The following is a 72,089-nucleotide window of genomic DNA, read 5'->3' as shown; positions in this document are numbered from 1 at the left end:
TGTGTGAGATCATTAACACCGCCCCATGCAGCTCTTGGCTGTATGCAGAATGATCCCAGAAGATAATCATAGCGGGTAATCATTTATGTACTTTGACACCTGAATTACAGACTTGTAGCAGAAATGGCCATGAAATGTAACTATTATGATAACTTTTTATGCTACAGTTTGTTTAACTTTTTTAATTGCTTTGCAATGAATTTTGTTTGTTAATGAAACAATAGCTTTTCAACACCTAAAGGGCTTATTCAGACGACCGTATATCGGCCGGGTAATCCCTCTCTGCAGGGGGAGGAGGCTGGAAGAGCTGGGAGCAGTGCACTGAGCTCCCGCCCCTTGGCACTATATGCAATGAGAGGGGGTGGGGCGGAGCTAAGTTGCGTGACTTGGCTCCGCCCCGCCCCTCCCATTGCAAATGTTAAAAAGTGGAGTAAAATGAAAAGAAAACACGTCAATACACCATCTTTCAGTGCGTCTTGTTTCTACGATGCACTAACTGCAACAAAAATGACATGAAAACTTTATTTTATGGGTCAGTATGATTCCTACGATACCAAACTTGGATAGTTTTTTCTTTTGCTATACTACTTTTATTATTTTTATTTAATTTTTAAAAATTATTTTCTGCTGCATCTTCTGCTCACAATAACTTTTTTATTTTTCCATTGACGTAGTTGTGCGAGGGCTCATTTTTTGCAAGATGTCCCTTTAATTTATGTTGGTACCATTTTAGAATACATACAACTTTTTGATCGCTTTTTATTGCGTTTTTTCTGGGAGACATGGTGAGTGAAAAAGTGCATTTCTGGCGTTCTTTATTTTTTTTCCGGACGACGTTCACCGTATGTGATAAATAATGCGCTACTTTGATAGATCGGAATTTTACAGACGCGGCGATACCAAATATGTATTTTTGTTTTATGGTTTACATTTTTATTATAAATATAGCAAAAAGGGGAGGGTGGTGATTTAAACTTTTATTACTTTTTTTTTTTTACAATTAATAAAATAATCGTGGCGTCTAAATGGGCCTTAACTTAGGGCACATAGTTCTGCCATGGTGGATGCCTCTGGCAATATGCTACCATCTACATGCTACAAACATCAGTGCCAGTGGGGTGTCCCAATGCTTTATTGAGTACCGCACGGAATTGAAACTTTGACAGTGCTGCTCCATTTTTGGAACAGAGAAAAGGATCTGGTGTTTCACCTCAGATGGCAATGAATGTTTGTGCCACCTCTTGTTTTTTGAAAGGTAACCCACAGCCCTTAACCTTCTTGATTTGTTTTTGATCTTGGAATGGGAGGGGTATCATCTCTCCTTAAGGAGAGCACCCAGACGGTGTCTGGAGACACCTAGGAGGTGAGTAAGGCCATGCATGCTCCTCTGGGAAATATATGTAAAAAAGGAAGATGGAACAATACCTCTGCAGCGCCACCTATTGGAATGAAACACATGACCTTAATGGGGAAAGGTTTTACATTAGCCACGTGCAAGCCTGACAAGCTGTGTTTCATGTTTTCCTGGCATTTTGGAAGTCATATAAAGAAGCCCATGGAAAAGAAAACACTAGAAAAAATTGCCATAATTGGAGCATGCAGCATTTTGCTACAATGGAATTATGCCTCTATAGCGCCACCTATCGTAAGGCAGCATTCCTGTAAGTCAATGTCAGATCTTTTAACAAGTCTGGGAATATAAGCCAAAGCCAGAGTCTTTTACAGAAGGAACATTTTGATAAAAATGCCAGTAACCCAAATACATGACAAAAGCACAAACAAAATTGCTTAATATGTAGGCATTCTTATATTTTACTATAGGCCTTAAAGGAATATTTACTAACTGACCACACGCAGTGTCAGCAGCACTCACCAAACAACCAAATGTGGTGGAGTAGTTGCCAGTGCACGCTAGATAGGGGATCCTAAATCACAGTTCATATAAAAAAGTAATATGGCAGCAATGAAGGTGCAAATTCGTCCACAAGGGGACCACTTTATTCCTCAGCAGATCATCAGCAATACCCTAATTGATCGTTGTCACCTATCCATATGATAGTGTAGCACTAAAAAATGTTTTGGTACTGTGTTAGCCAGTAGAGCAAAATGTGATTGTTCCCAGTAAGAGAAACCATATATAGATATGATACATTTTAATAGCTAACAAAAATACACAATGTTGTTGCAAGCTTTCAGATCTTCTCAGAATCCTTCTTCAGGCATAATGCATTAGCCTAAGGAAGGATTCTGAGAGGATCCGAAAGCTTGCAATAAGATCATGTATTTTTGTTAGCCATTGATAAGGGCCAATGGGGGCTGTAAAGAAATTAATAAATGTCGCTAATCAAAAAGGAGTTAATATATTTTGCTTAGTAATCTATTTGAATCAATAAGGTTGAATACTGCAAATATTCTATTCTGCTCTGAAGGACTCATGACTATTGAGTAATAGGCCAAACGTCTGATCTAAGTGGAATCAGGAAGTTAAGAGCAGATGTTCATAAATGTAGTGAGACATAGCCTAACCGCAAAGAAGTTGTCAGCTATTTCTCTATATTTACTAATGTACTAGTCTAAAAGTCATGTGAAATCAGCTATTTCTTGAATGTCATATATCAAGCCTAAATGTCAAAGTTTATTGAATGATTATGTCATTGTAAGATATAGAAGTCATGTGTTTTTATCAGATGAATGTATGTATCATGAGGTTACTCCTTGTATTACCAGAGGTCGCATCCCTGCGTGGGCGATCTTCTATATAAACTGAGACTATGCCAATAAAGACTTAGAGTTCATTACTTCATCATATACCGTGTGTATGGTCAGTACTTAGACTCTCAAAGGAGCGCTCCTCCTGCTTAGGTCAATTCGGAACCGACAACATAACTGATCAGTCTGTTTGAACAAATTAACCCTCGACAGTTCTTGGCGCCCAACTAAGGGGGCGGGGCTTACCTTTACGGGACATCGCAACCAGTAGACTGAAACAAACTCCTGGCCCGTTGACGTGGATACTGGATTCGGAGACCCCAGACTAAAACACCGGTGTAACAGGTAAGAGCTTATCTTACTATTATACAGTCTGGATTCTTTTGATCTGTGTGTCTCTAACGGACTAGAGGTATGTTGTTGCCTGTTTCCTATATTTTCTGCCCCGTCCATATTTTAGAGTGAATAAGTTCATTTAACTGTCCTAGACGGAAGAACTCACTCATTGGGACTTAAAGAGTCATGTTGTCTGTATTGGAGATTGAAATAATTGTTATTGTTATAGTCTCATTTCTGGCAGTCATATTCTTACTCTGGATCTGTTATAATATTACTAAAAGTTCCCTAAGAGGCGAAGTCTGGTCTCCCCTGAATCCTAGTGTTTGAAGTTGACCACGTTTTAGTTCTGTAAATCTATTCCGGGACAGGGAACTGTGTGTTCCCAGATAGTCTCAGTGATTATCTTAGTTTACTGTGTGAAATATACGTCCTGTATACTTAGTGAAGAATAGTCGGAAGTGGTCAAGATGGGGTCTGAACAATCTAAGATATATCAGACTCCTATTGAGATAATTAAAGATAGAGAAGGGGAGGACATTTGCAGACAAGCCTATAAAGTTTACAAACGTATCGGCCTCAAGAAGGCGGGAACATTCAATTATGAATTTTGGTCACAATATGAGGATAAGCATAGAAAGGAAATAAGAAATAAGGGTTTGGAAAAAGGCATGAAGGCTATTCTGGACTGCTCTAAAACAGCAGAAGACGAACACTGGGACTCCGAGTCCCGAGGCGAGGGCATTTTAGTTTATTGTCCTATGGCCCGGCCACCAATAGACGTTCCCATGGAAACCCCTACGGTTCCATTAGTCTCTCCTGTCGTCCCGGCCGTTCCACCAATGTCTCCTAATAATCCCTTTAATTCTCTGTATCCCAATTTGCCGCCCCTGCCTCCTACGTATCCACAGGCTACTGCCCAGATGGATACACCTCCCTACAGCCCTCAATCAGGATCCCCGGGCCCTGAAGTAAATAGAGGTCCGGCTTGGGACTGTCCACATTGTGGTCAACAGAATGCCTGTTTTAAAGAACTCTGTACAGTATGTGGGACTCCACGTCCCAGGGATCAGTGTAGACAACCGATTCCCTTATTCCCAGTTACAACCTCCACTACCCATTATAGAGAACCAAACAGACCGAGTCCACCATTGGGCACGGTCAGACAAGAGGACACTGACAGACCATCGTCTTCTAATGACAGACCTACGGACGCACATAGACCAACTCCCGGGTCTACAGTCACTACATGGCGACCCTGGAGCGCCACAGACCAGATGGCACTGTGTCAGCAACTGCCCGATCCCCAGACAGAGCCAGCAGCTTTCCATAGAAAGTTGGAAGTCATACAGAAAAACTACTCTGCCACTTGGACAGATATGGAATGTCTTATGAATGTAAAATGTCCTCTGGGCCTTTACAATAGTATTGCTCAATTTTGTGGTCTTGAAGATCGCCCAGATGACCCCCAGACATTACCTAGTGGTACTCAATATGTTGACAAGGTTAAAACCTGGTTTAAGGACAAAGCCCAAGAGAGACGTACAGCCCTAACCCAGTGTAGACAGAACAAGGGCGAGTCTATTGAATGTTACTTTGGCCGTTTAGAGGAAGTTGGCAGAGATCTGGGTTTATATGATTGTCCAAAAGCAATACGTAATGCTGCTTTTTGTGAAGCCTTTATGCAAGGAATAGATAAGCGCCTGTCTGAACGCGTTAAAGCATGTACCCCCGATTGGCGACAGGCCAGACCGCGTGATCTATATAAGAAAGCTGTAGGATTTGTCATGGATACAGAAGACCACGCAAAGAGTGTTATAGTTAAACATTACACCATGGAGGGGGACACAGTCCGACTTACAGACCCCAGGCGGGAGACCCGTAAGTGTTATAACTGCGGGAAGACTGGACACTTGGCCCGTAATTGTAGAGCCCCTAAACGCCCTAGACAGAACATGTTAGACGAAAGGGGGCAACAGGGAAGTACGGCCAATACCACATCATCCCGCCCACAGGGAAATAACGGGTATACCAATTACCAATGAAGGTCTGGCACTCCTTCCCCCGTGTCCCTTATAGTTACTGACGCACGTGGGCCACAAATTTTTCAGCCTCTAAAAATCCAGGGGAAGGAGGTGCCCTTTTTAATTGACACAGGGGCTACTAAATCATGTGTCAGTACCTCACAAGTCAACGACCTTAGTATTCCCCTCTCAGACTCCATAGCCATAGCCGTTGGAGTGTCCGGGGAACCAACACCCATGCGTGAGACCGAGCCCATAGAAGTCTCCTTTCAAGGGTCACGAGTCCTCACTCGCTTCCTGGTGTCACCCGCTGGGGATTGCATCATGGGAACCGATGTGATGGGACCCCTGGGGTGCTGTATTCAGCTCCATCCTTCCGGTGAGGCTCATGTCAGTACCTCTGCGGCCGACCACCAAGTATTCTGTCTCATGGCAGCAGACTTGGTCACTCCGCCTCCTTCTTGTACTGTATATGTGTTGACCCCAGAAGATACACAGGTTCTCTCAGCAGTGCCAGAGACCCTTTGGGCAAAAGGGAAGACAGACTTGGGCCATCTCCACGTACCCCCAGTCATGGTATATCTCAAAGATGGGGAAAAAGCCCCCATGATCCGCCAATATCCCCTAGCCATGGCACAGGAAGACGCAATAGCCTCCACTATTACAGAGTTATTTGCCTTGAATGCTTTAAAACCTTGTGTCTCACCCGCTAACACGCCACTCTTCCCGGTTAAAAAGAAAGGGAAGAAAGGTGAACCTGATACCTACCGGATGGTTCACGATCTAAGAGAAATCAATAAGGTGACCATCCTAGAAACACCTTTGGTCCCCAACCCTTACACTCTGTTGTCCACCATACCTTCCGGAACCTGTTGGTACACCTTGATCGATCTCGCCAATGCATTTATGTCCGTCCCGATCCACCCCGATTGCCAGTACCTGTTCGCCTTCACGTTCCGAGGAAAACAGTACTGCTGGACTGTCCTACCACAAGGGGCACAAAACAGCCCAAATCAATTCACCCGATGTATGAGGCTTGTACTTGATGCATGGACGGTCCCACCAGGTGTGGCCCTGCTTCAGTATGTTGATGATCTCCTACTCTGTGCACCGGACAGACCTACCTGCGTTGCGGCCTCACTCAGCCTCCTTTGTTTTCTTGCAGACAGTGGGTGTAAAGCCAGTAAAGACAAATTACAGTTTTGCAAATCTCATGTTGTGTTTCTTGGTCACTACCTAGGTCCTGGTACAAAACACCTCACGCCAGAACGTACCAAGGTGGTGGAGGACATGCCACTCCCTACCTCCCATGCTCAGTTGCGGACATTTCTGGGGTTAGTTTCATATTGTCGGCCGTGGATTCACTCTGCCTCCATGACCATGCAGCCTCTGTACGACTGCCTGAGTTCCAAGCCATTTGCTTTGTCTCCGGAAGCCGAGTCAGCTTTCCATCAGCTGAAAATACAGATTACCAGTGCTCCAGCACTGGGTCTGCCAGACTATGATAAACCCTTCCAGATGTTCGTGACTGAGATGGCGGGACATGCTACTGCCGTCCTCACACAAGAGCATGGTGACAAAAAGCGCCCTGTAGCATACTACAGTGCACATCTTGATGCAGTAGCCAGGGGTTCACCCTCCTGTGTAAGAGCAGTTCTGGCTGTACAAGCACTACTTGAGAAAGCTTCTGAGGTGGTCCTAGACTACCCTCTTGTGGTCCTCACGCCCCATGACGTACATGGAATTCTGACACAGGTGAGCCGTAGACATCTTTCTCTTGCTAGACAGGTCAAAATGGAACTTGCAGTACACTCTTCATCCAATGTCTCATTTCAACGTTGCACAACTTTGAATCCGGCCACCTTACTGCCATTAGGTGACACTGATTCAAAAGGGGGAGTAAGCACAGGGGATCAACTTTTTGTCAATTCCCTAGGCGAAGAGGAAGCTTTTGACACCGAGCACCAGCATGACTGTGCTGCTCTGATGGAGCAGGAGACAGCTGGATTTGCTCATGTCACAGATAAGCCTCTCCTGAACCCCCACCTTGAAATGTTTGTGGATGGATCACGATACCAGAATGAGATGGGCAGATTTGTGACAGGGTTTGCTGTAGTATCAATGAATGAAGTACTGATAGGCCGCACCATGCCCCCACATATGTCAGCACAGGAAGCGGAGCTGTGCGCTCTGACCGAGGCCTGCAAGTTAGCCCGGGGAGTCACTGCTAATATCTACACGGACTCCAGGTACGCGTTTGGCGTTGCGCATGACTATGGGCCGATTTGGCGCGCGCGGAGCTTCCTAACAGCTCAAGGCAGACCGATAAAGAATGGTGAGGCAGTAAGTAGTTTAATGTCAGCTATCATGCTCCCGAAGCAGGTAGCCATAATAAAGGTAAAGGCACACACCCAAGGGGACTCCTTGGAAAGCAGAGGCAACGAGAAGGCAGACGGAGCAGCAAAGGCTGCAGCCCTGCTGGACTGGAGGGCACCCGTGTGCAGAGTTCAGACCAGGTCCTGCCCAGCGGAGGAGGATCCTGATCCCCCTGCCAAGGACCAGACCCTCTCTGTCCCACCACAGAAGGAGGTGGACCTACTCCCCTCAGGGCAAGAGCAGGAGCGCTGGGCAAGTGCAGGGGCAGTAAAAGGAAATGAAGGTTGGATGATGGGTTTCCGTATGTGTTTACCTGCGGCTGCCTATCCTAGTATGGCCCTTTTGGCTCATGGAAAGGTGCACGCTTCTCGTAATGCCATGGTAGCCCTGGTGGAGAAAATGTGGTACGCTCCGGGATTTGACAGGATGGCAAAGGCATACGTCAAGGCTTGTGAAATCTGTGCACTACACAACCCCGGTCAAGTAGTAAAGACCCCTCGGAAGTGCACTCCGCGACCTTTGTACCCCTTCCAGAGACTACAGATAGATTACATCCAGCTGCCCAGGTCAGGAAGGTATGAGTATGTCCTGGTATGCATTGACCTCTTTTCTGGGTGGGCTGAGGCCTACCCGGTCACGAAGGCCACTGCCCAGGCCACTGCAAAAAAACTTGTGTCAGAGTTAGTGTGCAGATTTGGGGTACCAGAGACCATTGAGAGCGACCGTGGTACTCACTTCACTGGTGAGGTAATGAAGGAAGTCATGTCCGCCTTAGGAGTAGAGCAGGCCTTTCACACCCCCTATCATCCGCAGAGCTCCGGAAAAGTAGAAAGACTCAATGGCACCCTCAAACTTAAGATACAGAAAGCCATGGTTGAAACAGGAAAACCTTGGCCCGAGTGCCTACCTCTGGCCCTCTACTCAGTACGAACCACGCCAAATAGGAAAACAGGACTGTCTCCTTATGAGATTCTCTTTGGCTCCGTGCCCAGGTTAGGACTGTATCACCCCCAAGCTCTATCCCTGGGTCATGATAAAGTTACTTCCTTTGTGCAGGACTTATGCCAAAAGCTAAAAATAACGCACGACCTAGTCTTCTCTTCTATTTCAGACCCTGATAGTTTGGAAGGATCCCACTCTCTGAATCCCGGAGATTGGGTGGTGGTAAAGAGACACGTCAGAAAGACTTTGGAACCTCGCTTTGACGGACCATACCAAGTGCTGTTAACCACTCCCACCTCGGTCAAGCTAGAAGGCAAACCCACTTGGTTCCATGCCTCACACTGCAAGAAAGTTCCAACGCCTCAGCACCACGAGGGGGGTGGAGAGTAAGCCCAACCCAGGGTGGGGGAGGAGGATGGCAACCTGGACACCAGCATTGATAGTCTGGATAGGTGTATTATTTACCCTTTGTTTTCTTGGACTACTCTCTTTTCGGGACAATTCCTCATCAACTGTCAATGTAAGAAGAAGATGGACTGTTTGGGCGGAAGGACACCCCAACATGTGGGAATACTTTGCAAAAGACGTACTGAATATTTCCCACATGTGCATGCCCAACCTGCGGAGTGGGGAAGATATTTTACGGACTTGCTTACTGTCTATCCCCACTCCAATAAAGACACTTCGCGATATATATTCAATAGTACATAACGATAGTGATGTAGAGGAGAGCAATGTTTTCCAGGAGAATACCTTTCTTAATGTATATGAATATTGTTCCATTGTGATGCGGTCAAACATACACTTTATGTTTCACATAAATGATAAGAGATTTGTTTAGATTCATGAAAACAATAATACATTTTAAAAAGTCAGATGTCGGCTGTGATCTTGGGACTTGTTCCGATCGCCATATTTGGGGTCAGGAAGGAATTTTTCCCTTTTATACAAGGATAATTGGCTTTTTCCTAAAAGGGTTTTCGCCTTCCTCTGGATCAACTCAGCCTCAAAATTCCCCATAATTGTCATTCCTGTGTGTGACTTCCTGATGTCCAAAATGGGGGAATGATAAGGGCCAATGGGGGCTGTAAAGAAATTAATAAATGTCGCTAATCAAAAAGGAGTTAATATATTTTGCTTAGTAATCTATTTGAATCAATAAGGTTGAATACTGCAAATATTCTATTCTGCTCTGAAGGACTCATGACTATTGAGTAATAGGCCAAACGTCTGATCTAAGTGGAATCAGGAAGTTAAGAGCAGATGTTCATAAATGTAGTGAGACATAGCCTAACCGCAAAGAAGTTGTCAGCTATTTCTCTATATTTACTAATGTACTAGTCTAAAAGTCATGTGAAATCAGCTATTTCTTGAATGTCATATATCAAGCCTAAATGTCAAAGTTTATTGAATGATTATGTCATTGTAAGATATAGAAGTCATGTGTTTTTATCAGATGAATGTATGTATCATGAGGTTACTCCTTGTATTACCAGAGGTCGCATCCCTGCGTGGGCGATCTTCTATATAAACTGAGACTATGCCAATAAAGACTTAGAGTTCATTACTTCATCATATACCGTGTGTATGGTCAGTACTTAGACTCTCAAAGGAGCGCTCCTCCTGCTTAGGTCAATTCGGAACCGACAACATAACTGATCAGTCTGTTTGAACAAATTAACCCTCGACACCATTAAAAAGTGTCATAACTACAGGATTACTTAGTTTCTCTTACAGTGTAGCATTATGAATAGTAGCATCCCCTTGAATCAGAGGCGTAACTTGAAGATTTGAGGCCCCAATGCAAAATTTGTAACAGGGCCCCCTAACTATAATGCTTTATTCATACTGCTAGGCTCCCTATATGGAGAATAGAGGCCTTATGGGCCCCCTAAGGCTCCTGGGCCCGGGTGCAACCGCATCCCCTATAGTTACGTCCCTGCCTTGAATGTTGTAGACGTGATGCAATGTCCTTGAGTCGCACCATTACATACAAGGCATACAAATGATTTTTAGGCTCAAGTTCAGCTTGTTAATTCTGTCCTCTTTCCTGCTGTTTATCCCCATTTAGGGATTGTATCCAACCTCTCAATGTTATTCTCGGTACGCCTTCAGTGACTTGTCATGAGCTTCAGTACACAGATGTTGAGGGGCTCCATAGTCACAGCGTATTTTTTCTTTCCCCTGTTTAAGTTTACCTCAATGAGCATGAATGCAGAAGTGTTTTTTTCCCTGTGCGACTCGGCGATTACGTGACCGCTGCGTGCCCCTTGTTACAGCAGAGCTACAGGATCCTAGCAGACCCAGATCAGCTCTGTTAGTGACTGATGTCACACTAGAGGGATGTTTTTCTCTGTAACTCGGGCTTCCAATGAAAGCAATGGGATGAAGGCAACCTCCGCAGGAATTTTCAGGGAAGCGCTATGACCAATCTGAGGCAGTGTTAGAGATGGGGTTACCACTGGGGACTGGAGGGTCTGGTTGTTGCGGGTTGCTCATCCTGGTGCTGCGGGAACCAAGGCTGGTGGCTCTGTCCAGGGTTCCCCCACTCTGGTTGTCAGTCGTGGGGGCCAGCGACGCACCCAGCGTCGTGCGCGGGCATGCCAGTCTGCTGGTCGGCGACGCAGTGCTCGGATCGATGTGCACCGCCAGGGGGAGGTGGCTTTATCCTTTCCTCCAGTCATCATGTGACTTCTCCCCGCCCTTCTGGGCGGGGAGGTCGACATATAAGCCCTGCTGGCTCAGACTTTAGTTGCCAGTGTTTGGTTTGGATTTGTTCTGCCTGCACCCGTGTTACTGACCCGACTATAGTGTTTATGACCTCAGCTGTTCCTTTGACTCTGTTTTTGCCCCTTGTACTCCGCACGTGTTTCTCCGATTTGACCATGCTTGCTATAACTACTCTCTGGTCTGTGTGGTTTTGCTTTCTGTCTGTTATTCGGTACTCACCACCGTTCCCCCAATCCCTCCTTCCTTGTGGTCCCTGTGATTAGAGCAGCGCAGGAACTGTCGACCATTTGTTGCCCTGGGGCCTAGCCCAGGGGGGCAAGTAGGTAGGGACACGGAAGAGGGCTGGCTTAGGGGTTCCCTGCCCATCTGCCCCAGCCGGTCTGTAACAGGCAGCGCTCAGCTGTCATTGATTGAATGGCAAAGTGCTGCCTCTGATTGGTCATAGAGCTCAGCCAATCAAAGGCAGCGCATTCAGGAGGCAGGGATTTTTAAATTCCCGGCCAGAAGAAATGCTACAGAAGAGTGCCAGGGAGCCAGGGAGAAGACGTGCCAGAGCCACGACAGCGCTGTTAGGTGATGTATATATATATTTTATAGCAGCTAGGGCTTATTTTCAGGGAAGGACTTATATTTCAGGCCCTTCCCCGAAAATTCCTGTGGTCGTTGCCTTCATTCCATTGCTTACAATGGGGCGGTAGCAGTGCTGTGCCCATTGAAAGCAATAGGATGGTATCGCGGTCCACTGCCACAGCTGTGAAGGCTGTGACAGGGGATTCTTTCGCCCCCGTAGGGAGTCCCGTCATCACTGAACACTGTCACAGTGTTCAGTGATGAGGGGACTCTCCTCGGGGATTCTTTATACGCAGCATGGACCTCACCGACACATGCATGTCCTATCTTTTGCAGGCGCCAGTATTTTGCGCCTGTAAAAAACGGACATGTGAACACATCATAGGATACCAATGGTTCTAATAGACGCGGGTTTTTTTGCGCACATAGACGCGCAAAAAAATGCTCGCCGAACCTCGGCCTAACTGTGGAATTCTTTAATGAACTGTATGAGCATCACATAGAATGTGTGCTATCCCTGCGAACAGGGGTCCCGCGTCCATCTCCTCGGTGCACTGTGGGTTCACTGCATTCCCTCTAATGACTGAGTGGACCAGTGGCTGAACATGCACAGTGTTGCTCCATTCATTTCGGTAGGGCTGACAGAAATAGTGGTGAGGTGGGTGATAAAAAGTGCCCTTTAAAACAACATCTGATGACAGTATTTTGCACCCTACTAAGCAAGCTCAAAATTATATAAAAACTCCACCAAAAAGTGTCAAAGCACTGATTTTAGCCTTATGATTACTGGCACATCACAGGAACAATGTGACCACCTCTCTTCCAGGCTAACGTGCGCCAGATCCCTCAACAGCATAAATACTGTTGAAGGTGACAAACAAAAGAAGGTTGCACTGGAAAAATATAGGAACTGTTCAGTAATTAAATCATGCTTGGCGTGACCTTGATGCTCCACTAACTTTTTGCTGACACAGGTATGTTTCTAAAGAAGAAGAACAGGGGCCTCGTGATTATGGCATTCAGCCCAAATGGTAGATTTTTCAATGTATTCATGATTGCAAAATAATAGATCTTCCCCGCGTTAAAAAGATATTTATCTTTACTGTTATAGGATGCATCAATTTAGAAGAAAAGGGCCCAAACTGCACTTGATGACACATTTTTGCACTAAGCATGTTACACCCACATCTGTTTACACCACCTCATAATGCACATTTCTAAGCTGGCATTGTTGGCTCTCCTGACATGTCTCTCTTATGTACCACATGTATTTCTGAGAAAACAAAAATTCTGGATAACCTTTTCTTTGAACTCTGCTGTTCCTCGGTTATCCCTCCTCAATATTTATGAAGAAATTGACAGCTGGGCATTAACATTACCCATGTGAATAATGTGTGTCTCTACTAAGTCTGATACTGCCCAATCAGTGCTGACCATATTAAAGACACACCTACTTGACAAAAGACATAGTGACACCAAGTTATACCTAACCAGGAGTAATAGCAGTGAACGGCATATTTTGCCCCTTTTTTTAAAGTCTTCAGAACTGTCAAAGTAGAAGCAAAACTGTTGAGATTCATAATAACTTTGGAACAAGTCATGTTTTCCACCTAGTTATCAAATGGTGCCTTAGAATATTTTCTCATTGTGTATTCAAATGGCACATTCCTGAGGCAGATACACAATTCCTTTCAACGTGCTTTGGTTGTCAATGAGCTGCTGAAAGCAGGAGGAATGTCTAACCAAGAGGGTTCTTTGTTTGCTTGGAAGGCCACAGTTCTCACAGTAGAAAAAACAATGACTTTGTATTACTTGTGTAAGACTCGCGAATCCTACCTAGAGACTTAGGATTGTGTTAATTTAATCATTAAAAAGCTTTTCTACATCAGACGCTGCTTGAAAGTGACATTCACTCATTTTATTAGACTATACGCAGCACAAAGTCGTTAATTCAAAATGTTATAACAAAATACTATTTCAAGAAGAAATGTTACATACCCTGTTTCCCTGAAAATAAGACATACCCTGAAAATAAGACATAGCATGATTTTCCAGAATTTTTGAGGATGCAAAATGATTTTTCAGGCTTTTTGAAGATGCTTGAAATATAAGCCCTACTCCAAAATTAAGCCCTGCTAACAGTTAATTTAAAAAGTCAATTTAAAGTTCAAAAGAATTTTATTGTTCTGCCATGCATGTATAATGAACACATTGCTATTTTGAAGATATCAACAAATAAACATAAAAATACCCGTTCATTGTCTTCATTATTCTTAGTGCAATCTAATCTTTAAGGCAGTTTGTTTTTTCAATTAAACAATTCTGAGCAATCACATAGTATCTAAATCTACTACTACAATTAAAGGAGATGTCTCGAGGAAGCAGTGAATTTTTTTTTTTGCCCAGTCCCCCTAATTAAACATACATTACTAATTACCCCTGTAAATTACTTTCCTAGCTGGTTTCTACTTACCGTTCCAGCGTTTCAGCAACTTATAAAACTTTTTCCCAAGATGGCCGCCAGCTCTTTTCGCATCGCTTGCTGTAGCCCGACGTGCGCGCTCCCGAGACGCTACCAGCTGTGTCTCCATGGCAACCAGACGCCCCGCAGCCGCCGACCGGACCCCTGGAGTGAACACCGCCGACCTGTCACCCACCGCCAGGCAGAAGGTAACCGGCGCAGCCCCCCCCATCACAGCCCCCCCCGGCCCAGCGACAGCCCCCCCCCCCGGCCCAGCGCTAGTTCCCCCATCGCAGCGGCAGCCCCCCCGGCCTAGCGACAGCCCCCCCATCACAGCGGCAGCCCCCCCGGCCTAGCGACAGCCCCCCCATCGCAGCGGCAGCCCCCCCGGCCTAGCGACAGCCCCCCCCATCACAGCGGCAGCCCCCCCGGCCTAGCGACAGCCCCCCCCCATCACAGCGGCAGCCCCCCCGGCCTAGCGACAGCCCCCCCCCCCCGGCGCAGCCCGGCGCAGCGGCAGCCCCCCCGGCCCATCACTTACCAGGACAGCTGGACGGCGGGACAGCTGGGCGGCTTCTCCGGACAGCTCGGCAGCTCTGCACCTTCCTCTAACAGAGGAAGGTACAGAATGGCCGCTCCAGCGCGCTCCCGAGCAGTGACAGCTCGTCTGCGCATGCACAGAAGAGCTGTAGCGGGGAGCACACTGAAGCGGCTCGTGCTGAAAGGAGAAGACCGGCCAGCGCAAGCGCGTCTAAAAAAGCAAGCTGCCAGCGAATTTAGACGGAACCATGGAGACGGGGACGCTAGCAACGGAACAGGTAAGTGAATAACTTCTGTATGGCTCATATTTAATGCACGATGTATATTACAAAGTGCATTAATATGGCCATACGGAAGTGTATAGACCCACTTTGTTTCGCGAGACCACCCCTTTCAGTACAAACTTTTAGTGAACTGGTAAAATCAAATGAATATGGAGTAGAGTTAGAAATGAAGTAATGTAGGGGAGAGGAAAAAGAACAAGAGGGAGGAGATAGAGATAGGTATGACGGGTAGGGGAGGGGAAAGGAGGGAGGGGTGTGGGGTGATGGGAGAAGTAGTCCGGTCTGTGTCTTATGGAAGTAAGCGTATATAACTAGTGGTCTCTTAGTTTTGTTATCCTGTTGTCGTAGTTGTAAGTGTGTTTAAAAAGTCAATTTAAATAGTGTCCAGGCAGCTATACATGTAAAAAAGTTAACCTTTTTGAACAAAAATTAATATAAGACACTGTCTTATTTTCGGGGAAACACGGTAGTACAAAACACATGTTTTAGAGTGTCCAAAAGTATACAAAATATCCAGAAACATATATACAGTACATTGTGGTAGCCTGGAATAAAAATAAATAAAAAATATGACTTTCACATCTGTGCTTGGGGTTCTGCTTTCCTGCTCTGTTCAGGAAGCAGGAAAGGGGAATCCCCGCGGCTGAATGGAACTGAACTGCTCCGGACAGACCCCACTGATATAATGGGGTCTGTTCGCTTTCCACCCAGCTGCTTGGCATTTGGGCAGAAGAAAAAGTGCTGCATGCAGCACTTTTTCTTCCGATATTTTGAGCCAGATCTGTGGTGGAAGCTCTGACCTGACGTTCCAATGCAGATGTGCCACCAGTCTTAGAAGCCACGGGTTCCAACTCACATGGTCACATGATGCAACTGTATCCTGAAAGATAACTATAATGTAGATACCGGTGGGGAGGCTATATGCCCCACACTTTATAGAATTTTTCTGGGAACCTCCTGCCTTTATCAACAAATTGGGCATATTTACTTAAAGGGGTTGTCCCGCGAAAGCAAGTGGGGTTATACACTTCTGTATGGCCATATTAATGCACTTTGTAATGTACATTGTGCATTAATTATGAGCCATACAGAAGTTATCAGAAGTTATTCACTTACCTGTTCCGTTGCTAGCGTCCTCGTCTCCATGGTGCCGTCTAATTCTCAGCGTCTGATCGCCGGATTAGACGCGCTTGCGCAGTCCGGTCTTCTTCTTTTCTGAATGGGGCCGCTCGTGCCGGAGAGCGGCTCCTGGTAGCTCCGCCCCGTCACGTGCCGATTCCAGCCAATCAGGAGGCTGGAATCGGCAATGGACCGCACAGAAGCCCTGCGGTCCACTGAGGGAGAAGATCCCGGCGGCCATCTTCACCAGGTAAGTAAGAAGTCACCGGAGCGCGGGGATTCAGGTAAGCACTGTCCGGTTTTCTTTTTTAACCCCTGCATCGGGTTTGTCTCGCGCCGAACGGGGGGGCTGTTGAAAAAAAAACAAACCCGTTTCGGCGCGGGACAACCCCTTTAAGGCCCATTTACACGCAACGATTATCACTAAAAAATCCATCGTTGAAGTGAATATCGTTGTGTGTAAATGCTCCCATCTTTCGCTCTTCAGCTGAACGATGATTTTTAGGTGAGCATAAAATCCATTGTTCAGCCAGAGAGTAAATAACACAGACCGTATGCTGTGTTTGCTGTCCATAGTGCTGTATTCTCCATGGGAGCACAGATTACATTGTATTCAGCAGAAAGCCCTTGGCAGAACAAAGGAGCTGAATGCAGAGAACAGACTACCTGCTGTTCTCTGCATACAGCTCCTAGAGGCTTGTTTACATACAAATGAAGGTGATAACCTATCTTTTGAATGATTATCTTTGTGTGTAAATGGGCCTTTAGAAAGGAGTATGAAACACTGGTCCAAGAGCCCATTTACATGCAAACATAATCATTCAAAAGGTTTTTTGAGCAACTGTTTTGAATAAAATGCCAATGGACACTAATGTCCATTAGCAGCTTATAACGTTCATTTGCATGTAAATGAGCCTCCAGAGCTGTATGCAGAGAACAGCAGGTGGTCTTTTTTCTGCTTCCAGGTCCATTGTTCTGTCACGGGCTCTATGTTGAATACAATGTAATCAGCAGCTCCCATGGAGAATACAACACCATGGACAGCAAACAGCATGCAGTCTGTGTTATCTTCTCTCCAGCTGAATGATGGATTTTATGCACAGCTAAAAATCATAGTTCATCAGAAGAGTGAAAGATGGGAGCATTTACACACAATGATTATTGCTCAAACAATGGCTTCTGAACAAATTTTAAGCGATAATCGTTGCGTGTAAATGGGCCTTAAGTAAGCTGTGCATTGGCATTCCTGCCACAAATGTATTAAGAGATGTGTGCCTCTTAATACATCCGTCACATCTTGTGGTACCCCCATGCACCAGATGAAAACCTAGGTAAGCTCTGCTCCAAGATGCCGTAGGTCTCTGCTATAATGTACCCACTTTTTGGGGTGCATTATAGTAAATGTGACGGGCCACACATAATAACTGAAATGTTCCTCTGAAACATTCCTGGATAATTAGGGTGGCTATGCACAACTACCTGTGAGACTGTACTGTGCATTAGACAAACCCAGGAGAAATTGCTGTTGTGACCAGAGACTATTTGGGAACCTGAACCAGTTCCTCTATTACAGTTATGTTCAAGAAAGTTGCCCTATGCAAGTTACAGAGATTGTAATCACAATGCTGTGTGCTCTCCCCAAAACAGATAGTAGCCTTCAATTTGTCAGTCCTGCTAAGGGACTGTTTGTTGCTAGTGATGACAGACAAGCATAGTATGCCCATTAACAGACTGTACACCTTGTGATTGTAACCATAAAGCTCTATGCCTTCTGTGCAATAAGGTTAGTCAAGTTTATTACGCCACCATTGCACCACACCCCGAGATGGTTTTAGTTAAAGAGTGGCAAGAGGTAAAATTAAACATGGGGCCCCAAATCTTTAAATATTGTACCAACATACTAATTCAGTTCAGTTAGATCAGTGAATTAAAACAAATATAGAGCGGCACCTTGGATTAAGAGTTTAATTAGTTCCGTGACAGTTCTTAACCCAAAAAACTCTTTTGTCAAATCAATTTTCCCCATTGAGATGAATTGAAACGCCAATAATCCGTTCCGGACCTCCCTGAAAGAGGGGATTTGTATACTGCAATATTTTAACCAAAAATAAGCCCTAACTACACTACATGTAAAAAAACAAACATCAATACTCACCTACCGCTGTGTTCCAGTCCTTGCGTGGGTCTCTGTCGCTGCTGCTGCAGCCTGCCATGTCCTCCTTCACACCAACAGAGCATTTCTTCCTGGAAGCGGGGCTTAAAATCATCATAGCAAAAATTCAGGAGAGAGCCTGCTCGCAAGTCAAGAAGCTCGCAAACTAAGGCACTCGCAAGCCAAGGTAAGACTGTAATTATATTTTACCAAAATTCTCAAATGTAATGCAAGGGCAGACAAAAAAAATAAAATAGTCAGCAGCCTACACTGCTCAGCACATAAACGAAAATCCAACAGAAAGCAGTCAAGATAGCTTTTGTGGCTTCCCTCACCCGCCACCACTTAACAGTGTGCTCCCACTTTGCGTGCATGCTGACTGGGGTGGATTAATTGCACCGTGAACCCAGTCTAAAGTTTTGATGATGATTAGATTTTAGTGTGAATTCTCTATGGATTTCACCACTTCATTTGTTATCAGTGTATGGATAACTTTTCTTGAAGTCTCATCTACTTTGCTGCTACTGTAAAATACTACAGATTTTGCGCAGACAATTCCATTGCAGACAATCTGCAGCGCATCCACTTCCTGTAAACATATGCCCCCACCCAGTGTATATGATATGTATTTTTGTATGTGGATTTTCTATGTATTTTTATATGCAGCATATAATAGTTCAAGCAACATGGATGAGAGTTCAAAAAAATCGCATCCAAAAACTATGGGAAAAATCCACAGTGTTATATGCCCCACACTGAGTGGATATGCCCCACACTGAGTGGATTTTAAATCTACAATCTGTCAATTTATGCTGTGGATTTTCACTGCAGATCTTATTCTCTTCAAAGTGGTGAAATCCATAGAGAACTCACACCAAAATCTGCGGCGAATCAAGTTGTTACACATACATTTTGTTATGTGTGCTGCTGGGATATGTAGTTCTATGCAGTTACTCGACAAGAGCGATGCTCGTTCGAGTAACTGCCTTGACCGAGCGTGCTCGCTCATCTCTAATATACACCCATATAGACAATTTTACACATACATACATTTCACATATGTACCCAGACATACTTTTATACACACATAAAAATATATACATGCTTACAACATGGAGTGATCATCTTTAGCGGGAGAGGTGCAGATACCCGCTGCAGTCAGAGAGGAAGCTAATGCTTTGAAAGGAGACACTGCTCTCCTTAGTGGTGTAGAGTGGAGGCATGGCGAGACGCACTGTAACCATCACACTGTGAATTCTGTGGCATCCTAAAAGACTCGGTGTTTGCGGTACTGAATAAGAATGATGTTCTGCAGCGCCAGCGCTGCTGCTGTACATTGTATTCAGGGCAGGCATAGAGACTTCCAATCTTCTGCACCTGCCTCCCAGTGCACGTTTCAGCTGCAGCGCCACAGCTGAAAAGCAGTGGCTGGCGGCACTAAAGGCAAGGTACCCCTTTGTGGATGGTGCCCTGGGCAATTGCCCAGTTTGCCCCCTCTAATGCCGACCCTGACTACACCTAACACTGACCCTGTTACATGCTGCTGAATAATCTCTGGCGTAGGCAATGGACAAAATTGGGGAGCATATACCTTGCAGTACCAAAGAGAAGACGTCATGGAAGGAGGAGGATCCCGGCTGCACACTGACATCATACTGTGCTTGAAAAAGACTCTGTAGGAGTTGAAATGTTGCTGCCCCATTTTTATGGATTAAATAAAAACAATAGCTTTTTGGAAGACCAGTGGTGCTGCTCCGTTTTTCTACAATCATACAGTGCGCCGGGATCAGTGCCACTGAGTGAATACCGGCCGGGAAGCTGCAGCACCCCTAACGGTATTCACTACCAAGGTGAGCAGCATGTGGCACGCGTGCCAGCAAGGAGGGCTCTACATGCCGCCTCTGGCATGCGTGCCATAGGTTCGCTACCACTGAAATAGACGGTGAAGAGATCTCTGTATTGTCCCCTGATATAGCTATACATAGTTATTAGAGCGCCCCCTTGTTACAGTCCTGGGTATAAATAGATGCTGGGAGAGATCTCTGTATTGTCCCCTGATATATTATACATAGTTATTAGAGCGCCCTCTTATTACAGTCCTTGGTATAAATAGATAATTGGAGAGATCTCTGTTTTGTACCCTGATATATTTATACATATATATTAGAGTGCCCCCTTGTTACAGTCCTGCTGCCTCTTGGAAACCGCCAAGAGAGGAACACATGTGGCTGCAGGATGTCCTGAACATATCGCTGAGCTGTCATTGTTCCTCCTACCACTACTAGGGGTGATCGACTGTCGTATGCGATGGCCTCCCAGACCATCACACCAGCAGAAGGTCTCCAGACACGAACAAGGCCATCGTCAGCACCCAAACTAAACCTGGATTCATCACTGAAGGCAATCCAGTTCCACTCCGTAGCGTCTGGTTTCGTTTTTTACTAAACCAATGCAGACAGAGGTGAAGGTGGCTGTCAAAGGCTATACATGTAATGGGTGCCATGAGACCAAATGTCCTTCTGCCCAGCACCTGGAAATGGTTCCGACAAACACTGAGGTGTAACGATGGCGCCTCCTGTCTCTGGATGGAAGACAATGAAACAGTTGGAGCTGCTAGTGCTTGTCGGACGATCAGATGCTCCTCTCTACTGGTGGTCTGTTGGTGGTCCTGAGCCCGGTCACTTTGTGTGCCCTCACGTATCTAACAGTCTGGTCAGAACGGCCCTGGTGGGGGACAATTCATCGATACGACCATCCAGCTTCTCACATCCCAATAATGCGCCTCTGGTAGTGGGGTGAAATCTCTTCTCTGCATCGTAGAGGCGTCTAGTGATCAACAAGCTCTACACAAGCGGAAGGATCCACTACACACAAGTAAGGTGACCAGATTTTCCCAGGATCAAAGCTGTGAACTGGAAGCTGGGGAGCACTGACTGCTGGGAGCCTTTAGAGGAGGTGAGGGGGAACGCCGCATAGTATGAAATCAACTAAGGGTACACGGTTGATTTCCAGTCAAAATCTGCACCAATGGTATGGATTTTGACTGTTTCTTGGATGCGGAAATGCTGCAGAATTTGCTATGGAAATTTCCACTGTGGACATTCCGCAGCATTTTCCGCCACTTGTAAATATACTGTAAATCAGCTTGAGGAGAGTGGCCTCAGTAGTAATAGTGTTCCCTATATCAGCCCCAATAGTAATGGTGTTCCCTATATCAGCCCCAGTAGTAACAGTGTGCCCTATTTCGGCCTCAGTAGTAATAGTGTGTACTATATTGGCCCCAGTAGTAATAGTGATGTCCACAGTGGTCCCACTAGTAATGCTGACCCCTATTATTAAGGCAAATAGAAGAGGTGTCAAACCGCAATGGAGGAATTATTATGGGGGGCTTTAATTATCCGGATAAAATATGGGAAGATGAAACCTGCAAATCTCACAGGGCGATACGTTCTTGAGAACAATTAAAGTTAACTACCTTACACAACTTGTATGGGAAGCAACTAGAGGGTGGGCCATCCTGGCCATTCTGGACTTATTATTAACTAACAAACCGGACAAAATCACGGGGGTGCAGGTTGAGAGACACTTGGGAAATAGTGACTACAATATAATTATGTTACGGACCGGCTGGGGCAGATAGTCAGGGACCCCCTAAGCCAGCCCTCTCCCGTGTCCCTACCTATTTGCCCCCCTGGGCTAAGCCCCAGGGTGACAACTGGGCGACATTCCCGGTGCTGCTCTAATGACAGGGACCCCAAGGAAGGAGGGACAGGGGGAACGGAGGTGAGTATTGAATAGCAGATAGGAACCAAAATCACGCAGACCAGAGAGTAGTCGTAGCAAGCAGGGTCAAACCGGAGAAACACGTGCGGAGTACAATGGGGCAAAAACAGAGTCAGAGTCAAAGGAATAGCCAAGGTCATAAACACTATAGTCAGGTCAGTAACGCAGGTGCAGGCAGAACAAATTCAAACCAAACACTGGTAACTAAGTCTGAGCCAGCAGGGCTTAGATGCAGACCTCCCCACCCAGAAGGGCGGGGAGAAGTCACATGATGACTGGAGGAAATGATAAAGCCACCTCCCCAATTGGCGCGCACCGACCCGATCACTGCGTGGCTGATTAGCAGACAGGCGTGCCCGCGCACAACACGGGGCGCACCGCTGGCCACCACAACTGTCCACCAGAGTGGGGGAATCCCGGACAGAGCCGCCAGGCTGGGCCCCCACAGCGCCAGGATGAACAGCCCGCAACAACTGGACCCCGGAACCATCAGTGGTATCCCCATCTCTAACAAATTAATTTCCAGTTGTCATTTAATAAGAAGCCTTATCATGGAGCGACAAAAAAACTAAACTTTATGGTTCAAAAAGTATTTTCTTTTCTTTGGCAATAAAGAATTTACATAAAAATCCAGTGGTTTACATTTGTCACCACATTCATTTATCTGAACAATGAAACAGAGTTCCAAAGACCAATCCCCTTTTCTTTGTACATCAGATATAATCAGACCGCATCTTAGGAACTACTTATCTCCCCTTTTGGGCAGAAGGGGCTGTAGAAAAGACACAAATCTGGCTTATTCAAACACCAAATATACCACTTATACATATATTATACTACTATACAGTAACATGGGAGAGAAAGAGAAAAGAAAAAAAGAGCTAAGAGAAACAAAGATAGAGGGAAAAAAGGGAACGAGAAAGGGGAGGGGGTGGGGTTATGAAGGGTAACCGGCCTAGCCACTTTCCGACTATTATCCTCCAGTGTTCAGCCAACCTGACATACATTACAAGTCATTCGGGGGAGAGGGAAAAACTAAACTTTAGTAAAGCAAAATTTGATCAGCTCAAAACTACTATCGGTAAAAGTAATTGGGATAATGTTCTGATAAATATCAGTACAGACGACAAAAGGGAGAAGTTTAAAAAACATCCTAACGACCTCATGTGAGCAGTTCATACCCTTTAAAATTAAAAGAACTACAAGTAGAAGGAAACCAATGTGGCTTGACAAGACTGTAAGGGGGGCAATAAACGGAAAAAATATATATTTATCAACGACCTGGCTGCACAGTAAAATATCAATATTTACAGATGATACAAAATTATACATGGTAATTAATACAACCGAGGACAATGTACGGCTGCAAACGGACCTAGATAAGCTGGGGGCTTGGGCAGAAGAATGGCAAATGAAGCTCCATGTGGATAAATGTAAGGTTATGTACATGGGCAGGAGAAACGGATGTCACCAATATACACTAAATGGGGCACTGCTAGGGAAAAGTGAGATGGAAAAAGACCTGGGGGTACTAGTGGATTGTAGATTTAACTAGAGCAATCAATGCCAGTCAGCTGCTGCAAAAGCAAATAAGATGTTGGGGTGCATTAAAAGAGGTATAGGGGCGAGGGCCGGGAACATTATCCTCCCACTATATAAGGCACTTGTCAGGCCTCACATGGAATACTGTGTACAGTTCTAGACACCGGTGCTCAGGAAAGATGTAGCAGTGCTTGAGGGGGTTCAAAGAAGGGCAACTAAACTAATACATGGAATGACGGGACTGGAATACCCAGAGAGGCTATCAAAATTGGGATTATTTACCCTGGAAGAAAGACGGCTAAGGGGCGACCAAATAACCACGTATAAATACATGAGGGGACAATACAAGGATCTCTCCCAAGATCTGTTTATACCCAGGACTGTGACTTTAACAAGAGGGCGTCCGCTACGTCTAGAAGAAAGCAGGTTTCATCGCCAACATAGAAGGGGGTTCTTTACTGTAAGAGCAGTGAGACTGTGGAACTCTCTGCCGGAGGAAGTGGTGATGGCAAAATCCATAGAGGAGTTTAAGAGGGGGCTAGATGTCTTTCTAGAGCGCTACGATATTACAAGATATAGGCATTAGGTGACCAGCGGGGTTGTTGATCTCAAATGTTCATCCAGGGATTACTCTGGCTGCCATTTTGGAGTCAGGAAGGAACTTTTTCCTCCATAGGAGCTAAATGTCTCGCTGGTTGTTTTTGCCTTCCTCTGGACCAACAAGCGTAGGTTAAACCAGGCTGAACTGGATAGCCATTGTCTTCATTCAGCCCAACATACTATGTCTCACGGGTGACAGAGATATCTCAGCTGAGTTTTATGCAATATTGCTGTGTTTTCTCACGGCGATATATAGTGATTTTGTGGCGCTACAAAGTCAATTTTTTTCCTCACAATGTAGCAGCCAACACAACATCGCTCATGTGAAGGAACCCATTGGACTGCACGGGCTTCACATACATGCGATCTGTAGCGCTGTCACATCGCGAGAAAATCATGCGATTTTGTCACCCGTGTGAAAGCGGCCTAAGGGAGCCCTAAATGCACATCTTTTTGGAGAGGTCTACCATATTCCCCGATCTAACGGGTCGCTCACACCAGCGTATCTTTGCTCCATATTAGTCACACAATTTTTGTATTCAAATAAACTTATTTTTCACCAACATGCGATTCCATAAAAAACTATGCTGCGCGTCCCATTCTGGTGCGTATTACACACTGCAATAGGCCACTGAAGAGAACGGATCGCTGCGGATACACGTTGAATATGCAGGAAATCGGCGTATTCAGGAATATTTGCGCAACAAATACACGGGCCTTTCTGCGAATTTTTTTTGCATGCGCAAATATGCGCTGTATTTGTGCGCGCCAAAACTCAGAGCAGCGATCAGAATACGCAAGGGGAAGCAATTTTCGGTTGCATAAATATGCAGCGTATTTATTCAGCCTTATGCCGTGTAAAGGAGCCCTAACTGTTCGCCATGTCCCCGCCTCAATGCTCCCCCTGTAATCCTGACCCCCTTTTCCCCACCCCATCTTATCTGTTTATTCACAAGCATGGCTGCGGTTCGACTCCCACAACTGAAGACTGGGCTCAAATGCGCTTATTTGAATTTCGTATTACGCATGCGATGTATGCACATATAACACGCAGTAATTTGCAGCACTTCAAATACATTGATTTTTACTGTTCCATTCACACTTGTATCATACGTGTGTAATAAGGAATGCATGTTCTATTTTACCGCATATTCCACGCGCAATTACATTCTGTATGTGCGCTGTTTTTATGCAACGTTGCTAAGAGACAATTAAAAGTAGAAACCAGGAACTGAGTTTGTGAGATCGGCGAGCAGGCAGCGCCGCCACGGTAGAAGGCTGCGTTTTTTACAGATCCCTTTACCATATGTTCGTGTGCGCCCGGCCTTATGTACATATGTGCAGTACCCCATGTGTATAACTCGTTATAGCGCCCTCACCCCGGCTGGACAATATGGGCAGCAGTGTAATACTATATGTCGCCGCTCACTGGGTGTTTTCTCGTTTTCTGCGGAATATGTAAGCGCTGCACTAATAAACATTATTATAATATGGGGTTTCCCATTCTCTCCTCCATGCTGCCTCCGACCACTAGGTGTCGCTACAACTAGCAGTTCCGAGTACGCAGCGCTGCCATGACGTCACCCGCTTTCCGAGGTCAGATGGAAATACAGTTTTTAGCTTCCGGGTTAAACGACAACGCTCACCCGGAAGCGGAAAGGAGTCCGCTTGTAGTGTTTCCCCCGGTGTTGGCGCTGTGCAGTTCGCTGTCTCTGGATTGTTTCAGTTTTTTCCCGATCCTGCGGAGGATAACTGTTAGCGGCCACCATGTACGACGGGGAGGAGGGTAAGAGGCCGCCCGGGGCACGGTGTGAGGGGAGCAGACATGGCGGGTCAGGTGATAACAGTGTTGTTTCCTTCCTAGATATGCAATATGATGAGGATGATGATGAGATCACGCCAGATTTATGGCAGGAGGCCTGCTGGATTGTTATAAGGTAAATCAGCAGTGAGCTGCCACAGTCCGCCATGGAGCGAGGGTCTGGCACCTCCTGACCACCCTGAGACCGCAGAGCACAGTAGAAAGGACGCTGATGTATAACCGACACGTTATTCTCATATCCACTCCCATTTCCACTCTGTATTGAGTTTTATTTTTGGCTCTCTCCAGTAATACACTGCAGTACTTCTACGTCCCATTGTATTATGCCTGTCTGTGCCCTATCAACAGGCTTTGCACCTACTAGGCTCATGTCCATATTGCAGACCTGGGGGTCCCTTTGTTACAGCCCCAGTTGTCATTGGCACCCTACAATTGCCTTGTGGGGGCATCAGAGGGATTCCCCCCCCCCCTCCCCCCCCATCCTCCTTCTCTCTTTCTGTAAAACCACTTGGGTGCTATTGATTGCAGTATCTAAGCTGTCATTGCCGGGACTGGAAGCCGCTGCTCTGCCGCCTGTGTAGTGGCCTGTACTTGTAATTGCAGCTCTCATTGAAAACAATGGGACCCCAGCCTGCACTCCATTGGAGCTGCGCTCTTTATTGCGAGCGCCGGCCGCTACACGGGGATCAGGGCAGCGTCTTCCGCCCCGACCCTGGTGAAGTCTATAGCAGTTGTCAAGGGGCATTATTCCAGCGTGGTGTAAAAATGCTACAATGTAGAATAATACCCCCTGACAACAGTTATGACTCTGCCCGTAACTGTGGCCTTTGAGTTGGCTGGAAAGTTTTTGAAAACTGAAACTTCCACCAATCGCTAAAACGAAGTGGCAGAAGCGCTGCGTCCGTTCATCTGTCATTGGACTACATAGACTTTCTTTGGAGCTCTTACGTCTCTCTGAGCAGTGATGGAGATTGCCGGACAGGCGCAGTGCTGAGATGAGTGCTAATGTCTGTTCGATCCAGCGATAGTTGGGGATTTCAGCATCTGGGACACTCGCCAATCAAAACTTACGAGATGTCAGAAGTCTACAAAACAAGTTTAGTTAGTGTGCGTTCACATGGGCGGTAAGATCTCGTGAGGGGGGGGGGGGGGGTGTTGTGAGACGCACAATGGTAGAACCCACTCTTTTCAATGGGTGTATTTTATATGGGTGATTTTTCTTTCCCAACGATGCTGCGAGACGGAAGGATTGCAGCCTTTTCTATTTTCGTGCAAGTCTTGCATGAGGATAGACTGTGCAGATGTGGGGTCTCCCGCATACGGACGGAGTGTCCGTGTCCTATGTGGTGCGAGTCGTGCGTGAGAATGTCAGGCGTGACTCGTGTGAATGCACCCCAACACTTTTAAGAAGGAAGAAGTTCTATTTACGCGCACAGCAGACTCGTTGTGCGACTGCTCTGTTCTTCTGGAGCTGAGCTGTAGGAAGTCAGATGATCGCTGGCACCAATCAGAGGCCACAGTGTCACTGCCCTGAACTCCTGGCATCATGGTGCCCATGATGGCGCTGATGCCAGGAATTCGCATGGTGATGCTGCAGTGGTCACCTAACTTCTGGCGGCCATCCATGCCAGGAGACGGGTCGGTGGGAGCCGCTCAGCGCTGAAGACAGGTGAGTATGCTTTCTTTTTTCTTTTATCTCCTGCCCCGATGTTAAAACATTTTTTTTTGTGTCTCTTTTAAAGTTATCGTTTGAAGCCGTAATCTTTTAGTCAGGAGCGTTGGATGTTCTATTGAAGTGCCTGGCTTTGGTTTGATCCCGATTATGTCAAGAAGCCATGGAGGTAGAAACAAGACTTTTACATGACATGTTGACTCATTTTAGTATTTGTTTTGCCTTTCTTGTCTCTTCAGTTCTTACTTTGATGAAAAGGGTTTGGTGCGGCAACAGCTTGATTCTTTTGATGAGTTCATTCAAATGTCTGTGCAGAGAATTGTGGAGGACGCCCCCCCGATAGATCTACAAGCTGAAGCTCAGCACACCACGGGAGAAGTAGAAGAACCGGTGGGTTTCAGTAATGGTGGAATAATCTACTTCTAAATCACTTTGTGTTCTAGTAATATACTTTGGTCCCGTGCAATAGCAAATGGCAAAGTTTTGTGTATGTGCAAATCATAACCTACTGCAGTCTCTAAGGCCGAACTCACAAGAGCGTAATTTAATTGCGTATTACGAGCACGATGTACGCGGTGAATGGACTCAATGAAAGTACATTGCTTCTCATTGACCCACTCACGGTTTTTATTGCATAAATTATGCACATAAAAAGGAACGCAGCATGTTTTATTTTACCACGTATAACGCATGATAGAGCACTATTATCTATGGGCGCGTAATGCTGTACATACGTTATTACATTGCACATGTGCGGCATTTATATGCAACATCACTCAGCGACAGAGTGGGAAATTAAAAAATAGAAAGAAAAAATAAATAGTCACGCTGCACATGACAGTTTGCATGAAATATGCTGCCGTGTGCAGTGCTAGATCGGTGCCCTACGCAGCAACATGCCGACTCACAGCGGTTTATACATATGCTGCATAACTAGAGTTACACAAGCTACAGTTTTGTACGTTACTTGCCAAATGGCAGCCGCGTAAAGACTGGTGACTTCGGGTTCATAATAAAACTGTTCAGTGCAAGTTTTTTTTACGCCATGTTCACAAGCAAATTCACCACAAAATTTATGGTTTGAGCAAAGTAGGCGAGATTTTCAAAATCTTATCCACACGCTGTAGAAAAAAATCCACACTTAGGCCTCGTGTCCCCTGGCCTGCATGGTTTCTCCATGCAAAATCTAGCAGCTCATTTCACCCGGCCCGCAGACACGAGGCCAGAAAATACATTATACTCGCCTGTCCGGATGCTGCGGGGCTCTCCTCCGTGCAGGCCGGATCTTCTTGCTTATGCACGGCGGATGCGTTCGGGACGCCGGTGGTGGCGTGCCGCATACATGCGCCACTTCTTCTTTTTTTTTTTTTTTTAACTCCTGCTTTCTCGCTGTCCATAGCATGGACATATATTGCTCATTGAGCGCTATCTAGCTTGTAAAGGAGAAGGAAAAAGTGGTTAACTGCGTCTGTCCTCTCCTTCGGGTCCTCAGTAGTGATAAGCAAACGTACCCGTTTAGGGCTATTTCGCAATCGAACTTTTTTCGAGTAACTGCCTACTCGGGTGAAAAGATTCGAGGGGTAGCAGTGGGGAACAGGGGAGAGCTCTCTCCCCTCGGCGCCCCCCGAATCTTTTCGCCTGAGTAGGCAGTTACTCGAAAAAAGCGATGCTTGATTGCGAAATAGCCCTAAATGAGTACGTTCGCTCATCACTAGTCACCTCATCACCTGACCAGTGCCTGCTAAATTGCAGGAGCTTTAATCCAGCTGTGTATATTTGCCCTCCGCTCGGATTAAAGCCCAGGAACCAAGCACAGTATATTTATGGTGTTTGGTCCTTAATGGAATAAATTCACAGCATGTCACTTTATGCTGTGGGTTTCCAGCGTAGATTTCACCACCTCAAATGAGAAGATGAAATCTGCATGTTACATGTGGAATTTCTTCTGCATAAGAAAGGTATCTTATTGGTCATTTGTGATCTACTTCACTTTGTCTGAACGTTTGCATTGATTTTTACAGCCAAGATACCTTTTAAAGTTTGAGCAAATCTACCTGTCTAAGCCTACACACTGGGAGAGAGATGGAGCTCCTTCCCCAATGATGCCAAATGAAGCAAGACTGAGAAATCTAACGTAAGAATGTTACTGGTGTTCAAATTATGTGCAAAATGGGCAGTTTCACAAGGGGAAAAATACTGATCTACAACTACCGTACATTGAGGGGAGCAGCTGCTTAGTATTATACTTGCACATAGATAAGGCTTTTATAGGATGACAGTCACACAGGTGTAGTTCACCATGCAGGCTTGCTGTCTATTGATGGCGTGCATACTGTTAGGTGCCGGACAGCCAATCTGAGCTAAAGCCCCATTTACACTCAACAATTATCGCTCGAAAGGCCTTCATCTGAGCGATAATTGTTGTGTGTAAATGCTCCCATCTCTCATTCTTTGGCTGAACGATGATTTTTAGGTGAGTGTAAAATCCATCCTTCAGCCGGAGAGCTGATAGCAGAGACCGCATGCTGTGTTCTCCACAGGGAGAGTTGATAACATTGCATTCAGCTTGCAGCCCTGCGGCAGAACAAAGGATCTGTATGCAGAGAACACCTGCTGTTCTCTGTATACAGCGCCCAGAGGCTAAATTACATGCAAATGAAGGTAATAAGCCGCTAATAGGTATTAGGGCCTATTAGCAGCTTATGCAAATGATTGCTGAAACTGTCATTCTCCCTATCTTTTGAACGAATTTTGAGTGATCATCTTTGCATGTAAATGGGCCTTAAGTGTATCACACAAACCAATGCACCCCCGCTCCCCCATCATCACAAGGCCCGACTGCATCCAGGCAACATTAATAAAGATCAGGTATTAGTTGAGTTTCGGATGATATGGAAGCTCAGAAGCCACATCAAGGGATATTCAGGTTTATTCCATTTTCTTTCTTGCTTATATTCACAGTGATCTTCCCAGAGAAGGTCTGTAATTAGAATTGCAATCTGCAATAAGTTGATCAGTAGCTTTAGATTAACCCTAAACGCATCGCTTCTTCATGTGTAATTGTTGTTCTCGTTGTGTTATAAGGTATTCTGCCCCACTTTATGTTGACATTACAAAAACAGTCGTGAAAGAAGGCGAAGAACAGATACAAACTCAACATCAGAAGACCTTCATTGGGAAGATCCCCATTATGTTGCGCTCGACATACTGTCTTCTGAACGGCCTCACTGACCGTGATCTTTGTGAGTTAAACGAGTGCCCGCTGGATCCTGGAGGTTACTTCATCATCAATGGATCCGAGAAGGTATAGTTCATAGTCCTCTTTCGTAGTGCAAATTTCCATTTGAAACTTTTAATTAGTTTTGGGTACATAATACTTTTATCTCTGAAATTCGTTGTGACCTTTTTGTAATTGCTTTGTCTGCTTTAAGCCATGGACAAAAATGGTCTGCATTGCATATAACACAAATGTAATACCTTTTATGGGGGGAAATATAGCATTCATAGTCTTTCTAGCTTGTGAGTGTAGCGTTTTTTTTTTTTCTTTTATGCTGCCCTTCTTTTTGAATAGACCGCTTCTAGTAATACATTATAAGGGTACATCTATAAGGGACAGAAGTGCAACAGAAACTAAATTTTTTTTAAAAACATGCATTCTTACAGCTCTGTCGGTGGAAAATGTCAAAATGGTACGGGACTCAGAATATGGTGACAGAAAATAAGTAATTTTGTTGCCACACGATCTGCAGTACCAGAGATTGACACATTCTAACTGGACTCTAAGCAACTTAGTCAAACTCCCTAATTAACACCCTAGTGACCAGGTGATTCCAAAGGCCATAATGCTTTATTTTGTCACTAAAGGGGCCATACAAGGGCTGGTTTGCTGTTTGATGGATTTTTTTCTTCTAAACCCGCATATACAGTTTCTCCTTTTTCAACTACTCACTATGCAGTGTAACATAAAACAGTTATTATTTGGTCAATATACCCACAATTATGCCAAATGTATTCAGGTTTATTTAAAAACCAGTTTTTTTCCTATCGATATGCTAACTCTGCTCATTTTTTCCCTATTTTAGGTCCTAATTGCACAAGAAAAAATGGCAACAAACACAGTCTATGTGTTTGCGAAGAAGGACTCCAAGTATGCGTACACTGCAGAATGCCGGTCTTGTCTGGAAAACTCATCAAGACCAACAAGTTCAATATGGGTCAGCATGCTGGCGAGAGGAGGCCAGGTATGGAAGATGGATTGTGAGGGAAAGAAATCATGGCATGACCCATTTTTTTTTTTTTTTCTTTCCACATTCTATAGAACTTATTGCCCATTGATGTCAATGGGGCCTTAAAGGGGTTGTCCCGCGCCGAAACGGGTTTTTTATTTTTTTTCAACCCCCCCGTTCGGCACGAGACAACCCCGATGCAGGGGTTAAAAAAGAACACCGCACAGTGCTTACCTGAATCCCCGCGCTCCGGTGACTTCTTACTTACCTGCTGAAGATGGCCGCCGGGATCTTCTCCCTCGGTGGACCACAGGGCTTCTGTGCGGTCCATTGCCGATTCCAGCCTCCTGATTGGCTGGAATCGGCATGTGACGGGGCGGAGCTACACGGAGCCGGCATCCTGCACGAGCGGCCCCATTGAGAAAGGAAGAAGACCCGGACTGCGCAAGCGTGGCTAATTTGGCCATTAGACGCCGAAAATTAGGCGGGCTCCATGGAAACGAGGACGCTAGCAACGGAGCAGGTAAGTGAAAAACTTCTTATAACTTCTGTATGGCTCATAATTAATGCACAATGTACATTACAAAGTGCATTAATATGGCCATACAGAAGTGTATAGACCCACTTGCTGCCGCGGGACAACTCCTTTAAATACAGCTCATGGCTCTGATCCTCTATCGCACGTAAAACACGTGCAAGAATATCGTCATTTTGCCTAAAAATCGCCTCACATACGCGGGTAAAACACAAGTTGAGTGTGATATCGGGCTAAAATGCAGTTAACCCAACACACAGCTTTTGACAGATCCTGAATTTGATGAAGTTTTCACCCCCTCACCTGAAGAGGCGCTGTCCACACTGGATATCCACAGCATGAATGCACGTGCTTCAGATTTGAATTCTGTGCAGCATGTCCGTTCTGTGTGGAGTCCACAGGGATTATTTTTACTTTCCTCTCCTTATGCATAAAATATTATCCACGGGGCTTGTACCAAATTCTGCGCAGAAATCTTGTAGCTTTTACTGTGTGAACATATCCTTTTAAGTTGAAAAGCTGCAAATACATTATAGATGATGTAACTCCGGACAATGTGATCTCGGGGTCAATGTTCAGTAAGCTTTATACCCCCTAATTGAATTACATGGAGTGACAGCTAATGCACAGACTGCAGCAGTGGAGGGTAACTTGTTCCTCTTAGAACGGGTTTTGCATACAGCCGCAGTAACTCTGATGTCCTCCAGTGATAACTGTTTAAATGACCATTAAGAACCTGGCCTCCTACTAAGAGAAACTATGAGCACTGCCCTTGTTTTGGGGGACTCGGACCATGCATTTGTATGGCTGCTGTGTTATGCAGCGGACATAGCAAGGGAATGATCCGCCAGCTTCGTACGTCCCCGGAGAAGTCTGAAAATAGTTTTTCTTGCGTTGATTGCTGTATAACTCAGTAGATGCACTTTGTCTATTACTACTTTGCTAGCTAAAAATTAAATATCTCTTATGTGGTTTTATCTCATCAGGGGGCAAAGAAAAGTGCCATTGGCCAACGTATTGTTGCAACATTGCCTTACATCAAACAAGAAGTGCCCATCATCATTGTGTTTCGAGCTTTGGGGTTTGTGTCTGATCGAGACATCCTGGAGCATATAATCTATGATTTTGAAGACCCCGAAATGATGGAAATGGTAAACCGAATGTAATTTGTTTTATGACTTGTTGATAAGGCCGGTATCTGTCCTATTTATATGCTGGGGCTGTTCGGCTCATCATAACTAAACCAACTCCTTTCTCTGTGATGGCTGATGTTGCCATAGGAGAGGGGGCTGGCTTAATTATTAAAATGAGTTGGAACAGCAGCCCCCTTGATATGATTGGCACAGAGAGGGGCTATACCATGTGACCTGGTGTTGGAGGTCGAGGTTCCAACACCGCCATCTGTGTATGTGTTAAAGGGGTTTTCCAGGGAAATACTATTAATGACCTATCATCAGGATAGGTCATCAATAGTTGATTGGCTGGGGTCTGTCGCTCAGGACACCGACCAAAAGCATTTTTTTTGTTTTTTGTTTTACTTTTCATGCCCTAAGACCTTAATTGCTCTGACTTATTTCCAGCATGTGCGCTGTTGATGACTTGCTCATTACGAAAGAAAAAATAAACAACCCACAAATGTAAGCCTGCGTAGTTGTATCTGAACTTGGGATGAATTTCAATTCATGCAACCTTTTCCCACAAAGACTCTTCAGTAACGTGTCTGGCAAAAGCTTTACATTAAAAACCATTTTAAGTAATTATGCGGCTGTTATCTGTAACAATTGCTACTTTTTCTGCTCCTGTCTTTGCGCTTTGAGAACCTCTTTTTTCCCATATGCAGGTTAAGCCTTCCCTTGATGAAGCCTTTGTCATCCAAGAACAAAATGTTGCTCTGAACTTCATTGGTTCTAGAGGAGCAAAGCCTGGAGTCACCAAAGAGAAAAGAATCAAATATGCGAAGGAGGTTCTTCAGAAAGAAATGCTTCCCCATGTTGGTGTCAGTGACTTCTGCGAGACCAAAAAAGCCTATTTTTTGGGGTAAACTTTGATGAGATTTATTAAATCGTGTTGATCTTGCCTAACAAACTGCATGAGCTGTTTGCATCGCCTATTACCGTATCTAAGCTGTAAGTATGGGGTGACGGCCCCAAGAAAATGTTGCGTTTTTTGCTGTTCTTGGCTATCAACACCTAACCCTCCCCTTCACGCCTGTATTTGAAAATTCAGAAATGGCTGAAAAAACAATAATCGTGAGTGTTTCCCATTCTGTTTAGGATCCGCTTCTAGTCTTGGCTTTGAAGGCCATGGACACTTGATAGGGGAAAATTTATCTTTACATTTTAGTGATTACCTTGTGTTTTAATTTTTAAAAAAATTTCAAGTTGCAGTTTATAAGCTGCTGTTAGTTCCAGACTTTTCTGTTGTCTCTCCCCTCAGTAGTACATGTGAGGTTTGTGTTCAGGATGCTGCTGTCTACACTCGTCTTTGGCCGGTCACACACTTCCAGATTTGCATTGCAAAATCTGTGATCGGCACCCGCATGGATACTGCGGTATTCTGTATCCATTCAAAGAATAGAACACATAAGCGGACAGCGATTTGCGATTTTCGCAAGCGGAAATAAAGTTGCAGTGTGCTCTATTTTTGTGTGTACTTTGCACAGACTGCTTCTATTGAAGTCAATGGAGGCCATCTGACCCGCGGCCCATCCGTAATTGACATTTTGGATAGGTTGCAGTTACCCACGTCATCGCCTAGCGATGGTACAGGAAAAACAAAGATTTAAAAAAGCTGCACTGCGCATGACTGATGGAGAGCGTGCGCGGTCATGTGCAATTCAGAAAAGACCAGGTACACAGGAGCTGTATTCCACTGCGGGCTCCCACATGCAGAATCCGACCCATCCGTGTGCAGCCGGCCTTCATGTATCGGCACAGCCTGTCTCCTCCTACAGCCCACAAGGGATCTCTTCTTCCTTATTTGGACACCTTAGTGTTCAGGAGGAGGATATTTATGTAAATGTGCATTTAGGAAGCAAATGACAAACAATCTGTGCAGAGGTGTCCATAAAACAGATACAGAATACTGACCGACTATAGAGTGTGCATTAAGCCTTACTAAATGGGTACGGTTTGTCAGCCACACCTTTGTCAGCCACACCTTTATCAATGTGTAAGGATAGGCTTTGGCTTTGTGGTGTTCACTGGTTCATTTTTGCCGGCTCTTTGTGGTTTCACAATTTTGTGCTAAAATTCGAACCCTATCCCTAAAGGAGAATGCAGGAAAACCTTTGAATAGCTCCATATACTGATTCATTATTGTCCCGACTCCTCGACTAAGGCCGAATTCACACGAGCGTATTTGTGCCCCATTTTTATGCATCGGGCATTGCATATTTGAGCGCACAACTGCCATTATGTACTTTTTGTGCACGCAAATTGTGCACATTTGCGCGCACAAAAAAAACCCCAGCAGCCATGAATCCCGTACATTAAAATGACTAAGTAGCCTAATTAGTTTTACATGTTTTATTTCCCTGTGAAAATGTGCAGGAAAATAGAACGTGCTGCGTATTTTACATGTAATTGAACCCATTGGGATCAATGGTTTCTATTCTTTGCATATTGCATGTCTGACTACGGTTGTATGAAACCGGCCTTAGTATATTAATCTACTTCCCACTCACTCTGATTTTACTGCTTGTCCGGGATACAAGGAGAAGCCGTCATTTAATTTGGGCATAGACAGAAGCATTTAAACAGAAACTGGTTAAGGGCTACAGAAGCCTGAGCTCCGTGACCAGCCTCCGCCTGTTTTGCTGGGCTCTGTGGGGTGTATGCGCTTTTTCGTTCTCCCTCCTTCCTTTTTTAGATCTTCTTTTTTTTTCTCTTCTGGTAGGTACATGGTTCACCGGCTGCTGCTCGCCGCTCTTGGAAGGAGAGAGCTAGATGACAGAGATCATTATGGGAACAAAAGGCTGGATCTTGCGGGGCCGCTGCTTGCGTTCCTCTTCAGAGGGTAATCGTATAGTAGTTGGCTAACAGGACTTTTTAGTGGTGTCTTCTGGATTTTCCATGATGTAACTTTCTTTTCCTCTGTCTGTGTAGAATGTTTAAGAACTTGTTGAAGGAAGTCCGGATTTATGCCCAGAAATTTATTGACCGAGGAAAAGATTTTAACTTGGAGTTGGCAATTAAGACTCGTATAATTTCCGATGGTTTAAAATATTCTCTAGCTACTGGTAACTGGGGCGACCAAAAGAAAGCTCATCAAGCCAGAGCTGGAGTGTCTCAGGTAAGTCGGCCTAGATATTGTATGCCTTACAGTTACTACCCTAGGTAAAATCCACTTCATCTTGAAACTCTTAAACTTACTAGCTTATTAAAGGAACACTAAACTTAGAAATAAGGGATAAAAGTAATGCAAAGAAATGGAAACTTTTTTCAGAAGGATCCTGGAACAAACTGTAGAAATCCTACAGATGGCGGCTGGTTACGTTTAATAGAACCTCGCTGCTCCCTGAGTCAGGCTGTCATTGAAATAATTAGGTGTGTCAGTAAAATAGCTTCCAATCGTTCCAAAAGTAAGTGCTGGAGTCCCAAGATTAAAAACGGTCAGTCTTCTCCTAAAATAGAAAAAGAACTTACCAAAGTTCATGTACACATTGTATATAAAGGGGATTGCCTATTAGAATGCCTCTGTCTCATGTCACAATGTGCCCACATGATGATGAGTGGAGTCTTCCAAAACAGACAAAAGAACAATCCTTGATCTCTCGCTATACACTTGTTTCTTATCTGCTCATGTTTAACCAAAAAGAATCCACCCACCTGTTTTATGTCTGTGCCCAGATGCTATATGGAGGCCAGGTAATCAGAGAGACTGGCTTAAATCCTTAATGGCTATCTTTGTTTTCAGCAGTAATAGCGGCATCAGTCTATATACGTAGGTACCACGTCTGGTATCGTTATAGGGAAAGTTACAAAATTGGGGCATATCATAGTTTTCTTTTTTTTGTCTAAGTACACTGGCCTTTTTTTTCCTTTTTTTTCTGACCATTGAAAAACTGAAGTCTGACTGCCAAGGGTTAATGCAAGTGCCTGCATTGAATACATAACGGCAGTATCTCCTTGCACACTTACCTGCCAGGGTAGACCTTACTGGGGAAACACTCTTCTGTGTCTGTCTGCTCTCGTAGCCTCTCAGTTGCGCTACCCAAATATGAGGCCATAACTTCTGCAGGTAAGCTGAAGTGGTGCCCTAAATGCAGCGAGTCCGTCTTGATTATTGATTTGCAATCCTCCAGGTGTATGTTCATATTTTTCTCATCTCATTGTTTTGTTTTGTTGTTTTTATAGTGTTTTATGCTATTTAACAAGTTGAGACTTAAAGTTTAGCAAAATTTATTTTATAGGTGTTGAACCGACTGACTTTCGCATCAACGCTTTCCCATTTGCGGAGGTTGAACTCCCCTATTGGTAGAGATGGTAAACTTGCCAAGCCCAGGCAGTTGCATAACACACTATGGGGTATGGTGTGTCCTGCTGAGACTCCGGAGGTAAGGTCCACTGGGCAAACAAATGTTTGAATTACTTAAATTAGTTGGCAGTATTGATCTAGGTGTCCCCTATTTTGTACCTTTTTAAAGGAGTTGCACTAAAACGCACTTATCACCTATGCCTAGGATAGGTGATAAAAGTCTGATCAGTGGGGGTCTCACTACTGAGACCCCTAGGACAGGAGCCCTGTGTCCCTCTCTCCTCGTCACCTCTGGCTCTTTGCACTCACACGTCAGATTGAATGGAACGGTAGCCGAGCATGTGCGGCCGCTGCTTCATTCATTTCAATAGGGTTGATGAAAGATGAGCCCGGCGTGAGGGTTAGGGAGGACATGGGACGCCATATGACTAAGACTATGTTGGACTGCACTAGGAGGACTCTCATCCTCTGCTTTGTATTGCCCACACAAACCTCCTTGATCCATGGTGCCATATTTTTGCACTGCGGATTTTGGTGCAGATCCACAGTAGATTTCAACCTTTCCATTGGAGTGAAGTCGGCTGCAGATCAGCGTCAAATCCCAGCGGTGCTGATTTTGAGGCATTTTGGGCTTCTAACCTTCACTAATCTTGCAATGTGTGGACATACACTAAGAACTCGTATCAGTTGTGTGTGTTGGTTCTCAGCAGGTCTACTTCAAAATGTATACTATTTTATTGTACACTTTTCGGGACTCTTCATTAGAACATGATGCAACCTGCATGTGAAGTAGTCATATTCAGTGGGGCTCATCTGAGGCAGATTTTTTATTTTTTTTAATTGGATTCCACATCCAGAATGAACAAGTCAAGGGGTTTTCTGCCACAACATGAATTTTAAATGGTAAAATCCATGCTGTACGAACGATGGTACAGATTCCCATAGACGTCAATGAGATGGAAGAGTGATGCTGATTTTGGTGTGCAATCTATGCAACAAAACAAAGGGAAAAAAACCTCAGTGGGGCCCAAAGCCGACTTCACACAGGTGTAGATGTGTGCGCAGGATTTGCAGGCGCAATGCATGGAGAATAGCACTCACTGACTTCAATGGGTTCGTTCACATTTTCGTGAGTTGTGCGCGCAGTTCGGTCACACAAAAAACAAGGATGGCATAGAAGTCAACAGAGATGCACAAATGCACGCGCAATATGCAAGGAGATGGGTGAAACGCTGCGTAATTACACAGGAAAAACACATCTGGAACTCATTAAGACAAAGTAGCCATATCAGTCGGTGCGTTTGTTTGCCGCACGCAAATAAACATGCCTTGTGAGCGCAAAAAGTACAATAAAATCCGCTGATGCGTGCACAAGAGCAATGTTTACTTATTACTATGTGTATGCCATGCTGTGGCCTACTTTGAAGTCGATGCTCTGGCGTACGTACAGGGGGTGTTTTCACACCCGGTCCCAGGAGCCCTAGGGGGCCCATAAAGTCCCTCTTCCCTTATATTGCAAACCAATACTATCAATGAAGCTTTATAGTTGGGGACCCAGTTCTAGAATTTGCCCAGGGGCCCAGCAGCTTCAAGTTACACCTCTGAGTGGTAGCCATATCGGACCCAACGCACCAGTAGCCAAAAGTATGTCATATTATTAGGAATTTAAAATAATCTGCTTGATGATGTTAAAGAAGTTGGATCGTCAGTAACTTAGTGAACACGTCTTTGAAAATAAACTTGACAGTCAGATTAAAAATGTCCATTATTTACATCGGTCATATTGGTAAATTAGACTGAGGAGTAAAAAATCTTACAGCTATTGAGCCGTGACAGCAGCCTTTATTCATGTATTAACAATTAGTGAGTGTTCTACTTGTAAGGATGGCACTACTTGTGATTTCACAGGGTCACGCTGTAGGACTTGTGAAGAACTTGGCTCTGATGGCCTATATTTCTGTTGGATCCCAGCCTTCTCCAATTTTGGAGTTCTTGGAAGAATGGAGTATGGAAAATCTTGAGGAAATATCCCCAGCAGCCATTGCAGAGTAAGTGTGTGACAGTACTCGGTACTCTGGGTCCGTTTCCTTGGATAGCCCCGCTTACTGTCCAGAGCCGTCAGACCTGTCACAATGCCGTGTGCTGTATATAAAGGAGAACCTCTGTGCTCCCTTTAAATGCAAGAATGGTGACAGTGACCATAGAAGTATATTTAGAAGGAACTACTTTTAGGCCTTATTCACACGAGCGTTTAATCGCGACTATTTTGCCGCAATAAAATGTCGTCCGAAAATCGCGACCATCTGAAGCATTGGATTCCAATGCATTCGTTCATATGGACGACGTTCAGCCGCATCAAAACATCACGGCCGCGATAATAGGACATTGCGGCTGGAAAAAATATGTCTTACACCATCTTTTGGCCGCAATCATCTGGCAGCTCCCATAGGCTTCTAAAGCATGTCAGCTGCCTCTATTACGCCAATGGAAGGATTTTAGATTATTCCTGCCAGCTGAAGGAATTCTGGGCTGCGGCATATATATGCCGCCTCCGGCAGTGTGACTATATGAGAAAATGTGAGATTTAGCTGCGAATTGGCCACAAATTTTTCTTGCTCATGCATTTTCGTCTAATGCGGCTGGCGAAAAATGCGTCGCCAGTGTTAATGAAACCTTAAGAATAATTTTTAAAAGGGGTAAAATCCTTCTGGGAGTCAATTTTTGTATTGAAAACTTTTTTTTTTTACTTTAATTTAGTGCCACAAAAATCTTTGTTAATGGCTGCTGGGTTGGAATACATAAGGATCCAGAACAGCTGATGAACACTCTGCGGAAACTGCGGCGTCAAATGGACATTATTGTTTCTGAGGTATTTAAAGATTTTCTAATATACAATTTCCAATTTTTCTACACAGCTGTAAAGTTATGTTATATATTGTAACAAAGTACGGTGTAGACAGGTGTAGGGCGAGCACACAGGAGCGTAATAGAATAGCGTGTTACATGGTGAATGGAGTCAGTAAATGTAGATGGATTTTCATTGATCCATTCACACTTGCGTTTGTATATTGCGTATAATACTTGCGTAAAACCGAATACAGCATGTTCTATTATACCACGTATTACACGCCATACAGCCCTATTCTCCATAGGCGCGTAATAAATGCTGTACATTAAATGAATTAAACTTTTATGGACGTGCGATGCTAATATGTTTTTCCTTTTTTAGGTTTTTTTTTTATTTGAAATATGGGAAAAAATGTTTAACTTTTTTTTTATTTTTTTTATTTATTTATTTATTTATTTTTTTCTTTTACACATTTTTATTTCTTTTTTTTTTTTTTTATTCCCTCTTAGTGATTAGAGCTTGCAAGCGATAGTATTCCATTATACCACGATCTGACAAGCAGTCTATAAAGCGATCCCACAGGCATGGCTTTATAGGCAATCTGCATTGGTAGGCCTGGAAGCTTTCAGAAGGCCTCCGGCTGCTATGGCAACCGAACGCCACCGTGGGTGGGTGGTTTTGGGACACCTGAACTCTGACCCGGGCATTTAAATGCCGCTGTCAGAATTGACTTCAGCATTTAAAGGGGTAACAGCTCTTGTGGATGGGTGTCAGCTGTGAAAGATGGCTGACATCCGCACTGTATGGAGCGGGATCGACCCATGATCCTGCTTCATACAAATCCCGAACCTCCATGATGTAAAACTGTATTTCATGGAGCGTTAAGCGATTAAAGAGACACTTGTGTTGAAAGACCCTTATAACCTAAAGTAATGAAGGAATAGTAGGACGCGGGGTTCAAATGTGTAACTTTATACACTTCCACTGTCTCCTTTCGGCTGTCTTCTGATGTAGGGAGCACCATTTCTCTGTGTTCTGGGCATGCTCAGTCTGCAGGGAGCAGCCGGTATGCAGGCGCCCAGCAGGAGGGAGGGCAAGTACAGAAGTTACTCGGCATCCTACCTACTGTTGACTAATTTCAGTCCTGTGGGTCATCCGAGGTGACAGACAGCTCTTTGTAACAAATGATTGTACAGAACTTGTAGATTTAAATTTGCCCCAAAGAGATAGAATTCTCCGTATAACGCTTACAATCTTCAGGTGTCGATGATCAGAGATATAAGAGAGCGGGAAATAAGGATCTACACCGATGCTGGCCGGATCTGCAGGCCGCTGCTCATAGTGGAGAAGCAGAAGCTGCTGCTAAAAAGGAGACATATTGACCAGCTGAAAGAGAGGGAATACAATAATTACAGGTAAGAACTTGGGGGGGGGGGGTCGTTGTTTTTTCCTTCTCTTTAGGACAATTCTCATTTTTTTTTTCTGCAGATCGTTTTGAGCTTTGTCACAATAAATATTTGAGTGCAGCTGTTGAAGTCTTGGGGTAGTTTCACACGGCAGAAAACTGCGGCAATATCAAACTTTGCTCATGAGATGGCTGAGCGTCAGCGATGCTTTCTCTTTGAAAAACCTCGCTGCTGTTTGTGTTTTTGTCGCGATGGACAATAGGAGTTACTAATTTTGAAAATGCATCGCACAAAAATCATCAAGTTTGTGAATTGCAATGCGATAAAACGAAGTCTCCATAGGGAAACCTGGGTGTTTTTTGGGGGTTTTTTTTGCAAGATAGTGCGATTTACAAATCTCGCAACATCGCATGAGTGAAAACATCACAAATGTGAAGGAGACCATTGAACAGCATGGGTTTCATAATTCTGCATTTTCACCCACTCTTGCATCATGCCATCTTTATTGCCCGCATGACACCGGCTAACCTGTATAATTTTCTCTGTTTCAGTTGGCAGGACCTCGTGGCTAGTGGTGTTGTGGAATATATCGATACCCTTGAAGAGGAGACTGTTATGCTTGCAATGACACCCGATGACTTGCAAGAAAAGGGTGTGGCGTATTGTTCCACCTATACCCACTGTGAAATTCACCCTTCTATGATCCTAGGAGTCTGTGCGTCAATTATACCGTTCCCCGATCATAACCAGGTACAACATGGTTTAATATGTTCTATATGTACATATTCAGTCTTCACTGTCCTCAATCCTGTCCAGGCAGCTAGATCAAAATAAACCTTTATTATGGAGTGTGTAACACTCTTTAACCCTTTCCAATCCAGTGTTGGTCCTCGTCTGACTTTGAGATTTCCCTGCATAGCTCCCATGTCTGACTGGCTCCGACACATGTTTCTAACACGTCAGACCTTTCTCCTGCATACTGTTTTATACGTAATAACTCATTTCATTCTCAAAAAAATGCTAATAAAATCATCCTGACGGGAAATTTTTTGTTTTTATTTTTACTTTTTTTGGGCATTTCTTGGAATTGCTCAACACAATGCACTTTCTCAACCAAAATAAAAGCTGGGGAGCGTTCGGGAGGCAGGGAAATTGGATTGGGAAGGGTTAAAGGGAGCAAGAATCTGTTGAAAATGCCATTGTTATATAAACGGCACCAAGAAGTTCCTGTGATGTACACTGTATAGGATTGGTGCTGCGGGCTGAACCTCCAGTCCCAACTCCTCACTTGAACATGCAGTATAGCATCCAGATTTCAACTGACTAGGTGGCTTACCTCCTGGTGCCGTAAGCTTACTGACGCACTTGTACTGTATTTCTCCGCAGTCACCTAGGAATACATATCAGTCTGCTATGGGTAAACAAGCCATGGGGGTCTACATCACAAATTTCCATGTTAGAATGGATACACTGGCTCATGTATTATATTATCCTCAAAAACCGTTGGTGACCACACGATCAATGGAGTACTTGCGATTCAGAGAGTTGCCTGCTGGTAAGTTACTAGATGATACTTTTAGATTGTACCTTGAGAAATATGTTTATTTTGGGGGAAATCCTATTGAGGACGAGGGCTTTAGGGGTGAAATGCTTGCAGTATAGTATTTTTATATTCATGTTGATCCACGCGGTCATGTCCGATATAGGGTAGATGCTATATTTTAGGGTGTGTTAGTAAACCGATGGATAGATCTCCCCCCTTCCCCCTCAATATTCTGATCAATGGGATCAGAATAGATAAAACAAGTCCATTATGAGACTTGGTAAGGTAATAGAAAGCACCTGCAGCTGAGAGGTAACATTCCCGCCGTTGTATCAAGGGACCTTTCCATGTGGAGCATTTCCATAAAATGAGAATTTGGCTTCTACCTTATGGACACTTCTGCCTTTTTCTGGATCAACATTGCAGAGTGATAGGCTGAACTGGATGGCCATGGGTCTGTCTCTCCCCCAGTCTTACACACTATGTAATTATGCTGTTGTCTCTACTTTTGACTCCTAAATTCTCCTTTCTTTCCTGTTGATTCTTTCGGTCAGTACAATGCATCATGTTGTGTGTTTTAACCTCAGGGATTAATTCCATTGTGGCTATTGCCTCGTATACTGGATACAACCAGGAAGATTCCGTCATCATGAACCGCTCCGCTGTGGATAGAGGCTTTTTTCGGTATGGTCTTTATAAATGTTGGTGCCCTCAAATTCATTTTAAAGGGATTCTGTTATCAGATATTTCGATCTTAAGCTGCCACCGTAGTGGTTTGGGGCATATTTAACAAACACTGGATATAAGTTTTCCTGTTAACGCCCATTTATACTCAAAGATAATCCTTCAAAACATAGGTTTTGAGCGATTGTTCTGCATAAAATGCTAATGGACACTAATGCCCATTAGCAGTTTATCACCTTCATTTGCATGTAAAGGAGTCTCAGGGACCTATATGCAAAGGTTGTCTGTTCTCTGCATTTAGCTCCTTCGTTCTGTGGGACTGCTAGCTAAATACAATGTAATCAGCTTCCGTGGAGAATACAGCAGCATGGACAGCAAACAGCATTCTGTTCGTGTTATCTTCTCTCCAATGGATTTTATGCTAGCCTAAAAATCATCGTTCAGCCAAAGAGTAAAAGATAGGAGTACAATTATTGCTAAAACGATAGCTTTTGAGCGAATTTTGAACGATAATCGTTGCGTGTAAATGAACCTATAGTCTACTAGCGTTTACACACTTATTTCTTTGCACATTGTATGCAAATTGACCTCGAGTCACAGAGGGGGGCACTGGAGCCCCAGAGTAATGCCATCCTCTATGCATGCCCCCTGCCACAAAGGTCAGCGTGAGCTGTTACGAAAACCTGCGCTTATGCTTGGTAGTTGCTAAAGATGGGAAAATCTGATAATTGAATCCCTGTTTAAGGGTTGAAAACTTTCTAAGTACTATAAACTATTTAGTGTGCGGTGTGGGCAGAAAAGTGCGTCCTGAAGTCTAAGCTAGCTGCTTTTTTTTTTGTCTAGTCCATTAAAACTAGTTATTTGTATAGTGCCAACTTATTCCATAGCGCTTTTCAGGTAATTTTTTTATTATCCATTTTGCCGACCTTGGAGGGATGAAACAACCTTGAGCCGGCTACCTGAACCACGCGGGAATTGAACTTGCAGTCTTCAGGTTGTGAGCGAGAGCTTAGGACTGCATACTGCTGTCTTAACAGTCTGCATCACACAATCTTCATGATCGTCGTGCTGTAAGGCAGCTGAAGGCTCATAGAAGCACTGTGTGGTGGGGAATACATTGAGTTTTAATTCAGTTTTTAGTTCTCCCAGTGTCTTACAGCCGGGGAGCAGCTCTAGGGTGGTGCAGAGGGTACAGCTCTAGGGTGGTGCAGAGGTAGCGGGTACAGTAGTGATGAATGCTACCAGCTACCTTGGAGCGTAGTTGTTCCTCTTGTAACAGCTGTTGACAAGGTCTTCCAAGTTAGACCTAACCAGGACTGAAGACTTCGGTGTCCTGGAAAACCTCACCTGCAAGTATTATGCTAGAGAGATTTAAAAAAATACCAAAGCAGTTGCTTTGAATGAAGCCTGAGTAGTAGAGCTATGCGATGTGGTTGTACCGGACCCTAACCGGGCCACCATCTCCTCCATTGGGCTCGTAGTTTGTAAACCCCTGCATGTTGAGCAGTTCAGTGTTTGGTATAGTATTCCTATAGCATTGGCAATGACTAAATATTTGTTTGCAGGTCTGTTTTCTATCGCTCCTACAAAGAGCAAGAGTCCAAAAAAGGGTTCGACCAAGAAGAAGTTTTTGAGAAACCAAATCATAAGACGTGCCAGGGTAAGGAAACAAATGCAGTCCTTTTTAATTGATCTCCATTTATTAGACTTGTTACATTAAATCATTTCTGTTGGAGTTTGAAGAATACAGTATGTACATTTGGACCAGCTTTTTTCTTCTAATAATGCCTACATTACTAGTGGCCCATCTGACCAAAGTCAGACGAAAAGTAATAATATACGGCCTCCCATAAGAACACAAAGAACCCAAAGAGAAATGTCTGAAAGCCAACATAAAAAGATCAATATCTTTCTTAGCTCAAACTAAGGCTGGGTTCTGCATGTGGGTTCGCGCAGTGGGATCTGGCTGTGAGCCCGGCCGCCGACCCCTGCGTACCTGCTATTCCTGCACTGTAGGTGACGGCAGAGGCTCATAGTCATGCACAGTTCAGATTTTTATTTCTCTAAAAATTTGTATTTTCCGCACTGTCACTAGGCGATAATGTGGGTACCTGCAGCATATCCGCATGCCAACAGTAAAATAGAACAGGCTGCCATTCTTTTTTTCTCCCCCTCTGCTTGCGGAATATGCAATTCGTTTCTGTGAGTTTGAAGGAAAGTGTTTTTAGGGGATTTTTTGTGTTATTTTTTTTTTTTGGTTGTTTACATAACTTTTAAGTGCACGCCATTTGCTGCGTATCCTCTGTGTGGACGCCGACCGCGGATTCCAAAATAGAAATGCGTTTGTGTGAGACTAGCCTAAATAAGACAAAGTGGTTGTGACTCAGAGATAACACCATCACACATGGACAAATATGCATAAAACCCCTTGTCGAAACCTACATCTAGTTTACCCCAGGCATTCGCTTCCCCCATAGAAACCCCCCTTGGGTTTCCAGTAAAATAATATTGATGACCTATCATCAGGATAGGTCATCAATAGTTGATTGGTTGGGGTCCACCGCTCAGGACCCTAACCGATCCGCTGAGCAATGTATTTGCAGCGGAAGTCTCTGCGCCAACCTCAGTGTAGTGACCGGCTCTTGTAACTGCAGGCACGGCTCCCATTGATTTCACAGAGGTCGGCTTTTGCCTCGACATCTGTGTTGATCTCTTCTTACTTCTAATCAGTGTACTTTTAGTAGAGGGCATCGCAGTCTGTTACCGGGGCCGTATTCACAACTGATATGCAAATGCACCGCCTTGAGTCAGAAGTGGTACCCTTGCAGCTCCGAGTCCGCATGTCCCTTTTAAAACCCGGCTATTGTTGGGCGATAGTCTGTGGGGCACTTATGCGCCCTGCAGTTGTCCATTCTGTGAAGGGGCTTTAAATCAGTTGGTCAGAATTGAGATCACATGACGTGCGTTTGAGACAGAAAGAAATAACTAACTCAATGCTAGCTGATTTATATATACTCGGGGGTAGTTGCATAATGAGATAGAAAAAATGTCACCAGGGTGGCCCTGCAGATGGTTCCTATAAACTTGCTGGAGCAATAAAAACATTTGGGCCATAAGAGGCTGCGCTGATTACACTTGTGTTCACATTTAAAGCACTAAAGTTAACCTTTTCTTTCTAATTGATGAAATGTATTAAACTGTTTGCATTCCTGGCTGTTCTGTCATTTTGATTTGCTCCCCTCCTAGGCATGAGGCACGCCATCTATGACAAGTTGGATGATGATGGCTTGATCGCCCCGGGTGTTAGAGTTTCCGGAGATGATGTAATCATTGGTAAAACAGTGACCCTGCCGGAGAATGACGATGAGCTAGACAGCACCAACCGACGATGCACAAAGAGGGATTGTAGCACGTTCCTGCGTACCAGTGAAACCGGCATTGTGGATCAGGTCATGGTGACGCTCAATCAGGAAGGATACAAGTTCTGCAAAATCAGAGTAAGAGCGATACTGACTGTTTATATTATATCTGCCTAGCGCTTAATCTTAAGGTGAATAACTGGAACTCCATGCTAATCGTGGTACAACGCCTCCATTGATTTCAATAGAAAAAAGCAGGTAGCAGCATCCTTTGGTGCAAAGAATCAAAGTGTGTTTATTTTCCCATAAACAGAAAATACAGCGACGTTTCAACCAACGATTTGGTCTTTATCAAGCCTCCATTGATTTCAGTGGAGCTTCGCAGACCTGAGGTCGAACGCGGCATCAGATTTTCAAGCGCTTTCCGTTTTTGCATTTTAAGGCACCTAATCATTCACCACAGTGATGGGCCGCAATAAACGCTGTCAGATGCTGTACGCTGCTTTCAAAAATGCAGCTCGAAATCGCGGTAGAATGCCTCAAAATTTGAACAGTGTTTTGTGAATGCATGTGTGAGAGCGGCCTTAATTTTGCCCAAAATTAGCCCCATTAGACCCCCACCTCCACATTAATATACACTGAATTGCCACTTTATTAAAGACTCCCATCTAACAACGTGTTGGACCTCCTTCAGTGCCATCGAGAATTGTGGCATCCATCACAATGGTTGACATCCCCCTGCAAGCAAATAGGGTTTTGTTGTTTTGTTTTGTTTTTTGAACATTTCATTCAATTTTTATTGAAAAAGGCTTTTCATTGTAGCTACAGAAATGCTAAATAACAAAACCTCCATGAGTCACAGCGGAGCTTCTTGCATAGAGATTAAAATGTAAAACTTAAATAGAATTAGAAACTTTTGGATCAAGTCATCGGTCTGCAGAGGGGGCTTTTATATGTACCGGAATACTCCACAAGACACCGGAATATAACGTTTGAAATCCGCACCATAATCCGCACGTGTAAACGCACATTTTGAGGTGCAGTTGCTGACAGAATGAAGCCATTTTTAAATCCACGGTAAAATACATGTCAAACATGCAGATTTTGGTGCAACGTCTTGTGAAATATTCTGGTTTGTGAGAGAGCCCCACTGAGGACCCTTTCACACGGGCCGATAATCGTTCAGATTCTGTCATCCAGCGAGAATGAACTATTATCGATCAGTGTAAACGCTGCACCGACTGAACCACCAACGGCAGTTTGCTGCTTCGCCGTCATTCTGTATGCAGCAAACTCAACGACGGATCAGCCCATCTGATCACTAAGAGGGCGCTAAGGGACAATCCTGATAATTGGTAGGAATCGTAGTGCCTGCAGTTCTCTAATCCTAAAAATGTTGGCTGGCGTTTTACCTTGTTTAGCAAAAAAATAAAATAAAGATTAAAATGTAAAATTTGTCTACGTTTTTGGAAAAATCAAGATTTTCGCTTTAGACCCGATTGCCCCGCCTTAATGGCTAGTATTTATTGTGTTATCAAACTGGTCTGTTTGTTTATTTAGTGCAGAGTGTGTGTATATGTGTGTGTGTATGTGTGTGTGTATGTATGTGTGTATATATGTATATATGTGTGTATATATATATATATATATATATATATAATATATATATATATATATTTTGGTCATCAGATGCAGGTTTATAGAACAGATATTTTATAAGTAACCTCTCACATTAAGATTCAGTCCCTTCTGCAGGCATCGTGTCATAGAGAAAGAGGAGCGGATTGGAATATATGGGGAGACTTATACAACTGTCTAAAATGAAAACTCTTGTCTGTTGCCCACAGCAACAAATCGCACAGCAGTTTTCATTTTGCAAAGGCAGAATTTGATATGAAAGCTGAGCTGTGATTGGTTGCCGATTTTCATTCAAGACCGGTTTTATAACTGTCTCCATAGCTTTACAGGGAAAGATTCAGTGTGACTTTTATGTTCATTTCAACCTCTGTACATTCTGAACTGAACAGTCCAGTGGGCGGAGACATCAGGGATATGAGCATGCATACAGCAATGGTTTGCACAATCTAAGCTTAGAGGTCCAGTGGGTGGAGCCTTCAGTGATTGCTAACCATTGCTGTATGCATGCTCATATCCCTGATGGCCCCACCCACTGGACCTCTAAGTTCAGATTGTGCAGAGAGATAAAATTCAAATTCTACTGGATCTTTCCTTATGACACTATATATAATCTTCTCAGCTTCTCCTGTTCTAACATGTTCTGCAGATTGGACACTATGTTCGAGCCACAGATTCCCTCTAATGTATTTTACATTTCTCTTACCCTAGGTCCGCTCCGTTAGAATTCCTCAAATTGGAGACAAGTTTGCTAGTCGTCATGGGCAGAAAGGAACCTGTGGAATTCAGTACAGACAGGAGGTATTTGTAGTCCTATGGGTGGGGTGTTTGCATGTATTTAAGATGGTTTGTGAATGTATAGTTTCTTAGATTTGCATTGTCCTGGAGACTCTAGCATTTCATCTCTTTGGTAGCAGAAAAAGGCCATTTAGGTCGGCTTCACACTGGTGTGAGTGATATCGGGCTGTGTTTTACCGTCCGGTATCGCCCTTGCAAGCCATGGGAAACCCACATGGAAACAGCCTCACATCACTGCGGGGATGAAGGAATCTCCCGTCACAGCCGCGGCAGAAGATTGCAGAGTTCTCCCATTGTTTTCAGTGGGGCCAGGACTCCCATTATTCAGATATCTGCTAGGCCGATTGTATATAGAGCCAGAAGCAGACGAGTCCATATACTTTGCAACGCCCTGAGTGGGTATTGCAGGCATTGAATCCGATGAGAACTGTGCCTGCAGATACCAACGCAGATCACTCCAAAGTGTATGGACCGGTCTGCTTCTGTCTTTATGTACACTAATGGCAACCTTGCGAACAGCTGATTGTCAGGGATCCTCAGCGACAGACGCCCACCAATCAACTATACTGAGACTTGGTCATCAGTAGTTCAGACACTGACAACTTCTTTAAGACATATTGCTTATTAATTTAAATTTTTTTACTCTTAGGACATGCCCTTTACTTGTGAGGGTATTACACCAGATATCATCATCAATCCTCATGCCATCCCTTCTCGTATGACTATTGGTCATTTGATTGAATGTCTTCAAGGGAAGGTAACGCACAATCTTGCCGTATCTTTGCCAAATATAATGTTTTACTTGTGGTTTTTAATTATTTAACTTTAATCCTAGGTATCGGCAAACAAAGGTGAAATCGGTGATGCAACTCCTTTTAATGATGCAGTCAACGTGCAAAAGATTTCAAATTTACTATCAGATTACGGATATCATCTTAGAGGAAATGAGGTGAACTACCATCTTATTGTGTCCTACAGATGAGTCGTGACTTGATTATGACTTCAGTTCTTAAATATTGTGTTCTGTGGCAGAAGCTTTACTGACACTTAAATAGAAAGTGACTTTCTTGGCGTTATGTAAGGTATCTGCCATAGGAGAATAAACCATTTAGTTTTAACCTGCCAGATTTTACATTGGAAATTCTACTGGGGGAGAGAGTGGTTGTATTAAAGAGTGTCAGCTGGAACATGCAGTCCAATCTGCAGGCGGCATGTTATAGAGCCGGAGTAGCTGGTCAGACTGCTATATAGTTTTATTGGGAACGATTAAGTAGAACTTGTATTTTATTCACTTAAACCTATGCTCCTTCTGAGCTGAAGAGTCCAGTGGGCGGGACTATCAGTTATTGACAACTGACCCTATAATGTACAGTCATATACAGCTATCAATCATTGATACAAAATCTTTTCTTATAGTATAGGTAGCACAAATCCCCGTTGAACAAGACGGATGCCGTGTGCGGTTGTAGACCTCTGCCTCAAAATCTCATAGTAGAAAATTCCAAAAAAGCATACGGACTCTTGGAATAGGATGCATATAAAAAAATTAGTTTCAGTTCACTTGATCATAAAAAGGGTTCCCTATGCAAATAGATGTGTAGTGTTCAAAACGTAGGCAAGGAAGTAGTGACGTTTCGGACTGTAGCATTATAGGACGTAACCTTCTTCCTTCGGTCGCATGAATGTTTTCACTTGTTGTTCCACACGGGTTTAATCTGTGGAGTCATACATTACTCTACAATACATAGTTATATTCAATATTACCAGAGTGCTCGGTCAATCAGAAATAATAACAGCCAGTATTGAGGCTGGGGCATAAATCGTATCCTGTATAACAGACTACGTACTGAGACATGGAAGAGGAGAAATATTCGCCACCAGGGTCGAGAGAGTGACAGGAAGCTTAGAGCGAGGAAGACAAGCAGTCCATGACAGGAGGAGCAAAATGATAAAGATGTTGGAGTAAGTGAGGTAGGAGGAACACTGGGCCAATATAATGATATATATACTATATAGTATACTATAGGGTATACTAATAGATCATAGACTGAACATGAGTCAACAATGTGATGCAGCTGCCAAAAAGGCAAACACAATTCTGGGATGTATTAAGAGAAGCATAGACTCTAGATCACGTGAGGTAATTATCCCCCTCTACTCTTCCTTAGTCAGACCTCATCTTGAATACTGTGTCCAGTTCTGGGCACCCTACTTTAAAAAAGACATAGAAAAACTGCAGCAAGCTCAGTGAAGAGGTACCAAGATGGTGAGCAGTCTGCAAATCATGTCCTATGAGGAACGGTTAAAGGATCTGGGAATGTTTAGCTTGCAGAAGAGAAGGCTGAGAGGAGACCTAATAGCCATCTACAAATATCTGAGGGGCTGTCACACTGCAGATGGATCATTTGCACAAGGAAAGACTAGAAGCAATGGGATGAAACTGAAAGGGAGGAGACACAAATTAGATATTTAGAAAAAAAACTTTCTGACAGTGAGGGTGATCAATGAGTGGAACAGGTTACCACGGGAGGTGGCGAGTTCTCCTTCAATGGAAGTGTTCAAACAAAGGCTGGACAAATATCTGCCTGGAATTGTCAATCACTGATAGCCCCGCCCATTGGACTCTTCAGCTCAGAATGAGCAGAGGTTTAAGTGAATAAAATGCAAGTTCTACTTAATCGTTCCCAATAAAACGTTATATCAGTCTGATCAGCTTCTCCAGCTCTGACATGATGCCTGCAGGTTCCAGCTGACAGATTCCCTTTCATTTTCACAAAATTTCGCTGAAATATTGAAGATGGGAAGAACAGCAAAATATGAGCTGATCGTGAAAGAGTTAATTGTGGGGTATGCGTTTCGTTTTTTGTTTTTTTTTCTTGTAATGGCTAAAAGTGACTATTTCCAAGTTAATGTGTTAAAATGTCAGTGACTACATTTCTGCTCTCCTTCTATAGGTTTTATACAATGGATTCACAGGCCGTAAAATCACATCACAGATCTTCATTGGACCTACTTATTATCAGAGGTTAAAGCACATGGTGGATGATAAGATTCATTCCCGGGCGAGAGGCCCCATTCAGATTCTGAACAGACAGCCTATGGAGGGAAGATCGCGGTAAGTAGTGTGCTGTAAATCAACCAAAAGAAAAGGATGGGCAGTCGGACCAGATTTGTAGCTTCCATGTATGGAAATTAAACATGTGACCTCCGAGTTAAACATAAAATCAAGTCGGCAAGTTTTCCATCGATCAGTTTTCAGTGAGAAACTTCTGTGTGAACTGGGCGACTTCAATCTAGACATCAATCTTAGGCTAGCTTGCATGCAGCGCTTTTCCTTCCACCCAAAAGCTGGGCGAAAAGCAGAGGGACCCCATTATAGTCAGTAGGGTCCGTCCAGCGCTGTTCGATTCTGTCCAGAGACAGAGCCATTCAGCCGCGGGGATTCCCCTGTTCTGTTCTCTGAAAGTAAGCAGTTAAGCTGAACCCCCGAGCGCAGATGTGAAAACGCCCTAAATCATTCAATAGATGCACACTTTTGTGTTTCAGTACTCCATTTGGCTCTAGCAGCACTTCTGAGTCTCCCTCGCCTCCCTTTTCTTTCTAGGGGCAGCATGAGTCCCCGCTCTCCTATACTTCTGTTCTGTCGTCTTATCTTTGCAGTCAAGTAATGCCCATCTCCAATAACAAATTAGAAGTGGATCCCCTCCCGGCCAGCACTTTTAGATGGCTTTTTCTGCACAAATACATAATTTTAGGTAAAGTGATTAGCACTTTTGCTAGTTATCACATTGTTGGCACAAGTTGTTTGAAAAGTTAAGGCCCTTTTACATGAAACAATTATCTTTCAAAAAAATTGTTCAAACGGGCGAAAATGAACAATCATCGTTCAGTGTAAACGCAGCAAATGATCGAATCATGAATGGTTTGCATTTTCATTAATTTGCTTTATACAGGTATAGAAACCATTGTTTTGTCATTCACTAATCGTTTGGTTTAAATACCGACAGTTCAGTTCTTCTCAGTCACTTATACAGTGAACGTGAATGACTGATTTCTCATTTGAACGAGCCAACGCTGTATCTGCCTGTATAAACGGGCTGCCCGAGCCAACTCTGATATTGTTCACTCATTCAAACGAGAAATCAGCAGGTCTAAACAGACCCAGGCCTCATGTCCACGGGCGTTCGGCTGCGGATTTGGCAGCAACAACCCTCCATAGCATGCTGTGGGAAAAATGATTTTTCATGCCCGCGAGCGGAAAGCAGTTGCTTTTTCTGCTCGCGGACGAAAAATCGCAGCGTGCGCCATTTTACTATGGTTCTCGCACAGATGGCTTCCTTTTGAAGTCAATGGAAGCCATCCGATCCGCAGGAAAAGCAGGGGTTTGAGAAAGAAAAATCTTCCCAGCGCAGTACAGAATTTTCAAGGCACAGACTGGCGCAGGGTCGCCGGGCACAGGCAGATTCTGTGCAGTATTCCCCATGCAGAGTCCATGCATGCCCGTGGACACGAGGCATTAGTCACCATTTAACAATCCCTCCTTCCACCTCATCGCTGCTCGCTTAGTTATGAACTGCTTTTAACAAACTTTATACTGATTTATTGAAAACTCCTTTAATAGCGATGGAGGTCTTCGATTTGGAGAAATGGAGCGCGACTGTCAGATTGCACACGGTGCTGCCCAGTTCCTTCGGGAGAGATTGTTTGAAGCTTCTGATCCATACCAAGTACACGTCTGCAATCTCTGTGGTTTGATGGCGATCGCAAACACCAGGACTCACACATATGAATGCAGAGGATGCAGAAACAAAACACAAGTAAGAAGCTCTAGATATGTTACAGTGTAGAAGCCCCCCGGTTGTTGAAGTGCAGCTGGGGGGGGGGGGGGGGGGCAGTATTGATGGAAATGATTATATGCTGCAAAAGCAGTTCTCTGGCTGCAGCAATCTCTGGTTATACTGTAATCCTGTTGGGCTTACGTTAGGCTGGGTTCCCATAGGTTGTATTATCGGCAGAAATCTCACGGTTTTGCTGCAGTGAAAAAGATTTCCGCCGAAAAAACGCAGCTTCAGAACTTTTGGCACTTAGTCGCGGGTTTTGGAGTGGCTTCGCATCATGCTTTTCTGTTGCAGCTGGCTTTTCCATAGAGGGGAGCGAGGCCGCAGCAGGAAAAAAAACAAAAAACATGCTGCATCCTGGGAATCCGCGCCATAGCGCTGGCTTTGCCGCAACAGATTCACCTCCCTATGGGGATGAGATTTTTGACAAATCTCGTCCACATGGCTGGCTAGTCCCGGGATTAGCGGCCACGGCTGGATTTGCCGCAGCGAATCTCTGCACAGAAATTCCGCTGAACCCAGCCTTATTTGTGGTCTACATTTTATTAAAATTTTCAAAAAAATAATACAAGTAAAAATGATAAGAATAGTATGAAACCGAGAAATATCGGTGTAAGAGCCAAGCTATATCATAAATAGATTATAGAATGAGATTATTGACTTGTAAGGGTGCATTTTAAACAAGATGATCTGATGGGCAACAGGTGCTCAACCGGTCGTCCCAATGATAATCGTTCCTGTGCTTTTACACAAACTATCATCACTCAGTGAATGGAGGCGGAACAGGCGGGGGATCGTTGCAGCCCACCTCTGTTCAGGCAGTCATTCAGCTGATCGGCGGCAGATCCCCACCAGTTATCTGTTGATGACCTGTCAGTCATCAATGGCATAAGTTAATGTCCCAGAATACCACTTTAAATCTTAACATCACAGTTGATATGGGAAATGGGATGATAGTTTCTGCAAGGGGTGGGATCCTTTCGAGACTTCAGCAGTTCCAGTTCTTGTGCCTCCAGTGCCAGGAGAGGAAATGGCTGGTGAGGTTTCTTTTATTTAATAGAAATTGAGAGTGACGCCCCAAGGTCCCTGGGCTCTCACTGAATTTAGATTTTACAGCATCTAGAATCTCCTGAGTTGAGAAGGGCTCATCTAAGGCAGCTCACACATGTGCTAGGCAAAACACCGCAATTTCGATAAGATGAGGAAACAATCGAGTGCATGCCCTTGAGGCCCCATTGAAATCAATGTGAGCGTTATGCCGGGAGACTAAGTGTGGAGGGTCATGGCAAGGGTTTTTCCACAGTTGATTTGAATACTTCTAATAACTGCTTACAGATGTACTCCTGAAAAGATATTTTTCCTATATCCGTTCCCTTCCAGAAGCTTTGTTGTAGTAGCAGCTACAAATAGGGACATTTTATAAGCGGCTTCAAGGTGACCCAGGCACTGTAGAAGCTGACGGAGCTCAAGAGGGCTCTGGTTTGACGCAGGTTCCGTACCCAGTATATCTCGGAGGACCTGTTTTAAGCCTTCTCATTGTGGGCTTATGGGTGGAATGATTCCTTAATTGCCTTTTTTTAACTTCACCTTTTAAAGAGTAGCCTTTCAGGATATGGTTTTTAAATGTCCAAACCTTAGATCCTAACTCGGGGATGGTAATGGAGAGAGACAAGGGAGCTGGTCCAGTCAAAGAGACCCATCGAGACAACCGGAGACTGGTCAAGACATGATGAATTAAAGCTTGTCAGTTCGACTAGAGATGAGTGTGGATAGTAAGAATAATCATGAATCCCCTGCATCCAGCACATGTACTCCTTGCAATACAGTTTTAAGAAGAGGAACTTGGCACACTGGGGTTACTAAATACCATATCTATGTTGTGTCCATGGCTAAATTTAAAGTCCCCTCCCAATATAAGGACATCTTCCACAAAAGGTGACAAGAAATGTAAGTGTCTCTGACAATTTGTTAGCTGGTTCCGGGAGACACGATTGTAAGGTTAAATCTTTCATTGTGGACTGGAATTTTCAGGAGTAGGTAGTGTGCCCCTGAATCCATCTGTACAGTCCAGTACCACATGTGACTGAAGGCAATGGGGACACCCTCTTAGACTTGGGGCAGGATGCATGAAAGTGTCTGTCACAGGAGAGCAGGAACATGGCCGGTTATGTAATACAGTGGGTTTCCTCTAGGTAAAGAGCAGAAATATGTTCCTTCTGGAGGCCGTAGAGTACGTTAGAGGGCTTCTTGGCCATGTTAAATCCCTTGATGTTGAGGGAGCAGACAGCAGTTTTTAAGGAATTTATGTTGGCAAAAAAGGAGTAGGGATGTTGGGCTGAGAAGGAGTGATGGGAAGGTGGGGGACAGGTTAGGGGGGACTTGCCAGGGAATGGGGGTCCCTGACATTTTGTGCTTATTGTAATGTTCTACTAAGTTCAAGAGACAAATCTTAAAACCGATTGAGGTTTTTTTTGTTGTTGTTTTTTTTTTATATTGGCATAAACAATAACCACTGATCATTATTCACTGGCTAGTGAGACCATAGTAGAAGAAGATTGAGGAGCTATGATCGAGGCTATTCTGTAGTTGGAGGCATTTCACAACTTTTTAGGTCTCCGTGACACTTGAAGAATTTTTAGCAAGACCTCTAAAACAACTAGACTATATAGGGGGTTCTAAATCCACAGAAGCAGTTGATAATTTCCCTGCATCATATTAACATAATTCCTCATCCTTTTCCTTCTTGAAGCCATTAAGAATTATAATTAACTGTTCGTGTCCGAGACCACCTTTACTTTTCATTATGCCAATATTGTGTTGAGTTGATGGTAATGTAATCTTCGTAGTATACAATGGTTTGCTTATAATAATGGTTTCTCTCCAATACAGATCTCCTTGGTTCGGATGCCGTACGCCTGTAAACTTCTTTTCCAAGAGTTGATGTCAATGAGCATCGCTCCTCGGATGATGGCAACATAGTAGATGTCTTCAAGTGAAGATGTACTATTTTAAAGGTCCGCTTGAATAAATGTCCACTTTGGGTCTCATTAAAGTGTTGAAGCGGTTTGTTTTCATCCTGTTGTGGAAGGCTTGGGACCTGCAAAGAAAGATCTGTGTTTAGTTTTCTAGTTCTTCATTTTTAATGTTCTATTTCCTTGAGGAGGTGAAGTATAATTATTACATATGATGGTCTTCCTCTCTGGGGGGGTACAGCGTTGGTCTTTGATTTAAATAAATGTCATTTTTTTAAATGAATGTTTCCATGTATGTTATTTGGTTGTTTCATTGACTGAGTTGGATTGAACAAAAGTTGTTTTATTAAAGTGAACCGGTCAGCACTATTAGGCCTCATGTCCACGGGGAAAATCAGGCCCGCTACGGATTCTCCATGGAGAATCTGCAGCGGGTCCCTCCTGCCCTGCGGACATGAGGCATTAAAATAACAATTACCTCTCCGCTTGCTCCGGATCTTCCCTACTTCGCGGCTTGATCTTCTTTCTTCGGCCCGGCGGATGTGCTCGGTACGCCGGCTGCGTGCCGCGCGCATGCGCCGGGCACATCCGCCAGGCCGAAGAAGGAAGATCAGGCCGCGAAGGAAGGAAAATCTGCATCGCCCGGAGCAGGTGAGTGTAATTTAGGCGCGGGAGCCGTCCCCGCGGGAGACCCGCACTAAAATGGAGCATGGTCCATTTTTTTCATGCTCCATGATTTTTTAAATTCACTTTTATTGACCATCCGCGGATATTTATCTACCTGCGGGTGGTCAATGCATCCCTATGGGGTGCGGATCCGCGGGCAGGAGAAGAGTTAAAATCCACAGTGGATTTTAATTCTTCTTTTGCCAGTGGACATGAGGCCTTATGGTGTCCAACCTGCAGGCATGATCTAGAACCGGAGGAGCTGAGCAGACTGATATAAAGTTTTATGGGGAAAGATTCAGGACAAGTTGTATTTTCTTCAGTTAATTCTTTGGTCATTCTGAGCTGAAGAGTCAGATGGGCGGAGCTATTACTGATTGACAATTCCAAAAAAGAACAAAAAAAAAGTGCATGATGCTACCGTGATTTAAAAAAAAAAAAAGGGAAAATAACTTTTATATGTATGTATACTGTATTTTTCGTTCTATAGGACGCACCCCCGTTTTAGAGCGGAAAAGTAGGGGAAAAAATTTTTGAACTCGCCCAGGGACAGTGCAGGGTTAGTGCCGGGCGACAAAGCAGAAGAAGCAGCAGAGTTCTAAAAATATGGCTCTCCATGTCACAGCGGCGAGAGAAAATTTCTGACTGATCGCGAGTTTAATTTGCCATCACGCTAACTAAATCGCGTTCGCGCGTTAAATTCACGGCCGCGCTAAAAATGGCGATCGGAACGAATTTTGAGCACATTCGTTCTATAAGACCCAGCAACTTTTCCCCCTCGCTGTGGAGGGGGAAAAAGTGCGTCTTATAGAGCGAAAAATACGGTATGTTTTTTTTTTTTTTAAATGCCAGATTACCAGTAGTTTTAGTTCGGTTTGTTAGTGTTCATCTTTGCAACTGGAAAAACATTTTCTATCCATATTTTCTCTTCTCACGATTGGCTGCAGCAGTCACATGTCCTGGTCAGCCGCAATCAGAAGAACAAAGCACTTGTAAAGAAATTTTAGGTAGTGATATAACCCATTTAAAGACACTTTGATGCAACTCCGCTCTCCCTCCTCTCCAGCTCCGTTACATTTCTGCCTGTCAGCTGCTAGCTGCCGATTGGTCAGGGAAGTTAGAGCACTGGTTTGGACGATACAGTATATTGGGGTTTTAGAACAAAACGTAATGATCGGTGTCCCTTGTGCCGGTATCAGATTGTGTAGAGACCTAACCTATTGACTAATAGATGCTTCACAAGGAATAACAGCAGAAAAGTAAAAATGGCACAGCGGAAAAAAAAAGTGCTCCAGCATCGCCACTTCATGGGGAAAGGAAGAATTTACTAAAATTGACATATTAGGAACGCTGATGGGTCCTCCTTGAGTCGTAACTCTTAAACTACTTCCTGTTGCGTTAATCGGTTAATGTTCTGGCTGCCTGGTACTTAAAGCAACAGGATATAAACTTTTTTGTCCTGTGCATCGTACACACTCAGCTTCTGAGCCCCTACCATCTGCAGTAGGAGCAGACTGCGACTGGCCTCTTACTGCAGCAGCAGGGATCAGTGTTCTCGCTGATCTCTGCTGTTAACCTCTTACATGCCGTGATGTAGATCACGACAGGTTTACAGAGGGGGTGTGAAAATCCCCCAAAAATTGTCCTTAGACCCAAAATAGGCCTTGTCCTTAAGGTGGTAAAAGAATCTCTATCAAAGAGAACGGTCCTCAAAACGCACTCCATTTAACATCTACATGGAGGAGGGGACAGCACCAAATGGATGCATAAACTATAAACCTACATGCATGAGGCCCCACTATTACCACAATTTACATTTTAGTGCTTGTATTATAGGGATATTTCGACACGGGAGGCGATGGTATATAGCAAGTGAACGTCTTCAATGATTGTCCAGAATACCCACCCATCCTGAGTGTGAAGGGGGGTGCAGGAGTCGCAACACGGCCCTATTTCTGTAAAGGAAGTGTTTATTTCTATTGGTAATCAGTTTGTCTCCTAGTCCTAACAGCAGCACAATAATGTGATCTGTCTGCCCATATACTAGTACTTGTCATACATCTTTGGTAATGTCTGAGAGAAGACTCCTGCCCATTGCATAAGAACGAGGAGTAGTTGAAGTGCAAATTTAAGGAATATGTGGGTTACATTGGGTAGAAAACCAGATGATAGTTTTTCCTCTGCTAGCAACCTAATATACAAATGTATCTTCCTGTAGCTGCATCCTTATGTCAAGGAGTAGTTGTAGGATGCCTTTACACTTTCGATCATTTTACTTAGACAATCTTTTTGTTTTACTGGGTCATATGAATACAACAAAATGATGATAAAGTCCAGCGCTTCTGGGGGATGTTTAACAATAAAAATTGTGTAAATAATACATTTACTTCAAAGAGGACTTCGTTCCACGATAGTGTAGTGACCCAGTACTCCATCCTGGTCCCCTGCATAAATGTCATACATGTACGTCTTATGTGGATGCACTGTGCAAACCTGTCTAGTCATTTCCAGTATGTGTGTTGCACAGCTGCAGTGCTTGAGAGGTTAATGTCTGCAAAAATCCAAAGCCTGCATGTAAATGTATCATGTCATGTCATGTGGTATGAGAGAGTTTTATAAATGTGAGTGATAGAGACTGGGAAGAGAGTCCATGTCTTCAGGATTTTGGTGGTACCAGAGGTCAGGGCGCATGGGGACACCTTCAGTCCTCATGTGACAAAGCATGTAAGAAAAGGAGAGACTTCCCGCTATGCGTGTGAGCAAACGTTAATGGAGTGAGCCCCAAGAAAGAGAGAGAGAGCGTCAGTAGGTCTAAGTTGTTTCTACAAGGCCCAGTGCAGAGATACTATCCGGTTTATTATTTTCCTACATGGCTGTCTGCAGTCTGGATCACTGCATAGAGGTACACCCTTTTTGTCTGTCACACCCACGCGCCTCCAAGACTGGGTGGAGGTACTACAAGTCATTAATCTCTGTTTACACACGTATGTCTTTAAAGGGGTTGTCCCGCGGCAGCAAGTGGGTCTATACACTTCTGTATGGCCATATTAATGCACTTTGTAATGTACATTGTGCATTAATTATGAGCCATACAGAAGTTATCAAAAGTTTTATACTTACCTGCTCCGTTGCTGGCGTCCTCGTCTCCATGGTGCCGACTAATTTTCGGCCTCCGATGGCCAAATTAGCCGCGCTTGCGCAGTCCGGGTCTTCTGCTCTCTTCAATGCAGCCGCTCGTGCAGAATGCCGGCTCCGTGTAGCTCCGTCCCGTCACGTGCCGATTCCAGCCAATCGGGAGGCTGGAATCGGCAATGGACCGCACAGAAGAGCTGCGGTCCACGGAGGGAGCAGACCCCGGCGGCCATCTTCAGCAGGTGAGTATGAAGACGCCGGACCGCCGGGATTCAGGTAAGCACTCTCCGGTTTGTTTTTTTAACCCCTGCATCGGGGTTGTCTCGCGCCGAACGGGGGGGGGTTTAAAAAAATTAAAAAAAACGTTTCGGCGCGGGACAACCCCTTTAAGTCTGTAAGAGCCGTGTGGAGGTACTGCAAGTTAATACTCTCTGAATCCTGCTCATTTACCTGCCATGTGAAGTCGTTGATTGAACTGCCTTGTATTTTGTTACTCTTTATTCAAGTAAAGTTTTTACCAGGCTCTGAAAGTTCCCAGAGACCCATGGTACTAAAGAACTGTCTGTGGCTGCATTTTTTTTATCCGCCGAGGGTTATACCGGCATATGAAGGAACGGTGGTGTCACGCGTGACAATTACCACTCTGTTATCCAGTTTGTTGGGCATTCCCGATCCTAGGGGTGTCCGTGGTGGTCTGCAGTGCTAATCTGGCCCTGGCTGCAAGTGTCCCTCCTGGATGGAGTATGGTAAGTGCCACCGTGGCACGTCAGCACTATACCCTCCCAGCTCCTCTGTGTGTCAAGTGTCCGGGATCTCCCTATGGGACGCTGCAGTAGGACTCATCTAAATCCAGGTAGGTCCTTGAGGGATTCTTATTGAACCCCATTTTTTTTCTCTGAGATTAATAGGAACATATACACAAATAATCTAGACAAACCTACTTATAACACATAGTTGTGTAGAATGTAACGCGTGTCGGAGGTGCGCTAATACCCTCTTATCAAGCATATGTCTATATGTTCCTGATAATCCTGAATAAAGAAAAAATGGGGTTCAATAAGAGTCCCTGGATTAGCAAGGGCCTACCTGGATTTAGATGAGCCCTATCCTGGAACCACTGGCGTAACTATAGGAGATGCGGTTGCACCCGGGCCCAGGAGCCTTAGGGGGCCCATAAGGCCTCTCTTCTTCATATAGGGAGCCCAGTACTATGAATAAAGCATTATAGTTGGGGGCCCTGTTACAGGTTTTGCATTGGGGCCCAAGAGCGTCTGTGTTAAGGGGTTAAGAGAAGTTGGGGGGCTCCAAGATAAAATTTTGCACCCAGGCCCAAGAGTCTTTAGCTACGCCATCGTGGGTACGTAGACCTCTTTTGATGTATCCCATGATACCTGACAGCAGCTATCAGACACTGGCTGCTCCAGTTAAAGGGGTACTCTGGTACCAACAAGTTATCCCTATCCACAGGATAACTAGCTGATGGGTGGGTGTCTGACTGCTGGGACCCCCACTGATGACAAGGATGGGGGCCTAGTCAGTTCCTGGATGAACAGAGTAGAGGTTTAGCAGGTGCTCTGTGCTCCATTAATTTCAATCAGAGCGTAGTATGTAGGTGGGCAATATCCTGTTGAAACATACCATTTTGGATGGTGATCATGAAGGGTATGACAACAGGGTGCACCACATACTGACGGACTTCTTTGGCCTTCAACAACCACCAACTCAGTCCTGTTGGGGAGGCAGTAAAAAAGTGAAGATAGAAGCTGCTGTCCAAATTTTCAGATGAAGAGGATCTTTAACCCTTTCCAATCCAATCTCCCTGCCATCCACACGCTCCCCAGCTCCTATTTATTTTGGGTGGGAAAGCAAGTTGGGATGCCTTGAAATTACTCAGTAGAAACACATAAAAAATGACCCGTCATGATGATTTTATTAGCAATTTTTTGAAAATTAAACATGAGATAAAGTGTATATTACATATGTACGTATATTATTATATATGTCTAATATGCATATGTATATTACAGTATGCAGAAGAGAGACCCAACATCCAATCTGTCTTCTGCATACTGTAATATACATATGCAAAAGAGAACTGCAATGACAGACATCTCTTCTGCATAGTGCTAGAAATATGTGTCGGACCTCCTCCTACATGGGAGCGATGCAGGAAAATTCAATGTCTGACAAGATCCGACACTGGATTGGAAAGGGGTAAATAACCTTTACTACTCCCTTTTCAATCCATTTTAGGATTCAGGGTTTCCTAGGGGCATACAGTTTCTGCCGTTATACAACAGAGCCATCTGCTGGCTAAAACCAATAACTACATGCTCAGTGAGCCGCAGGCAGCAGAGCAGCCAGCAGAACACTGTGAGCATACTGTATGGAACGTATTCTGAAATCGGAGATGTATAGGCTTCAATGACAGTATCTGAAGACATCCAGCAGTGGACCTGGAAGGGTTAATATGAGGGCTATGTGTTACGGAGCTGCACTAGCTCCTTCATCAGGCCAGTTACAGAAGTGCAGGGTATTTAAATCAGTGTGAAGAGTGGAAACAATTGGTCGTCTGACATCATGGTTGTTTCTACCAATCGCCATTTATCAAAGCCAACATAGAAGAAACATATGTATATTGCCGTAGTGTTCAGAAGAAAATAACTTTGAGATAGTAGTGCAACCACGAGAATAATATTCCCTTTTATAAAAGTAAAATAATAAAATTCATAAAGTGGTAATTAGAATATTCACTTTGATGTTCCACGTATGTGATACAGGCGGGCATGGAGGCATAAAGGTTCTGTATGGTATCCTGCGGCATATAACTCCACATTTGCGGTAACTGAGCTTCTAGATTGTGGAAACTCGTAGGCTGTGGAAATTGGTGTCTCAGATGGTCCCATACATGTTCTGTTGGTGATTAATCTGGTGACCGCGCAGCTATGGAACTGTGACAATGCTGTGGAGACAGACATGAACATGGCCGTCCTCAGCACCCAAACTGAGCCTGGATTTCTTGCTGAAGACAACCCAGTTCCACTCGGTAACAGTCCAGTTTTGTCGTTCATGACACCATTGCAAACGGTTGTCAAAGGCAATACACGTAATGGGCACCATGAGGCCTCATGTCCACGGGCAAATTCGGATTTTAAATCCGCAGCTGTTTTCCTGCACGCAGATCCGCGCCCCAGAGGGATGCATTAGACAGCCGCAGGTAGTTAACCCTTTGCAATCCAATTTTAGAGTCAGGGTTTCCTAGTGGGTTTTCTCTTTCTGTCATTATACTATGGCGCCATCTGCTGGCTAGAGCCAGTACTGTGGTATGTGACATGCTGGAGAAGCCCCCAACAACAGAGCGGACAGTAATATACAGTAAGAATACCCTGCCGGACGTCTTCCGACATCGGAGCTGTACAGCCTTCAATCAGAATGTCTTTAGATGTCAGACAGTGGATTGGAAAAGGTTAAATACCTGCGGATGTCATTTTTCCCTGCAGGCGCGGGTCCCGCGTGCAGGAAAAAATCCAGACATGCTCCATTTAGGTGCGCGTCTCCTGCAGGCTTCTATTCTTCGGCCCGGTGCATGCACGCAGCCGGCATGCCGAGCACATCCGCAAGGCCGAAGAAAGAAGATCCGGCCGCGAAGGAAGGAAGACACGCACGGCCCGCTGCAGGTTTATTCTTATTTTAATGCCTCATGTCCGCGGGGCAGGAGGGACCCGCTACAGATTCTCCATGGAGAATCCGTAGCAGGTCTAATTTTCCCCGTGGGCATGAGGCCTGAAACCAAATTTCCTTTAGCCAAGCAGCTGGAAATGGTTCCGACAGAGACACGGGTGTAACAATGGCGCCACGTCTCTGGACAGCAGACAACTAAACAGTTGGAGTTGCTCGTACTTGTTGGATGATTTGACGCTCCTCTCTACTGGTGGTCTGTCAGGGGTCCTGAGCCCGGTCGTCTTGTGTGCCCTCACACATCCACTGGACCCAACACCTCCTAACAGTCTGGTCCGACGCTCCTCTCCACTGGTGGTCTGTTGGGGGTCCTGAGCCCGGTCACTTTGTGTGCCCTCACAAATCCACTGGTCCCACCACCCCCTAACAGTCTGGTCAGACGGTCCTCTCTACTGGTGATCTGTAGGGGGCGTCCTGAGCCCAGTCGCCTTGCGTTCCCTCACACATCTACTGGTCCCAACACCTCCTAACAGTCTGGCCAGATGCTCCTCTCTACTGATGGTCAGTCGGAGACATCCTGAGCCCGATCACCTTGTGTGCCCTCACACATACACCGGTCCCAACACCTCCTAACATTCTGGTCGGACGCTCCTCTACTGGTGGTCTGTAGGGGGCGTCCTGGGCCTGGTAACTTTGTGTGCCCTCACACATCCACTGGTCCCAACACCTACTAACAGTCTGGTCAGATGCTCCTCTACTGGTGGTCTGTAGGGGGCGTCCTGAGCCCGGTCACCCTGTGTGCCCTCACACATCCACTGGTCCAAACACCTCCTAACAGTCTGGTCAGACGCTCCTCTCTACTAGTGGTCTGTCCGGGGGTGTCCTGAGCCCGGTCACCTTGTGTACCCTCACACATCCACTAGTCCAAACACCTCCTAACAGTTTGGTCAGGCACTCCTCTCTACTAGTGGTCTGTCAGGGGTGTCCTGAGCCAGGTCACCTTGTGTGCCATCACACATCCACTTGTCCCAACACTTCCTAACAGTCTGGTCAGACGCTCCTCCCTACTGGTGGTTTGTAGGGAGCATCCTGAGCCCGGTCACCTTGTGTGCCCTCACACATCCACTGGTCCCAACACCTCCTAACAGTCTGGTCAGACGCTCCTCTCTACTGGTGGTCTGTAGGGCCTCCTGAGCCCGGTCACCTTGTGTGCCCTCACACATCCACTGGTCCCAACACCTCCTAACAGTCTGGTCAGATGCTCCTCTCTACTGGTGGTCTGTCGGGTGTCCTGAGCCCGGTCACCTTGTGTGTCCTCACACATCCACTGGTCCCAACACCCCCTAACAGTCTGGTCAGACGCTCCTCCCTACTGGTGGTCTGTAGGGAGCATCCTGAGCCCTGTCACCTTGTGTTTTCTCACACATCCACCGGTCCCAACACCTCCTAACAGTCTGGTCAGAACGGCCAGGTAGGGGACAATTCATCGATACGACCATCCAGCTTTTCACACCCCAATAATGTGCCCCTCTCAGACTCTGGAAAAGGGGTGAAATCTATTCACTAGATGCGTCTAGTGGTCAACAAGGTCTACACAAGTGGAAGAAGAGGTCACTACACACAAGGAGCCTCCGAGAGCCCTTTATAGGCCAAGGGTGGCGAGACCATTTATCTGCCTGAGATGTAACTGTAGGCCAAGTTTTGCAGCAAAAAGTCTCTAGATGCTTGATTGTTTTTACAAAGAGTGTATATAAAAATATAGAAAAAACCCAAACAACATAAAAACAGTGACCCCTAAAAACAATTAAATAAAATTAAACAATTAAATAAAAACATGAATAAATATGAAAATTGCAATAAAATATATTATGTTTATATATATATTTATATACTGTATAGAGAGAGAGTAACATAGTATGCAAGGCTGAAAAAAGACGTTCATCTAGTTCAGCCTGTTTCTGCCCTCCCTTGTTGATTCAATGGAAGAACCCCCCCTATGAGGCAGAAGCCAATATGTGTGTATATATATATATATATATATATATATATATATATATATATATATATATATATATATATATATATATAAAGGTGCATGCATATGTACATATACATAAATAAAATTCACTTGGTTTCAATTGGGAAGTGACATTTATTTTATAGATCCGGAATAACTCTCTCTGTCTAAGTTTTTGAAATCTACACCATGTAGTGCAAAGCTGTTTACAATATTCTTCTGGAGCTTATTAATTTTATTGCATAAAGGTTTAATAATACAGCCCATACTGTTGGTTACATGGACATCAGCTTATATATCACATAATCAGTACCTCGATTTAAAAAGGAGTTGATGAGGTTTTCATCATGAGTTGCCCTAGACGAAAAAAATCCTCATTCTATGAGAGATCAATTTACAACATAAACACCGTGGATTACCGCATTTATAGGATATCACTAGCGCAGAAAAGAATTTTTTTTTGTCCCTTTGGGCAAATGGCTTGGGGCTAAGACATTGTGCAAGGGCAAGGAACTTCTGTAGGTCATCCTCGAGACAACTGGGAATTTGATCCTTTAATAGGAGTCCCCCTGGAGAATATGCCAATGTTTCTTCAGGATATTGTGGATGAGTTTACATCCTGGATTGTAAATGCTAATGAAATTATAATTAAACTGTTGGTTACAGATATTCAAAGGTTTTTTTGGATAAGCAATCTGCTGGGGTTAGACCCCTAACCTGAGCCATTATACTATTAGCAAGATGTTTGTGGCACCCTTTGTGCTTACACTGCTTCCTAAGTAACGTGGCTTGCTTGTGAAACATAGTATCATCAGAACAGTTTTCTTGAATATGTTTCAGTTGTCCAGATGGGCCATTATTCAGCCCCGGTTAATAGTGCGCACCGTAATGAACTGTGAATGTGAGACCAAAAGGGTGAGAATCCAACCATTCAAGAAGACTATCGCTGTCCGATGAATCCCCCTTCCATAGAAAAACCAAATAGTTGATAAAACAACGGTAGAAGACAATGTTCTGTGAAAAATGAAGAGTGGAATTCGGCCTTTTTTCTTCAGGGTCTCCCATGAACAGGTTAGCGTCTCCATAGCATATCCTTTGATTCGTTTGCACAAAGCCCCTGAAACTCAAAGATATCCAAAATAAAAGTCATACGGTCAAGAAGAAACTGATTGTGAAGTGTCTAAGGACAGGAAGTAGTTTATAGCGGGCGACCCCAAATCATGGGAAATATTGGAACAGAAGGCGGTCCATCCACAGTAATAAAGGTCATTTATTTCACATTAGCGGTGTGGAATCTTTTACGTTTGGCAGGAGTTGGATAACCGATATTTGCAAATGCAAATCAGTGAAGTGCGATAAATTGGTGATTTTGTGATGATTTCAGAAAGATGGTAAAAAAGTGGAAGTGAAAATTATCCTCCGTGAGGAACTGCCTCTCCGTTTCATTAAAGGGGTTGTCCCGCGCCGAAACGGGTTTTGTTTTTTTTCAATAGCCCCCCCGTTCGGCGCGAGACAAACCCGATGCAGGGGTTTAAAAAAAAAACCGGATAGTACTTACCCGAATCCCCGCGCTCCGGTGACTTCTTACTTACCTTGCGAAGATGGCCGCCGGGATCTTTACCCTCGGTGGACCGCAGGTCTTCTGTGCGGTCCATTGCTGATTCCAGCCTCCTGATTGGCTGGAATCGGCACACGTGACGGGGCGGAGCTACGAGGAGCTGCTCTCCGGCACGAGCGGCCCCATTCAGAAGGGAGAAGACCGGACTGCGCAAGCGCGTCTAATCGGGCGATTAGACGCTGAAAATTAGACGGCACCATGGAGACGGGGACGCCAGCAACGGAGCATGTAAGTGAATAACTTCTGTATGGCTCATAATTAATGCACGATGTACATTACAAAGTGCATTAATATGGCCATACAGAAGTGTATAGACCCACTTGCTTTCGCGGGACAACCCCTTTAAGTAAGCACCACCGACAAGCAGCACTGATGAGTTCAGCAGGGTGTCATGGCCGTGATCTAAAAGGTCTGGAAACACTCTAAACTTAGCAGAAATCGGAGGTCACGGATAAAGGAGTTAAGAACTTCTCTTATTGGATGTGCAAGGCCAGCATGTGAATACATGTTTCGGGGTCGCACCCCTTGTCAGCTCGGCTGCATTGAAACATACAAACTGTGTGATACAAGAATAGTGAAGAAGGAAACGGGAAAAGGAAATTAAAAAAGTGAAAATAAAGGTAAAAACTAAATTTGAGAAAAGTAGATCCATAAACTATGCGGATAGATATAAATATAAAGCACATCCATACTAATAAATGCGAAGTAACCGTCTGTCTGTTACCTTTTCACAGCTAGACCGCTGAAGCGGTTTTCATGACATTTGGCAGGGTGATAGCTCGCTTCTTGAGGAAGGACATAGGCTACGTTTTATCCCAAAAATCTATAACATTCTCAAGGGGGCGCAACAAGACAGATTTATTTGGCAATGCGCAGGCGCACCTTCGCCGGCACCACGCTGTGCGGTGAGGGGAAGGGGGTGCACATTATAAGCTAGGCCTTCCCAAACGGGCAGACACGTGAGGGCAGGCGTTGTTGTGATTATTTAGCTAGTTGGGATACCCAGCGTTGCCCGGGATTAAAACTTGAACGAAAGACACATTAACATGCATTGAGATTTTAAAGAAGGTTTGTGCTCCCCATAGCAACCAATCACAGCGCAGCTTTCATGTTACCTCAGCAGTATAATATATAGCAACCAATCACAGCGCAGCATTCATTTTACCTCAGCAGTATAATATATGGCAACCAATCACAGCGCAGATTTCATTTTACCTCAGCAGTATAATATATGGCAACCAATCACAGCGCAGCTTTCATGTTACCTCAGCAATATAAGAAATATCAACCAATCGCAGCGCAGCTTTCATGTTATCTCAGCAGTATAATATATAACAACTAGAGATGAGCGAGTATACTTGCTAAGGACAATTGCTCGATCAGGCATTGTCCTTAGCAAGTATCTCCCTGCTCGGCAAAGAACTTTCGGCTGCCAGCGCAGGTGACAGGTGAGTTGCGGCAGTCAGCAGGGGGGAGCAGAGGAAGAGAGGGAGAGAGAGATCTCCCCTCTGTTCCTCCCTGCTCTCCCCCACAGCTCCCCGCCCGCCGCCGAATCTTTCCCTTTGAGCGGGCAGGTACTCGCTAAGGGCAATGCTCAATCAAGCAATTGCCCTTAGCGAGTATACTCGCTCATCTCTAATAATAACCAATCACAGCGCAGCTTTCATGTTACCTCAGCAGTATAATATATAGCAACCAATCACAGAGCAGCTTTCATGTTACCTCAGCAGTATAATATATAACAACCAATCACAGAGCAGCTTTCATGTTACCTCAGCAGTATAATATATAGCAACCAATCACAGCACAGCTTTTATTTTACCTCAGCAGTATAGGATTACATTAAATCATGAATTCTGTACTGTATTTCATAGTGCAGAGGAACTGATAAGCAGGGTTTATTCTCCACTGCAACCTAATATGGGGAATAAGGAACGGTTGTGTCAAAGGGCAATGCTGGCCCCAACTAATGAAACCGTAGAACAGAGGAATGAAAAAATCATTTCACAAGTGGAAGGGGAAATTGTAGAGTATCTGTCAATAGATAATGTTATGGACGGTGAAGAAGTCGCCTCATACTCTGCAGTCAGGAGTGCCTTCTCATAAACTGAGGTTAAAACTTGGTGTTCCAGTCCTATTAATCTTGATGCACCAAAACTGTGCCACGGCACACGATTGCAAATTACACACCCGGGGCAAAATATTGTGAGATCCATTATTAGGACCGAAATAGCAAAAGGAGAAAGTGTTTTATTTTCAGGCATTCTGATAATACCGCCGGATTTGCCTTTTCAGTTTAAAAGGCTGCAATTCCCTCCAAAAATAGGATTTGCGATGACGATCAATAAAGCTCAAGGGCAAACATCTAAGGCGGCAGGTGTACATTTAGAAAAAACATGTTTTTCTCATGGGCAGCTGTATGTGGCGGCTCACGTGTATACAGCCCACAAAACCGTTATATCCTAGCAAGAGATGACAGACCAAAACCGTACAGAACTGCACTGACAGCAGATTGCAGTTACATTCCTTTCACTATTTCAACTTTTTACGTTTCAATATACTGCAAAACACAGATAAAAAAAAATACAAATTCCACGTGGCCAAAGTAACAAACTAGTTAGAAAATGCATTTTAGTAATATAAAAATATGACAATAGTATAAAAATATAGTATGTAGTCGTTTGCCGACATTCATCCCGTGTAAATGGGCCTTACCTATTCTGTATTATCTCCCTAGCTCTGATGACTGGAACTACACCCCATGTCTTGCTTCTACGGAGGCTGTCTGGGGACAAAAAGTTACTTATATGTTTCACAAATAGAAATAAATTAAACGTACTACTTAATTTTTAAGTCTGCATCAATCTCCAGATTTCAGTGTTCCTGTCTGGGTTCTTGCAGCTCCACTTTCATTTAGTCTGTGCCACGGAGCCTCCCCCTCCCCTCGCCCTGTTTGGGTGACATGGTTGAAGGGATACGACTGTTTGGCTCAGT

The 72,089-nt window shown here is 44.4% G+C and overlaps 1 protein-coding gene across 1 annotated transcript; it reads left to right on the top strand.

Moving 5' to 3' along the window:
• Window positions 1-25,798: 25,798 nt before the first annotated feature.
• On the top strand, window positions 25,799-58,263 carry POLR2B (RNA polymerase II subunit B). The gene is made up of 25 exons (XM_066574517.1): window positions 25,799-25,954; window positions 26,033-26,105; window positions 27,902-28,052; window positions 29,684-29,796; window positions 30,747-30,966; window positions 31,745-31,903; window positions 33,410-33,574; window positions 34,264-34,460; window positions 36,321-36,440; window positions 36,530-36,716; window positions 37,837-37,980; window positions 39,810-39,949; window positions 40,659-40,770; window positions 42,010-42,164; window positions 42,707-42,905; window positions 43,542-43,710; window positions 44,286-44,382; window positions 45,948-46,042; window positions 47,629-47,879; window positions 50,088-50,177; window positions 50,824-50,931; window positions 51,010-51,123; window positions 53,129-53,289; window positions 54,796-54,991; window positions 57,902-58,263. The coding sequence occupies exons 1-25, from the start codon at window positions 25,936-25,938 to the stop codon at window positions 57,989-57,991; spliced, it is 3,525 nt and encodes a 1,174-aa protein (XP_066430614.1). The 5' UTR covers window positions 25,799-25,935; the 3' UTR covers window positions 57,992-58,263.
• Window positions 58,264-72,089: the final 13,826 nt, after the last annotated feature.

This window comes from Eleutherodactylus coqui, chromosome 7 (assembly GCF_035609145.1).
Source record: "Eleutherodactylus coqui strain aEleCoq1 chromosome 7, aEleCoq1.hap1, whole genome shotgun sequence".
Lineage (NCBI taxonomy): Eukaryota > Metazoa > Chordata > Amphibia > Anura > Eleutherodactylidae > Eleutherodactylus > Eleutherodactylus coqui.
Note: the sequence above shows the minus strand (reverse complement) of the source record. Positions and strands in the feature narration are given on the sequence as shown.

Bases quoted from the DNA above. Each gene is read 5' to 3' on its own strand.
- POLR2B (XM_066574517.1), top strand. The intron at 42,906-43,541 runs GTACAACATGGT...ATTTCTCCGCAG, and splicing joins CGTTCCCCGATCATAACCAG to TCACCTAGGAATACATATCA. The intron at 47,880-50,087 runs GTAAGAGCGATA...CTCTTACCCTAG, and splicing joins ACAAGTTCTGCAAAATCAGA to GTCCGCTCCGTTAGAATTCC.